Source organism: Miscanthus floridulus, chromosome 11 (genome assembly GCF_019320115.1).
Source record: "Miscanthus floridulus cultivar M001 chromosome 11, ASM1932011v1, whole genome shotgun sequence".
In the NCBI taxonomy this organism is placed as follows: domain Eukaryota; kingdom Viridiplantae; phylum Streptophyta; class Magnoliopsida; order Poales; family Poaceae; genus Miscanthus; species Miscanthus floridulus.
This window is the reverse complement of record NC_089590.1, coordinates 82,333,906-82,403,311: the sequence shown is the minus strand read 5'-3', so window position 1 is coordinate 82,403,311 and position 69,406 is coordinate 82,333,906. Positions and strand designations below refer to the sequence as shown.

The 69,406-nt window shown below is 46.8% G+C and overlaps 6 protein-coding genes and 1 pseudogene across 10 annotated transcripts in view; 2 read left to right on the top strand and 5 right to left on the bottom strand.

Annotated features, from left to right (window-relative positions):
* Positions 1-5,902, top strand: part of LOC136491375 (uncharacterized) — a 6,572-nt gene extending 670 nt beyond the window's left edge. Inside the window, exons 2-8 of the mRNA XM_066487651.1 lie at positions 1,670-2,238; positions 3,074-3,311; positions 3,518-3,766; positions 4,529-4,663; positions 4,869-5,051; positions 5,180-5,341; positions 5,426-5,902. Of these exons, the coding sequence (XP_066343748.1) occupies positions 1,670-2,238; positions 3,074-3,311; positions 3,518-3,766; positions 4,529-4,663; positions 4,869-5,051; positions 5,180-5,341; positions 5,426-5,830 (1,941 nt within the window). The 3' untranslated portion in view covers positions 5,831-5,902. The remainder of the gene's footprint in view (positions 1-1,669; positions 2,239-3,073; positions 3,312-3,517; positions 3,767-4,528; positions 4,664-4,868; positions 5,052-5,179; positions 5,342-5,425) is intronic.
* Positions 5,903-6,233: 331 nt separating this feature from the next.
* On the bottom strand, positions 6,234-8,865 carry LOC136491373 (thylakoid lumenal 29 kDa protein, chloroplastic-like). Its single transcript, XM_066487649.1, has 11 exons — positions 8,660-8,865; positions 8,453-8,569; positions 8,191-8,275; positions 8,060-8,094; positions 7,898-7,963; positions 7,778-7,817; positions 7,483-7,608; positions 7,258-7,364; positions 6,981-7,118; positions 6,722-6,856; positions 6,234-6,646 (listed from the first exon to the last, which is right to left on the bottom strand). Exons 1-11 carry the CDS (start codon positions 8,753-8,755, stop codon positions 6,536-6,538), a joined length of 1,056 nt encoding a protein of 351 aa, XP_066343746.1. The 5' UTR covers positions 8,756-8,865; the 3' UTR covers positions 6,234-6,535.
* Positions 8,866-9,115: 250 nt separating this feature from the next.
* LOC136491374 (multiple organellar RNA editing factor 2, chloroplastic-like) lies at positions 9,116-11,606 on the bottom strand. Its single transcript, XM_066487650.1, has 4 exons — positions 11,166-11,606; positions 10,970-11,067; positions 10,447-10,512; positions 9,116-9,499 (listed from the first exon to the last, which is right to left on the bottom strand). Exons 1-4 carry the CDS (start codon positions 11,495-11,497, stop codon positions 9,348-9,350), a joined length of 648 nt encoding a protein of 215 aa, XP_066343747.1. The 5' UTR covers positions 11,498-11,606; the 3' UTR covers positions 9,116-9,347.
* Positions 11,607-35,339: 23,733 nt separating this feature from the next.
* Positions 35,340-38,750, bottom strand: LOC136493607 (V-type proton ATPase subunit G1-like). 3 transcript variants are annotated; one of them, XM_066489708.1, is made up of 4 exons: positions 38,424-38,750; positions 36,222-36,369; positions 35,666-35,766; positions 35,340-35,590 (listed from the first exon to the last, which is right to left on the bottom strand). In XM_066489708.1, the coding sequence occupies exons 2-4, from the start codon at positions 36,307-36,309 to the stop codon at positions 35,447-35,449; spliced, it is 333 nt and encodes a 110-aa protein (XP_066345805.1). In that variant the 5' UTR covers positions 36,310-36,369; positions 38,424-38,750; the 3' UTR covers positions 35,340-35,446. The 3 variants fall into 3 exon arrangements, with proteins under 3 accessions (XP_066345805.1, XP_066345804.1, XP_066345803.1); XM_066489707.1 differs by having other exon boundaries at positions 36,222-36,316; positions 38,424-38,747; XM_066489706.1 differs by having other exon boundaries at positions 36,222-36,319; positions 38,424-38,746.
* Positions 38,751-39,152: 402 nt separating this feature from the next.
* Positions 39,153-48,113, bottom strand: LOC136491371 (uncharacterized; annotated as a pseudogene).
* LOC136493606 (uncharacterized) lies at positions 43,854-50,629 on the top strand. 2 transcript variants are annotated; one of them, XM_066489705.1, is made up of 4 exons: positions 43,854-44,210; positions 44,370-44,481; positions 44,580-44,652; positions 50,283-50,629. In XM_066489705.1, the coding sequence occupies exons 1-4, from the start codon at positions 44,153-44,155 to the stop codon at positions 50,559-50,561; spliced, it is 522 nt and encodes a 173-aa protein (XP_066345802.1). In that variant the 5' UTR covers positions 43,854-44,152; the 3' UTR covers positions 50,562-50,629. The 2 variants fall into 2 exon arrangements, with proteins under 2 accessions (XP_066345802.1, XP_066345800.1); XM_066489703.1 differs by having other exon boundaries at positions 43,854-44,481.
* Positions 50,630-51,792: 1,163 nt separating this feature from the next.
* Positions 51,793-53,919, bottom strand: LOC136494413 (uncharacterized). Of its 2 annotated transcripts, XM_066490576.1 has the most exons (3): positions 53,134-53,919; positions 52,556-52,642; positions 51,793-52,166 (listed from the first exon to the last, which is right to left on the bottom strand). In XM_066490576.1, the coding sequence occupies exons 1-2, from the start codon at positions 53,816-53,818 to the stop codon at positions 52,587-52,589; spliced, it is 741 nt and encodes a 246-aa protein (XP_066346673.1). In that variant the 5' UTR covers positions 53,819-53,919; the 3' UTR covers positions 51,793-52,166; positions 52,556-52,586. The 2 variants fall into 2 exon arrangements, with proteins under 2 accessions (XP_066346673.1, XP_066346672.1); XM_066490575.1 differs by lacking the exon at positions 51,793-52,166 and having other exon boundaries at positions 52,311-52,642; positions 53,134-53,917.
* Positions 53,920-69,406: the final 15,487 nt, after the last annotated feature.

The window sequence follows — 69,406 nt, the reverse complement described above, 5'->3', positions numbered from 1 at the left end:
CGTAACTCTAGATTGACCGGTCTGTTCTGGACCACCAGGCATCGATGCTCTGCTGTACCGTACTAGTGTTGATGGCAAAATGATATGCATTGCTGGCCTGTGACTTCATCTTTAGGCTTAGCGTCCCCAAATTGCTCCTCTATCTAGATATCTCCATTTTGGGTTGTTAGGAGTATGTCCACAACCCCCATGTTCACATTTGCTGCATTATTTGTGCAACCATTTCCATAAGTAAAGGATATTGAAGAATCTTTGTGTTGAATGAAATGATGTTCAAGGCAATGTTGTTCGCGTATTCCTTCTAATTTGAATGAATGTACAAGCCCCTGCCTTTTGTTACAAAAAGAAGGGATTATTCAATTGTGAAACTCTGCTGCCTTCCGTTGTTGCTGATTAGAAATTGTTCATTTCTTCCAATTCAAGGTTGAGTGTCTTTCCTCTATATGTTCATGATGGCTATAGACAACTGATTTTTCAGACTTTATCCTTGCATTGTACATTTGTGCTACACATGATGGAACGTGATGCTTTCAATTACACATTTTGAAGTAGATGGATACCTAGTAATACTAAGATCTATATATAATATATTTTTTTTATCTTGTACTAATTAATTTACAGCACAGGGGATTTCTAAAACTTTCTTAGTCCAATTGTTGTTTCTGTTTTCAAGTTTTCTTCACAAATATCACATAGATGCAAAGCTTGATTTTGTTACTATATTTTGTATAACTTTCTTAGTCCAATTGTTGTTTCTGTTTTCAAGTTTTCTTCACAAAAATCACATAGAAGGTGTATTCCACTTCGTTTTGTTCTGAAATAAAAACATGGCACAAATGTTTTTAAGAAGCTAGGATAACTAAACAGATATCTAGGACAGTGAATTATTACTAGTAGTGATATAAAGGGAAACCCATATATCATTATCTTTGTTGACTATGAGTCTATGATGCATGAAAAGTCAATGTGGAATCTCAAGGGTATCATCCAGAATTGGTGTCTTAGTTAAAGTTTAAGATTTTCACTTTAGACTTTCTTCACATTTGTTAATTTGTCTGAGAAATTGCACTTGAACTGGCTCAGAATGTGACATTTTAACGATCCAAACAATTAAAGAAAAATTATAGCTGGCAAAAAGGAGGGGTGTTAAAATTATGATACTACCTGTTAGGTGCGTGAGAGCATGAATGCGCTGATTAGGTTTATTGAGAGAGAAATGCGCAAAACCTGTGCATTATTGGTGATGTTCCTGCAGACCACAGTAGTCATGTGTCATTGGTCTTCTGCTGCAATAGTTATAAAAGACTTTGTATTTTGTCTCAACGAGGATGTCAGGTAATAGATAATTATATTTTTTCATCAGGAGGGGATGAAAAATTGGAAGTTCCATGTTAGGTTCAGATTGACTCTGCTGTTGGGTTCGTTGGGCAGTGGGTCCAATTTCAAGCTTTGTATTAGAAGTTTTTCTTTTATGCTTAAGAAAACCCAGTTCCTACTTACAGGGACTGGCTGATTGTTTATTGTTTGTACACATAGTTGGTCCATCTTTGTCTTGTGGTCTGTCCACTTTCTTGTTTGCTTTGTGATTTCAATGATTAGTTAGTACCTTCATTCTTTAGTTTATTATAGGCACGAGCTCATAATTTTATGCATCCTTTCATTTCATCAGGGGAAAGAAACTTCTGATCCAAAAAATGGTAGGCACTGTCCCTTCTTTGAAGAGCTGCATGCCGTCTTCACAGAGCGTGCTAGAAATATGCAGCGGCAACTCCTTGAGTCTGAATCTGGAACTTCTGTCAAAAGAAAACTGAAGCGACCTGGTGGTGACCGGTCATCTGGGGAGTCTGATGACGAGGATGATGGTGGTGAAGAAAGTGATGATGAGAAGCCGATGCACAGCAGAAAGAGGAAAGCTGATGACAAGAAACAGCAATATCAAAGAATGTCTGAGAAGTCAAGAGCAGGAATTTCAAGCATCCATGAACTGCTGCAGGATTTCCTGGTGCAGCAACAGCACATTGATGTCCGGTGGCGGGAGATGATGGAGAGACGCGCCCAGGAGCGGGTTGTTTTCGAACAACAATGGCAGCAGACAATGCAGAAGCTGGAGCAGGAGAGGTTGTTGCTGGAACACTCGTGGATGGAACGGGAGGAGCAAAGAAGGATGAGAGAAGAAGCACGTGCTGAGAAAAGGGATGCGCTCCTGACCACTCTGTTGAACAAACTCCTACAGGAAGATCTATAGCAGGATAAGCTTGCTCTTCATTTCGTCAGGGTATAGCTGCAGTAGTGGACATTGTTTTCTCACCTTGTTTTATCAATTCTTTGTAGCTCCTACATATGTTGACATGTGACTGTTCAAAGAAAAATGTTTCTTGCAGCATTTCTATTAGGTTCCAAGGGCTCCTTTTCCAGTTATTTGGTGGAGTAAAGCTAATTTTATGTTTAATTGTGGTTGTAACTTGTAAGTATCATACTGCCAGGTAGGTCGTCTACAGATCAATGCTAATATGCTTGAGAGATAATTAGGCTCTCTGTCAGCAATGGACAGAAGTTCATATAATCTGCTTGTTCAAAAATAAGTTCTTGTGGCCTCAAAGAAAAAAAAAAGTTCATGTAATATATTTGCTCAAAGATAAATCTGCTTGTTCAAAATAAATCCATGTGGCCTCAAAGAAAAAAGTTCATGTAATATATTCACATGTTTTAGCAAAAATGCTTTCAGCTGACCGGCCTTGTATGAGAACAAGCGAACAACTGGATAAGCCCATCGGCAGCAGAAGGGCACTGCCCGGACGGCGACTCCGAGAGGGAACGTTCCGAGGGAACCGGGCAGCGCCGCAGCGGCAATGGAGGGCCAGCCGCTCCATCTCCTCCTTGCCCAGCCCCACCACCCTCGCCTCTCCGGCCTAATCCCCAACCACCCTACCCACTACCTGCCCACCTCCCGCCTCCGACTCAGCGTACACCGTCGCAAGCCGAAGCAGCTCGCCGCAGTGCCTTCGAGGCGTCCACCGGGCAGCCAGGCCGACGCACCTGGCCGTAGCGGCTGGGAGCGGGTGCCCAACGCGGTGGCGGCGCTGGTGCTCCAGCTGACCGTGTGCTCGCTCCTTTTTCTCTTCCCCAACCGTGCCCGAGTCCTCGCGCTCCCGCCCCCTCCGGGGGCCGCTGCGGTGGTTGAGGCGACGCAGGAGGAGGAGGAGAAGGAGTGGGAGACTGCGCTGCAGAAGTGGAAGACCAAGACCTACGCGCTCTCGGTGCCCCTCCGGGTCGTCGCGCTCCGTGGCTCCTTCCCTCCGTCTTGGATTAAGGTCTGGTCGCCCTCATCCACCAAGACAAAGCATCCCCTTTTGTCAGATTAATAGTTAAACCATAGCATAACATAATTGCATAAATTTGTGTGAGCATGGAAGCATGAATGGTGTATGGCCAGGGCCGCTGACCCTGGAATTCTTTAAAAGAAAAATGAATGGTGGATGGTGTGAAATTTAGTGAGATGTTCTTTTTCTGTTTGTAGGATTTCGTTGAAGTTCAGGGGAAGAGGCTCAAATTCAGTCCCGAGCTCCGTGCTAATCTTGATGGGATCTTCTCTGATATGTCACAATGTATGGACAAGGGTCAAGTTCAGCCAAAGTCCGCAATGGCAGCTGATGTCGTTTCCCTTGGTGACTCCTGGCTTGGCTATGCCATCCGTAAGGGATTGCTAGAGCCTGTCAAGAATGCTGAAGAACAGGATTGGTTTCGTAGCCTGAGTGACAGATGGAAGGTGAGAAGTGAAACCTCTACTTTTCCTTGACAATGTTTATCACTTATGTATACTTTGCCACAAGTTTGTGATCTTGCATTGCCTTGGTAAATAATTTACATGTTGAATTTGATTAGATTATATACGCTTGTAAGAAAATCTATGACCTGTGTAGGTTTCTATTCTCTACTGGATGCTGGCATATTATTAATATTCAATGATCCATCAATTCTGCTTATAAGTTATAAGTCATTTTAGAATTGTTCTCAAGAATTAGAATCCTCGAGCATTGACTGACATTTAGCCTTATGCTCTTCAGCTCTTATGTGCAGTAGGCATGCTAAATGGAGTTAGCTGTCGAGTTTAGTGTACAAACATTTGGAGGTAGCTAGGAGTAGGACCACACAAAGACATAGGCATAGGGAGAGATTGGAAAAGATGGCTCATTTCATGATCTGAATTGGGTTTGTTTTGCTAGGGGAACAACATAAAAGAAACAAAAATACCAAAGTGTCTAGAGGTTGTTGAATTGCTTTTATTTTGAAAGAGAATGCAAAAGGAACTTATAATGGAGATGGGAGGGAGTAATAAAGTAGTCTATCGCTCATTAGTTGCTTCAGTCATGCACATTTTCTTAGTCTTGGGTTTTGTCAGTCACCAGTCACCAGTCACCAGTCACTACACTATCTCTGATCTCGTAAGACTTTTTTGTAGCATAGCTTCTATAAATTGGCTGTGAAAATGTTCCTCTATGTACTTTGCATTTTCATTATAGTCTATCAGGTTCATTTGTGCAGGAACCAGAATGGAGAAGCAGATCCTAATGGTACAATATGGGGAGTTCCATACAGATGGGGCACCATGGTCATTGCTTACAAGAAAAACAAGTTCAAAACACATAATCTGAAGCCAATACAGGTGAACATTTTTTTTGAGAAAAAATATGCAATATTAGCCTAAACTTACAACGGCATGTTTATAGGCTTCCCTTTTCCTAGGCAAAATGAAATGTGAAGCATAGTACTGACTACTGGGACATACTTTTTGCTTGTACTTATTGATGCTGACTATCTTTGCTGTGTTAAACCTGGTTGGTGTTAAGCATATTGATTTTTATTTGTAGGATTGGGAGGATTTGTGGAGGCCCGAGCTTGCCGGGAGGATTTCAATGGTCGATTCTCCTAGAGAGGTGATTGGTGCAGTTCTGAAGCATCTGGGATCGTCATATAACACAGTTGATATGGAAATGGATGTCAATGGTGGTAGAGAAGCAGTCCTAAATAGCTTTACACAATTACAGAAGCAGGTTTGCACCAGATACAGCACATCCTTTTTGTCTCGTTCTTGAGTATATGTATATATGATCTAATATGGGCCATCCAAAATTCTGTTATGATTGATTGTGCTGGATTTGATATTGGTTGTCTTTGGTAGGTCCAACTATTCGACAGCATGAACTATCTGAAATCATTTAGTGTTGGAGATGTATGGGTTGCAGTGGGTTGGAGCAGCGATGTGATCCCTGCTGCAAAGCGAATGTCTAATGTCGCGGTGGTTGTTCCCAAGTCAGGCAGCAGCCTATGGGCTGATCTATGGGTATGTTATGGTTTTCTCATGTACTCCATAATGCATCGTCGTTTCGAACTATCTTATTGATTGTTGTGGTTTTATACATTACAGGCAATACCATGCGCGACAAGATTTCAGACTGACCAAATCGGCAGCCGAACCAGAGGCTCATCTCCACTGATCCACCAGTGGTTCGACTTCTGCCTGCAAAGTGCTAGAAGCCTACCCTTCTGCCAAGACGTCATCCCTGGAGCATCTCCACTGTACCTCGAGAACCCTGTGCCAGAGGTCCCTCAAGATAAGAACAAGAGGAAGCCGAAGCTGGACACGAACCTTGTCCGCGGAGTGCCTCCGCCCGAGATCCTGGAGAGATGCGAGTTTTTGGAACCCCTGTCAGGTAAGGCGCTGGAGGATTACCAGTGGCTGATGTCTAGGGTGCAGAGACCTCGACTTGGTTTGTTTGGGAACGCGTTGCGAAAGATGTCAGCTGTACTAGACTTCAAAAGAAGATTTTAGAGCCATTGTACTGTACTTGACCAAGGGTTTTTGCCTCGTGGTGCAACTAATTGTTCCGTATGTTTTCGATCACGTTGTTCTCATTTGCGGCAGTGGTGCGAGACTGCGAGTGGTGGAGGCAAAAATGGCCGTGACCGTGAGGACCTCAGGGCTTAGGCTGCCCCGCCGCTCGACGGCAACGCTCTGATGACCTCTGAGTCTGAGGCCGGTCAATGCGTTTGTTTGTGATGGGCATATTATGCCAACGACTGATCAGGAGGTCGTGCGGATCATTTTACACGATGTCCAATTGTCCATCATCGTAGGCAGCCGTGCTGACGTGAAAATGCCGAGCCATGAGCGGCAGGCCGCAGGCGGAAGGGCGCCTGATGCCTGCTGTCCTGCTTCTGATCAGAAACATGAGTTCAGTCATATCACTTGCACTTTGTTTCTATTAATTCTTCAATCGTCTCACGTACGTAAAGGGATTTACACAACACCGCACTTCTCACAAGCGTTTGGCTCACGCAAAACAAAATCGGAGAACCAATTTAACCATGTACAGGGACCATCCTAATTGCCGTGGGAAGAATGTCTGACAGCTGATGAGTAGCCAATACATGAGCGTCAGTGCCGAATCAAATCACTCTTTAGCAGCCAGAGCCTACCATATCATGAGCTCCTGAATCCTGGATATGACTGATGCAGGTGCCCGGCAAGCATCTCTTACAGTTTCAATTTGCCCAGGTCAATCTTTTGCTTAGGGTATGTGTAGGCTTCATAGTTTATCTTCTGGCCAAGGGAGCTCAGTTTTGTGAGTGTGGTTATCAGGTCTACCTGCCATACAGAACAAATAGGCAGCACAAGTCAGAATAACTGTGCACTGCCAGCACATTGATCAATTGATCTTACTTCATAGTCAGTCCGGGAGACAGTCTCGCGGCTCCGCTGGTACTTCTCTACCCATGGACGGCAATCTGGATCAGCTATCAGTCGTTCCTCGGTAGCAGCCTGGTCAGGTCCAAGGAACGCTGACATAACAGCAAGCTGCAAAAGGAGCCATCTTCTGTTAAACGTGAGACTGGTTCATGGTTTTTGCTATCTCTCATGGCAATAATGAGATCAGTTAAGACAGTTTATTGCAGCAATCTAATAAAGAGGTGGTAGTGACCTGGCGAGGACCCAACCCAACAGCGACGAACCTATCCTTCATCTCCTGCACAGAAGCTTTGCTCCACTCAGGCACTCTTCCCTCTGGATCTGCTTCTTCTGTGTCTGCTCTCCCGAATGTTTTTTCGAACAGACCCCACTGTGGTGGCAAATAATCAAAACAAACGTAGAGATAAAAATAATTTAACACGTTAAATTAGGAGCAGCTTGTGCAGAGTATATACTGAACACATGCAGCATCATGTGGCATAAGGAGCGATATGGCACACAGTGCATACCTGCCCATTTGAACCATATGCAGAGTATAGGGTTCTTCCCTTCTCTTCATTTCCACCACATTTGGCAATGGCAGCGTCAAGAAACGATCTCTTCAGTGCTGATTGTGCTGTTTCAAGAAAAAAACAAAATTCTTAATTTAAAACTAGCCCATGTACGGAAGAGCTTGCCGGTAAAGATCAACAGGTTTCATAATGGTAGTAAAACTGCACTGGAAATTATCGAACCTGCAAACTGGATCAGATCTGCAAATGAAATGGGACCTCCCTTGGAAAAGGAATCTATCTCTTTTTTGGCTTCAGTCAACAAATCCAATGCAGCAGAGAGCCCACTGTTTTCAGGTCTGCTTGTTTCTGGGCTTTATTTGAAAAATTAAGTATTAAATGGTGGAGCAACGTAACGGATCATCAAGGTCGAGAAACTTGTTACTTGTTAGATTATCTTCAGCTGAGCATTTTCTTCTCTCAAAACAAAAAACAAACTGAAGAACTGAAGAAGAGAAAAGGAAAAAGAAAATGCTACCTAGCCTGATAGACCCATTTGCACCTCCAGTTTTTGTGGCCTGCAGAAGAATCGAACCAACTCTCTAAACCAACAGAGGGACCCAAATGCTAATGATATAAAGCCATTCAGAGACCAGACCTTGTCATATGTGATGGCATCATTCAATGCCAAGGTCAACAAAGATGGAACGAGCTCTGGCTTGGCCTTCAAAAGATTATCAGGTTAACTGTTTCAGCAACAGAAGTGATAGATAGGTGAAAGAAAAACACTGAGTACAATGAACTGAAGTGTGTGTCTCACCTTTATGGCTACGTAGAGGGTGTCTTTGATTTTTGCTGCAAACAAGAGTCAAAAGACTTCAATTTCAATGGTGAGAATGAAACACAGCATTCAAGGGGGGGCAATGGAAGTAACAATGTGAGATGACCTACATTGGAACTCAGACCGTTGTCTACGCTCTATGAGATCAGCTGCAGTAGCCACTCCAGAGAATCTCGTAGAGCCGTCGATCATTTCCTAACCCAAGACATAAATAAACAAAGTTCAGCTTATCACCTCTGAAACAAAAGGCTATTCCTCTGAAAACGGTATAACAACTTGATGCTCTACCATCATGCTACATTTGTTTACTTCTGTGGCACCAATGCACAAGGGCATTGATCTTTTGTAAAAAATGGTAGCATTACCACGTACCAAACCAATGGCGGTCCCGATGCAGGTGCCAATGAAATGTCTCCGACGGAATTGCAGACGCTCTTTATGAGCAGCAGCCTCCGAGCCCTCAGCGTCAGCCCGGCAGCACACTCGAATCTGCGCAGGCAAACCAAAGATCACGCGATTCCGTCGGGGCTGAAATGGAATCTACACAGGCCAAACAGTAAGCTCAGGGGGCGTACGTACGTGCGGGTACCTCCGCGTCGGAGTCCAAATGGAAGAGCTGGCAGCGACGCCGTGGGCGACAAGCGGCGCGGTGGAGAGGAAGTTCGCTCCCGCCATTTCTCTGCTCGCCTCTGACGCTCGCTTGGCTGGTTGAGCGCTTTCAATGGAGGCTCGCAGGCTGGTGCGGCAGTAGCTCGCGAGGATAAGGCGGCGAATCGTGGATCACCTGTCCGCGCCACACGTTGCATATCGCGGGCTGCATTGCCTGCATACCGTTATCTCTACGAGAATGTGATAGTGACGGCATGCATATTATGAGTATATGACTGTCAGTGGCAATGTGGCGTCATGTCACCTGCAACAATAACGGGTTGGAGCACTGAAGCAGTTTGTGAGAGGGGAACGCGAACGGCCCAACGGACGGGCCCCTTCCGAGATGATCATGCAGTATATCATCTGATAATCATCAATAATTGATTAATTTCTGACTAAAAACGACTTTAAATTATCATGCGAAGTTAAAAGGATACATCGTTCATATCAACAAGAGGTACAAGCCCAAATGCATAAGCATGTAAAGCTTAAAAAGCGCAGCAAACACAACGGATGCCATTCTCATGTGTAGTGGGGGGTTGCTGCTACATCTCCAGCATCACATTTAGGCAACTTGTGGAAACCGTGGCATTTTCCATCTCCAGAAACAGCAACATCATCGCTGGTAAGACTGGTTCTCCCTCCGCTTCACATAGCGGGTCCGATCACTGTACCGGGGTCGATCTTGAGCTCTCTGAGGCACTGGCTCCACCCTTCTCTGCCTTTCTGGCGATCGCTGAACGATTTCACCGTTCACAAATAACTCAGCTGCAAAGAAAGATAACTTCATGAAAACCTAAGATATGTTCATATTAAGATGATTACGAATGAAAGAAATTTAATGACAGACTGAACTTGGAAAGGATTGAAATGTAAACGACACCAGTCAGTCAACACACTTGATAAATTGGGAAGAGACAAGGCATTCGACAGAAAAGCAATGAATTGTAGTCCATGAATATAACAAATGAAATGTGAGGCATCCAATAAAAGTGAAATTTCATGCCATACGGCAAGCTAAACAAAAATAATAACAGCAAATGTCAATTTTTTAACTAACCATTTAGCATTGAATGACAAAAAAAACTAATGTTATTAGCAGTTTCACACTGCTTTACATCTCTTTCAAACAATTCTTCACTTATTTCAGAGGAACGTGCAACGCAGCAATAATATGATTGATAGATATAAAACTACTATAGAAGGAATCCAGTAAGTAGAACTATGGCAAACTAAAGACAAAGATTGTTGGGAAACAATACTAGGCAACTGGGAACCATACAGCACAAAGTGAGCGTTTCTTCCAGGGCAGTGACAATTCAAGGATCTATTAATAGGCAGCATGAAATAGTCCTCAAAAAACAAAATGAACCAAACTCAACTTCACACTGCTTTACATCTCTTTCGAACAACATTTCTTCACTTATGAGTTATGTTAGAGGAACGTGCAGTGCAGCAATAATATGATTGCTAGATTAAAAACTACTATAGAAGGAATCCAGGAAGTAGAACTATGACAAACTAGCAAGACAACAGATTACTGGGAAACAATAATAGGCAACTGTGAACCATACAGCTGAAAGTGAGGTTTTCTACCAGGGCAGTGAAAATTCAAGGATCTATTAACAGCAGCACGAAATAGTCCTCAAAAAACGAAATGAACCACACTCAACATAAAGCTACAGGACACTTAGCCACTTAGGTAATAAACTTACCACCATAATCCTTGTTCTCAACATCAACATAAGAGTCAGGAAGCACAAATAGAACCCCTGGAAGGCCTGTTTTATCCAAAACACAAACCGCAGTTAGTGCAACTAGTGATACATGTAGTGTACTGAAAGTTCAGAAGATTTATATCTGTTAATGCTTATAGAAACAAGCACACGCATAGCACGATATCTGCAAACGGTCACTGAAGAAAGAATAAGCATAGCATGTTTCTAGTAGTAGATGTCAACACGTCACTTTTCATGATAAAATTGCTCAATGAACACAATAACATAGTACCTAAGCTCAAACAAGTAATGTGTCACGGACACAATCACAAATAGACCGCAACATTGTAATAGTTGAACATAACTAAGGCTTCAACACAAACATAAATCTTAATTTTCCATGTTATCACACTAGGCGACTATATCAACATTATAGCGCAACGCAAAATACATTAATTGAAACAAAAGATGACATCACATTGCATGTCTTGACTCTTGAACAAGGAACCAAACAAGTCACCTTCGAGTTTGTTTGAGGTCTCTTCATCAATTTCACACCCGAATCCAAAATAGCGCTCGCAGGATACGTTGTATATCTTCTTCTTAGCCTCCTCCTCGCTGCAACAACATACAGCGAATTATCCAAGATTATTTCTCATCCCCGCGATACATCCAAACCTATGGACATACTTGATTGAATGAGGAGTAACAATTACCTCCCTACCACCTGGGCAAGGGTCTGGATGTAGCAATCGATCATTTGCTGCTTGGTGGCGCCCTCGCCGCCGGGCTTGTCCATGACGATGAGCCAGTGCTCGTAGTCGCAGCCAGGGAACAGCGGGGCCATCTCTGTCGGCGCACGGTCACCGCCCTGACCCGACCGCAGCGGGGAATATGAGGAATCCGGCCGCCGCGCCATGCAGCGGACGGACCCAACGCCGCCACGTTGCCGCGGGGGACGGATGGAAGAGGAGGACGGGAGGCGCCGTGACGGGAGGAGCGGCCGCGCCGGGCGTGCGGCGACGAGGGCGCGCGCTGCGGTGGCCATGGGTGGCGAGGTAAGAGGCGGCTGGCTGGCCGCGACGGGAGAGGCGGAAGCGGTGGTGAAATGGCGACAAGAGGGGGTTTGGAATTGGATGGGGTTTTGATGAGGGGACCCGGACGACAAGAGATATTTGCTGCGTTTGAGCGTGTTGACACCCAAATGGGCCGCCCGTTAGCCTGCGCACCCTCAGACTGGAGGCCCAGATAAACAGCCTAATCAAAACGTCCGGCCTGCTCGTTTCTGCTACTGTAAGGAGTAAGGAAGAAGTCCTTCTAAAAAAAGGATGCAGAGATTAAAAAACAAACTACAAACCGGATTCACAAGGTTATTGCATCCGTTGCCAATACAACTAGACACGACCTGAACATGTTTATGCAGCATCTAAAATGCATAATATGATACCATTTTTTTTTCAATTCTGGGACCATGGTTACCATGAGCAACAGACCACGTCGCTGTTTAGGCCTTTAGGGTAGGCAAATGTAATGGTAGCCTGGTAGGAATGACCGAATTTTTTTTGTTTTTTAGCCCTTTTTTTAAAAGATTTTCATAAATGTCTCTGGAGGTATGCTTTCAAAATCTGGACCATTAGCTCGGCGCCGTAGTAATTGACTCCGAGATTACACATCTCGGCGCCGAGCTTCCTCGGCCACGTCGGCGTCGACGCAGACGTGGCGGTCACATGGCAGCCACCTCGGCGCCGAGGTCATTGGCGCCGAGCTTGACGCCAAGATCTATGGCGCCAGGCTTGGCACCAATGACCCCGGCGCCGATGTGGTGTTTTAACCCGCCGCCCAACCTTCCTGGCTGAAGCTTCTTCCTCTTCTTTCTTCTTCCTCTCGGGTTTTTTTCTCTCCCCACTTCGCCCTACCTCACGAATCGGCATATTGAACCTTGAAAACTTTGATTTGATCCGTAGATCTTCGAGAGCAAGGTATCCTCGCTCTCCTCCTAGTTTTTTTTGCATCGATTCGGTATATATTAGTCAAATTTTTCAACCTAAGAATCGTCATTACTTAGGGTTTCATGCAGTTTTTAATATTTGTATTATACAACCGTAAGATCCCAAGGCGTGGAAAAAGTAGCAAACCAAGGTAACCTCAGCGCATGTTGTTATATTATGGGTTCATTATTGTGGATCAAATGAGAAACCCTAGGTTTAGGGTTTAATATTAATTGCTTTCGGTTCTTAGAACGAAATTGGTTAAATTGTAGTTATGGCCGGATGATCGAAAATGCTTTTGACCCATTGCCTCTGCCTAGTAGTGTTTCAGTGCCCATGTGCTTTTGCGGCGATCCTTGTAAGGTAGCCAAGTCCGATAAAGAGGACACGTATAGGCAGAGGTATTGGATGTGTTCTAATTTTGCCTTTGAGCCTACACTTCGCCAGCACCGCATTAACAAGATGGTGAGGAATTGATGTTGTGTAATAATTATTTTGTCATATGAAATCTTACATGATTTTTTTGTTTTATAACAATTGCATTTGTTGCAGACCCCTTCACCACTCTGTGATTTTGAGCAGTGGATCGACACTAAGATCAAGCTTGAAAACAAGGAATGGATGCAGAAACTGTTGCGATGGGAGGCAGAGGACAGGGAGATGATGAAGAAGAGACGCGGAGAGGAGGCTGCAGAAAAGGAGTACAAGGAAAAGGAGGAAATGAGACATGTTGCTGCGTACAGGGAGGAGAGGGAGAAGAAGCTTGAGCGTGCACGCCGAGCGAAAGCAGTGATGGAGGAGAATCCTGATGTCCCGAGGAAGGGAAAGTGGCCTCGTTGCACTCAGTAGTCTCCATGACTTGCTAGTTTTATGGTTTATTCATGAACAATGTTATCTACTATTGAACTTTTCATTATGTTGTTATGTAATGCATTTTAAGTATGAGCATACTTAGGTCATGTACTACGTTATTTAGTTTATCGGCATGTACTTCTAGTATTATTATGTTGTTTAATGTGTTATAGTATTGGACTTTTTGTTATGTTGTTGTTTTTATTATTTGTGGTCATAATATTTAATTTAATATTGCGGATGTAGTGAAATGAGATCACGTACTGCAAATAAAACCTAACGAAGCAGGGCATTATATAATTCAACATGCACAACACATGAAATGGCATGTGAGAACATATACCAAACTAGGGTATAGAGGTTCTGAACTAAATCTAACATGCCTTAGGTAATTGAAGTGAACAACAAGCACACGAAATGGCATGTGAGAACATATACCAAATAAGGGTACATAGTTCCTTCGACTGAACCTAACATGCCTGAGATAATTAAACCAAACAACAAACACATTGATGTGCCATGTGAATAAGATAGGGTCGTCCTAATAGTATGGCCACATAGCAAATTGTGTTGCACCTTCTCCACAGTAGCCTCCCATTGTTATTGGTGGTGGTGGCGGGGGTGACGGCGGAGTCCCCTTGTTCTTATGATTAGGGTAGGTGTAATATGGATCATTGCAGAGTGCCTCCTGTGAACCTGCATTATTGTTGTTGACGTCGTCTTCCTTATAACCACTGCTAACTTCCCTTTCTAGATCGAAGATACGGTCCTATAGGTAGTAGATGTACTGCTGATGTAGATAAATTGGTCAAGGATCGACCCACCTAGCGAACCCATAGTTTTCTTTTCAGACTTGGAAGACTACAATAAGTATGTCCTATGAGTTGTAAGAATATTCGAGAAACATATTTAACAAACGAAATGTAATAGCATTTACCCATGCTCGTGGGCATTTGAAGAAGCGACAACCTCCATCGATCCCCTCAGTGAACATCTGCACTATGCAGTCCTCACCATGCATGTATTTTTGCCAATCTTCCTTCTAGTTATTATATCCTCTAAGAGGGCACTCCTTAGTGAAATCACTCTTGCTCTCGGGGGGGAAACTGATACACTGGTTCCTCAAAGAAATCAGGCCCAAGAGATCCCACCCACACAATGGGAGTTCCCTTTGTTCCCCCTTTCCTCTCCCACTCCCGAAACCCTTTCCTCTAGATGACCCTCCAGACATTTCTACTCTAATGAAACTGAATACTAGTTTGGTTTTGCTTTTGATTAGCAATGCATCCTGGAACGCTTATATATAAGCAGAGGCAGGTTTGCTAGCCGTTGTATTGTGTTCTAAATGTTCTTGAAAAGTCTACTCAGAATCACTGAAAAGCCTACATCAAAGGACACTAGAGAGCCTAGATACAATCTAGTAACTAAATAGGTTAATAACTAAGTATATAGATACAATCTAGTAACTAAATAGGTAAATCCTACCTAAATAACTAAATATACAACTACCTATCTAACTATATCTATGTACCTACGTATCTTTGTATGTATGTATCTACATTCACTAAGGCAATAACTACCAATGTCATCACATTTACTAGTAAGTACCAAATAATCAGACTAAAGCTACAATTCAAGCTAACTAAGTTCCTACATTCACAAATTTTACCTTTCCGACGAATGCAACAAACAGAGTAGGCGACGTTGGAGGCGAAAAGCACTAGCTAAACTTGTCGGCCATGGCGGGTGTTGCGACCTTGCAGCCGGACACCAGCCCCTCCCCTCATCCCTTTCTAAGGGCCACTGCCCTCGGCACTTTGAGGGTCAGCGGCAGCGATGGCCCTCGGCCGGCAACAGGGATAGGGCAGCTGGCGGGGAGGGGCCATCTCATGGACGAAGAGGGGTCGACTGCCGGATGGGGTCACCGGCGACATGAGCAGGCTGTCGGGGTCATCAGAGGACGAGGACGGGTAGGTCGCGGCGGGGTGGTGGGTGTGGTGGGGACGGCCGTGTCACGAGACGTGGTGTACGGCGGGGTGTGCGGCAGGCGTAGCAGGGTGGCCTACAGGCAGTGGGTGTGGCAGAACCGCTCGAAATAACACACTTACGGGGGCGCTCGTTTTCCACCAGACACTAAGCACCCCAAAAGCAAGCTACAGCGAGCGGTGTCCATCGGGCACACCTAAAGGGAGAACCCGAAAGATCCACATTTTCCCCTAAGGATCCAATAATGAGAACGAGTTACAATACTTAATGCATTTCATACATCTAGAGTTTATAGAAATTCATTATTATATTTCCAAATGTCAAAGTGTGGAATATTAAACAGCGGAATTAAAAATAAACATCTAGCAATTAAGAACGAGGATCCGTCTGTGCCCACCTGAAGAATCCTTCACATAATGATACTTCTCAAGTATTACCCGCAACATGATTAAATAAACCCTGAGTACGCAATGCACTCGCAAGACTTATCCGACTAGTGGGAATAATTTCCTGATTCCAAGAAATATGATAAGCTTTATGGTTTGCTGGTTTCCTTTTTGCAGAAAGCAATACTAATAGTGAGTCCTTATTGATGTCATTATTAATAGCCATATTAGTTTATTATCTAGCCATTATATGTAAGCACCTGTTCTACTTTCAAGCAAGAGTTGAGCAATCAGTTCCATTTCATCACCTTCCATCTTTTAGTTCTTACTACGATGCTAGAGTTAAGACAAGCCGTACCGACTCAGCGGCGATTCGCGAATCAATGTCCCTAGCTAGGTACCCCAAAAACACACACCCCGCTTATACCCTAGGCACAAGAAGGACTAACCCGTCACCCTCATGTCCTGGGTGTCCAGGTCCCTATCCAAACTTAGACTCCAAGCCCCCACTCCTGAGTCCCGGACTCAGTGCGGTGCAAGGACCTCCACCATCCCCACCTCAATCAGTTGATCCAAAAAGAGCCGAATCCAAGACAAGAGAGCAATGAGTCTTCCCTATGCCCATACCTAAGTATGTGCTCGGGATAATAGATCTATGACTTGCCTAGCATCCATTGCAATGACCGGTCCTTAACCGACACAAATAGGAAAAAAGTATAACCGAGATATGCCCTGTTGGACGCACGACACAACCCCTTACACCCACCAGTACCCAAACCATATCCTTGCTCGGTCACCATTTTCCTTTCCACCATTTTCTCATGAGTCATCATAATTATCACCTATTGTGAGTAACGGCAGGTTACTCACGCTACCGAAATCCTGAGCATAGCAGCTACTTGACCTATACTAGTAGGACTCATAGGTAGATATAATTATGCATGTGGTTTCCATAAAATACCCATAACATAAATGCACATCATATATATATTTAGTGCTCATTAAAAATAGGGGTTATGCACCGGGGCTTGCCTTGGGCGGGTGGTGGGTCAACAAAGTCAGCACCAAAAGGCTCTGAGGCTCCCTCCTACATAAGGATCTCCTCCTCATACTCCTCAATGACCTCTTTGTACTCCTGTTCGTCCACGGGCACAAACTCTACCAACTCGTGATCTACATGCATGAAATGATGATGCAACACTTGGTAATACAGCAACAATAACTCTTAAAATAGAAATTCATCTATCAAGCTACTAAGCGAGCTCTACCACTAAGGTGCTAGGTTACCTACTATTACCACTAACAAGTATGGAGCATGACATATTTTATCTTAGCAACTAAAGGTATTCTTACTCCTAATACTGATTTACTCTATATATGATAAAAATAAGTGTAATAGCTACTCTATTTATCAACTTACTCTAGGGCTACAAAATTTATAGCAAGTACATAATAATTTAATGAGCCTACTGTAAAAATTTCATAGCTAAAGCTATCACCAATTTGCCACAAGAATTCCTACAAATATTAAGCTAAATAATACTAAGCTTTCCAAATTGAATTTATGAATCTATCATTCTCATAGCTAACTGTAAACTAACTACAACAATAGATAGATAACATTTTTGTGAACCTAACAAATTTTGTTTCACTATTTTTGGACATCTATAAGATTTACTACAATTTATCAAAGTTCAGCTCAAAACTTAATTGAATAAACATTTATAACTTTACTAGAAATTGGAAACCATATTCTACCGCGCGGCCCAAACTCGTGGCGTGGCCCACAACTGTGCGACGCATGCGCACGCCCGTGCACCACCGGTGTGGCCCACGCAGAGCCGTGGCCCACGCAGAGCGATGACGGCCCACGACGGGAAGGCCCGCGTGCGCCAGAACGTTTGCTAAAACGTCCTCCTTCTCCTACCGAATCTAACCAAGGTCCACATTACTATTTCTTTAGTCAGCTATCTTACGAATATGACCCTCCCCTTTTCCTTCTTTACCACGGCCAAGTCCCTCAGGCACCCGTGCGCGCACTAGCATGGCGGCGCTAGCACCGGTGGTTACGGCAAGCACAGCCCTTCCCCGCCCTAACTACAGGGCCGACACTTACCTAGGAGTGAACACGAAGCGCTGGGCGAAGAAAGCGTGAGCTAGGACACTACAGCGAGACCGAACCACGGTGGCGGAGATCCTGCAACCACGGTAGCGGTGTTCCTGTGAGTCACAACAATGTCAGAGAAATAGGGCTAGCCAGTGAGCTCAAGCAACTCACCACAGAACCAATCAAGGTGGTGGTTCGACCGGAGATGGCCCGAGCTGAGCTGGCTACGTGCGCACGGGGCGGTGCGACGGCGCACTACGATGGCAAGGCTGCGTCAGGGGAGGCTAGGCGGTGGTAGTGATTTGTTAAGGGTGCACAGGGTGCTTAGCAGGTGGAGGCGAAGCTAGAGGTGTAAGGAATTAACACGAGCTGCACTGGGTAGGTGGCTTGCCGTCGACGCATGCCAACATGGTCTTATCGACCAAGCGGATGGCAGCTCCAAATTAGAGCATGGTGCGGCGAGACTTGCTGCAAGGTGGGGTCGGGTGGGTGACTGGCCACTCAGTGGAGCTAAGGATGGGGTTAATTGCATTACGGTGCCTCCACTACGGTGAATTGAAGGGAGTGGGTCCGTCGGCTAAGGCGACAACAGAGACGGGGGAGGATAGGTGAGGCTTGGCTTGTTGCTGCCATGGCATGACACGGCTGTCCACACGGTGTTCAATCACGCATGGGCTACAGGGCGGTGGGGAATAGTGAAACATGCTCTAGACGGTTGGCTGCACTACCTAACACGCAAGCCGACGGTGGCTCAGTCCTTTGCGCCGTAGTGGACGGCGCCAGCCAGGGAGAGGCTTTCGTGTAGCATCGCATCAAGATCAGGCATGATGGCAGGGGCAGGAGGTCAAGATCACGCGTGTGCAGCTATGAAGGTCAACCGCAGTAGTAGTCGTGCGATAGCGGTGGCCAGAGTGCAGCACGACCAGGCCACAGCGCGACACGACGGTGGTGGAGTGGTTTGGCCTGCTAGGCATGACGTGCGCGTGCAGCATGAGACGCTTAGCAGAGCATGGGCATAGCGGTGCAGGTGATGGTGGCTAGAGGCAGGCCCAGGCAGTGGTGAGTGCGGTGCGTGCGTGTGTGTGTGGTGTTCCAGGGCACAACAACGATAGAGTGGCCTGCAGCGTGGGGCCAGCGACAAGGCCGGCCAGCATGGTGGCCCGCGTGTGGCGCACACATTGAGCAGCAGGCTTGGCGACGATGAGTGTCGGCGCATTGATCGCGCCTAGTCACTACACTTGGTGGGGAAAAGTGACTTGCATACTTTTTAAAGCTGCCCAAAAACCCAACTCGACAATCCAGTTGCTAAACCAGCTATTTTACGCTCAAGATGGTATATCTAGCGACTAAAACAAACCCTTAAACCATGCCACTACCTAACCCGATCCTCCTATAAAAATTGTCGAATTCAGCTTCGTCGACCCATTTTCAGACTTAAGAAAAGTAACTAAGTTTCGATCGGTTTTGTGTCAACTTTGATTTCCAGGCTACCAATTAAGCTAGCTAGTGACTCCCGTTCTTGACCGTGAGTATTTCACTGTCACCTACAAAGCTTGTACTATGAACTTTATGAAAGTTTTGCATGTGCGTTCTATAGCATTTTTGTTCAATAAAAAATCGTTTAGAACACTAAGTGATACAACATGACATGCAATGTAACATTCGTTTCATGTTTTCTGACGAATGTTTCAAGTTATGTATATTGCTTTACACTCTATAATTCATACATGTACACATAAGTATAATGCTCATGCAGTGTTTTAGCAAAAAGTTGTATAGTGTAACACCGAGGGTGTTACAAATCTACCCCCTAAAACAAAATCTCGATCCAAGATTTCATGTACCTAGTATGGGAAAGGAGATAGAAAGTACATTTCAACATAACAACTACTCATCAGAACCAGAGAGAAGGTGGGGGTAATGCTTCGATATATAGCTCTCTTGTTCCCACGTGGCCTGATCCCCTGAATAGTTTTACCACTGCACCTTGTAGAACTTTACCACATTGTTCCTTGTCACTCTTTCTTTTTCATCCAGGATTTTGATAGGGTGCTCAACATAAGTCAAATCTGGCTAGAGGGGAAGTCCTTCAATTTCTATAGCTTCATCAGAAACCCACAAACATTTCTTCCATTAGGATACATGAAACACATTGTGTACCGCAGATAAAATATTGGGAAGCTGTAGACAGTAAGCAACTGGGCCACACTACTTCAAAACTTTGTAAGGACCCACGTATCGGGGAGCTAGCTTGCCATGGATACCAAACCGATGCACCCCTCTCATAGGAGACACCTTGAGGCACACATAATCCCCAACTTCAAACTCCAAGGGCCTTCTTCACTTATTCGTATAGGCTTTCTGTTGGCTCCGAACTGCCTTAAAATGACTCTGAATAATGATGACTTGCTCTCGAGCCTCCTTGATGAATTTTGGCCCAAAGTATCCATGGTGTCCCACTTCAACCTAGTTAAGTGGTGTCCTACACTTTCTTCCATATAGAGCTTCAAATGGTGCCATGTGGATGCTTTCTTGATAGCTATTATTGTAAAAAAAATTTAGCTAGCTTCAGGCATTCATCCCACTTCTTAGGAAAAGAAATGGCACACGCTCTTAACATATCCTCAAGCACCTAGTTCACCCTTTCGGTTTGGCCATCGGTCTGGGGTGATAGGCTGAACTATGAAGAAGACTAGTTCTAAGACACTCCTGGAGTTGCTCCTAGAAGCGAGAGACAAAAACCGATCCCCTATCAGAGATGATAGTAAGGGGAACTCCGTGTAGGGTCACAATCTAGTCCAAGTACAACTCAGCATACTTTCTAGCAGAATATGTGGAATTCACTGGAAGAAAATGAGTTGACTTGGTAAGACGATCCACAATGACCCAGATAGAGTTATAGCCCTTGGATGTGCGGGGTAAACCCACAATAAAGTCCATGGAAATATTCTCCCATTTCCAAATAGGAATGGGCAAGGGCTACAGATGTCCTAGAGTACGCATATGATCTGCCTTAAGTCTACCACAAATGTCGTACTCCACGACATGCCAGGCGATGTCGTGCTTCATGTTGTACCACCAGTACAAGTGGCGCAGATCATGATACATCTTGTTGCTGCCAGGATGAATAGACAACTTTGAATGGTGGGCTTCATTCAAAATCTTTCTTCTCAGCTCCTCATTGGATGGAACCACCAATCTATCCTTGTACCTCACTACCTCATGCTCATTAATACTGAAGTGAGGGCCACACCCTTCGACAATCAACTTCCTGATGTGGGGAATTTCTTCAGGGTCTTACCTTTGCTCTAGAATAATCTGCTCAAGCAACTCTAAGGTCAAGGCAACGTGAGCCAGCACTTCTGCATGGTTGAGAGACAAAGTTGTTTCCTCAACCTGATATGACTTTTAACTCAAAGCATTAGCCACTACATTAGCCTTTCCTAGGTGGTAATGTACCTTCAAGTTATAATCCTTAATCAATTCCAACCATCTCTTTTGCCTCATATTCAACTTAGAATGGGTGAAAATATACTTGAGGCCCTTGTGATCTGTAAAAATATATACTTTGTTGTCTAAGAGATAGTGCCTCCAAATCTTTAGAGTGTGGACCACAGCAGCTAGCTCTAAGTCATGAGTGGAGTAATTTACTTCGTGCTTTTTTAGTTAGCGCGAAGCATAAGCTATCACATGCCCATCATGTATAAGCACACATCCCAACCCCATCTTCGAGGCATTACAGTATACATTAAAGGGTCTGTCAATATCTGGTTAGGCCAACATAGGAGCAGTGGTCAAAAATGTCTTCAAGGCTTGGAAGGCTTCTTCATAGGCGAGGCTCCAATCAAACTTGACTTCTTTTTGGAGCAACTTAGTCATTGGCTGAGCTATCTTGGAAAAATCCAGAATAAAACATCGATAGTACACAGCTAGACTAAGGAATTGACGAATTTGGTGCACAGACTTGGGAGACTTCTAATTCAGTACATCTTGCACCTTGCCGGGGTCTATAGAAATGCCATCAGGTGTCAACACATGCCCCAAGAACTGCACTCGATCTAACCAGAACTCACACTTGTTGAATTTAGCATACAACTTGTGCTCCCTTAATCGAGCCAGTACTATTCAAAGGTGTTGGACTTGCTCTTCATTGTTTTTAGAATATATCAGGATATCATCAATGAATACCACAACAAACTTGTCTAGCTCCGGTATAAAGACTAAATTCATCAGGTACGTGAAGAATGCAGAAGCGTTGGTGAGACCAAAAGACATCACTAGGTACTCATATGCCAATACCTAGTAGAAAAAATAGTCTTTGGTATATAATGTGGTCTAATCTTGATCTGATGATAGCCTGAACGGAGGTTCATCTTGGAGAACACCTTGGCTCTAGCTAGCTGATCGAATAAAGTATCTATGCGAGGCAAAGGATATTTGTTCTTAATCATTACCGCATTAAGAGGGCGGTAATCCACACACATCCACAGAGTGCCATCCTTCTTCTTCACAAAAATGGCTAGACAACCCCATAGTGAAGAGCTAGGACGGATAAAGCCTTTTTCCATCAACTCTTCCAATTGCTTCTTCATCTCAACCAATTCCTTTAGAGCCATGTGGTATGGGCATCAAGAGATAGGAGCAGTACTAGGCTCTAGCTCAATGGAGAATTCCACCTCTCTGTCCGGTGACAACCTAGGTAGATCTTCAGGAAATACATCTAGGAACTCACATACTATCAGAATAGAGGTAAGATCAGGAGAGGCTTCAGCACGAGCAGCAACAGGTAAGACAGGATCTGAGGGTACAAGAAGAGACATCCTATCATCAGAAGAAGGAAGTCGTAACTCGACAATTCTCTGCTTTAAATCCAAGACTACCCCATACACCTATAACCAATTCATTCCAAGAATTGCATCAATGCCTTGCCTAGGCAGTACTATGAACTATAGGCGGTAAGTGTGGGTGGCTAATACCAAGCTTATTGTGTCCATTGGGGTATTGATGCACATCTATGAACCTGAAGTATGGATTCTATAGGCATATAGTATAGCCATAAGAGATATGTTGTGCCGGTCTACAAATCCCATGCTCATAAATAAATGTGATACACCAGAATCAAACAACACATAAGCTGGATGTGAATCAATGGTAAACATACTTACCATCACCGGCTTCTACTGCAATATCTACTCAGCAACCGTGAAATTCACCTGTCTAGATCGGCTGGCTAGCACTTTCCTCTTGATCATTGTCCGCCTAACTAGCCTGGAGTTTGTTGATGGTTGAGCAGACTAGGCTGGCTAGTTCTAGGGACACTCTCGGGGATAGTGACCATTCTTGCCACATTTAAAACAAACACCAGGCTTGTTCCCCAATCCTTGGCGAGGTGAGACCTATTGTCCCTAAGGCTGTTGGGGCTGCACCTGCTGAGTGGGTGCATGGTACCATATGGAAGAAGTCTGAGAAGTATGCTGGGGCTACCAAAACGAATGCCCGCTTGATGATTGATAGGGCACTCATCGGACAACCTATACCTTCTGAGTATGAGGGTGGCTAGAAGACCCTGTGGCCACCCGCTTTCTCTTCCACCCTGCCTGGGAATCTTGCTGCAAGCCCTCCATGGTGATGCCAACATTCATCATTGCCCCAAAGGTCTAATAGTTCCCAGTGTACAATTTCTTCTAAAGGATGTAAGAGAGGCCATGATAGAAGCGGTCCTTCTTCTTCTCGTTGGTGTCCACATGGATTTCAACATACTAGGACAAGCGATTGAACTTATTGACATAGTCCATCACTATCATACCCCCTTGCCGAAGCTCCATGAACTCAGTCAGCTTCCGGTTGAGGACACTAGGAGGAATATAGAACTCTATGAATGCTACAGTGAACTCCTACCAAGTCACCCAGTGATCTAGCTGCTACATGGCATGGAAGGTATCCCACCATGCACTCGTGGACCTCAACAACTACTGCATTGCGAAGCGCACTTTCTGCTCATCAGCCACGTTGAGCAACAGAAACTTTTGCTTTAGAATGTGAAGCCAGTGCTCTGCATCTAGGGGCTTAACTGTTAGTGTGAAAGTGGGTGGGTGGGTCTTGAAGAAATATCAGTAAGAGGAGGGTCCCTTAGGACGGTGGGCACCTCCCCTGTTCCCACCATTGCCCCCGTGGCCTCCACGGGCGAAGCCAGCAACAACTTGTGCCATTAGCTCCATGGCCTAGGTTGACTCATGGCGAGCAGCCATCAGTTCCGCCATCATCTCAGCATGAGTCATTGGAGGTGGTGGTGGCAGAGGAGGAGCCAGAAGTGGAGCCTCATGGCTCTCCCCGTTGTGCTCATTGGCCCGACCACTTTCCCCTTGGCCTTCGCCAAGACCGTGAGCCGCCCTAGCACTGGTGCTCCCACGTCCTGACCTTAGTTTCATCTATAGGAGATATGAACCATCTATTTAGAACAACCTTCCCGATCAGAAGCAAGGGATTAGAGAAATGGTAGCACATTTATTAAAGCATTCTTTTAGTTAATCCTATCAATTTACTAATCCAATTATACATGTAGGAGGATTTTCGGCACATCGTACATTCACTTTCAGTATACTAAGCGATTTCTTATACAACGTTAGTTAGTGTACCTATAGAAAACTGATTAGATAAAACCAGTGCCGCTATCCTAGATAGACCACATTGCCAGGGCTTATACTTATTTAGATAATTTTATCGCATCCAACTTTTTGCAAAACTTTTGTTGGTCAATTTTTTAAGTTTTAGAAAAGAGTGATGAACTCATAAACTCATTATTGGCTCTGATACCAACTATGGCAGAACCGCCCAAAATAACACACTTACGGGGGTGCTCGTCTTCCACCAGACACTAAGCACCCCGAAAGCAAGCTACAACGAGCGGTACCCGTCGGGCACACTCCAAGGGAGAACCCGAAAGATCCACATTTTCCCCTAAGGATCCAATAATGAGAACGAGTTACAATACTTAATGCATTTCATACATCTAGAGTTTATAGAAATTCATTATTACATTTCCAAATGTCAGAGTGCGGAATATTAAATAGTGGAATTAAAAATAAACATCTAGCGATAAGGAACGAGAATACGTCTATGCCCACCAGAAGAATCCTTCACACAATGATACTTCTCAAGTATTACCTGCAATAGGGTAAATAAACCCTGAGTACGCAATGTACTCACAAGACTTATCCGACTAGTGAGAATAATTTCTCGACTCCAAGAAATATGATGAGTTTTATGGTTTGCTGGTTTCCTTTTTGTAGAAAGCAATACTAATAGTGAGTCCTTATTGATGTCATTATTAATAGTCATATTAGTTTATTATCTAGCCATTCTATGTAAGCACATGTTCTACTTTCAAGCAAAAGTTGAGCAATCAGTTCTATTTCATCACCTTCCATCTTTTAGTTCTTACTACGATGCTAGAGTTAAGACAAGTCGTACCGACTCGGCAGTGATTCGTGAATCAATGTCCCCAACTGGGTACTCCGAGAACACAAGCATCGCTTGTACCCCTGGCACAAGCAGGACTAACCCATCATCCTCCTATCCTGGGTGTCTAGGTCCTCGTCCAAACTTGGACTCCAAGACCCCACTCCTAAGTCTCGAACTCAATGCGGTGCAAGGACCTCCACCATCCCCGCCTTCAATCAGTCGACCCAAAAAGAGCTAGATCCATGACAAGAGAGCAACGAGTCTTCCCTACGCCATACCCAAGTATGTGATCGGGATAATAGATCTATGACTTGCCTAGCATCCATTGAAACGACCGGTCCTTAACCGACACAGACAGGGAAAAGTGTAACCGAGCTATGCCCTGTTGGCCGCAGGAAACAACCCCTTACACCCACTAGTACCCAAACCATATCCCTACCCAGTCACCATTTTCCTTTCCATCATTTTCTCATGAGTGATCATAATTATCACCTATTGTGAGTAACGGTAGGTTACTCACGCTACCAAAATCCTGAGCATAGCAGCTACTCGACCTATAGTAGTAGGACTCATAGGTAGATATAATTATGCATGTGGTTTCCATAAAATACCCGTAATGTAAATGCACATCATATATATAGTGATCATTAAAAATAAGGGTTATACACCGGGGCTTGTCTTGGGCAGGCCGTGGGTCAGCAAAGTCAGCACCAAAAGGCTCCAGGGCTCCCTCCTACACGAGGATCTCCTCCTCGTACTCCTCAATGACCTCTTCATACTCCTATTCATCCACAGGCATGAACTCTACCAACTCATGATCTACATGCATAAAATGATGATGCAACACTTGGTAATACGGCAACAACAACTCTTTAAATAGAAATTCATCTATCAAGCTACTAAGCGAGCTCTACCACTAAGGTGCTAAGTTACCTACTATTACCACTAACAAGTATGAAGCATGACATATTTTATCTTAGCAACTAAAGGTATTCTTACTCCTAATACCGATTTACTCTATATATGATAAAATAAGTGTAATAGCTACTCTATTTATCAACCTACTCTCGAGCTACAAAATTTATAGCAAGTACATAATAATCTAATGAGCCTACTGTAAAAATTTCATAGCTAAAGCTATCACCAATTTGCCACAAGAATTCCTACAAATATTAAGCTAAATAATACTACGCTTTCCAAACTGAATTTATGAATCTATCATTCTCATAGGTAACTGTAAACTAACTACACCAATAGATAGATAATATTTTTGTGAACCTAACGAATTTTGTTTTAGTATTTTAGATATCTATAAGATTTACTACAATTTATCAAAGTTCAACTCAAAACTTAATTGAATAAACATTTATAACTTTACTGGAAATTGGAAACCATATTCTACCGCGCGGCCCAAACTCACGGCGCGGCCCACAACCGCGTGGCGCACGCACGCGCCCGTGCACCACTGGCGCGGCCCACGCAGAGCAATGACGGCCCACGACGGGAAGGCCCGCGCGTGCCAGAACATTTGCTAAAATGTCCTCCTTCTCCTTCCGAATCTAACCAAGGTACACATTACTATTTCTTCAGTCAGCTATCTTACAAATATGATCCTCCCCTTTTCCTTCTTTACCACGACCAAGTCCCCTGGGCACCCATGCGCGCACCGGCACGACGGCGCTGGCACCAGTGGTTACACCGGCAAGCATAGCCCTTCCCCGCCCTAACTATAGGGCCAACACTTACCTAGGAGTGAACACGAAGCGCTAGGCGAAGAAAGCGTGAGCTAGGACACTACAACAAGACCGGACCACGGTGGTGGAGATCCTGCAAAAATGACGGTGGTGTTCCTGTGAGCCACAACAATGCCGGAGGAATAGGGCTAGCTAGTGAGCTCAAGGAACTCACCATGGAACCAATCGAGGCGGTGGTTCGACCGGAGATGGCCCAAGCCGAGCTGGCCGCATGCGCACAGGGCGGTGTGGTGGCGCACTGCGGTGGCAAGGCTACGTCAGGGGAGGCTAGGCGGTGATAGCGATTTGGCAAGGGTGCACAGGGTGCTTAGCAGGTGGAGGCAAATCTAGAGGTGCAAGGAATTGACACAAGCTGCACTGGGTAGGTGGCTTGCCATCGGCGCATGCCAACATGGTCTTATCGACCCCGCGGATGGTAGCTCCAAATTGGAGTATGGTGCGGCAAGACTTGCTGCAAGGTGGGGTTGGGTGGGTGACTGGCCACTCAGTGGAGCCAAAGATGGGGTTAATTGGATTGCGGTGCCTCCACTACAGCGAATTGAAGGGAGTGGGTCCGTCGGCCAAGTCGACAACGGAGATAGGGAAGGATAGGTGAGGCTTGGCTCGTTGCTGCCGTGGCATGACACAGCTGTCCACACGGTGCTCAATCATGCATGGGCTATAGGGCGGTGGGGAACAACGAAACGTGCTCTAGATGGCTAGCCACACTGCCTAACACGCAAGCTAACGGTGGCTTAGTCCTTTGCGCCGCAGTGGACGGCATCGGCCAGGGAGAGGCTTCCGCGTAGCATCGCATCAAGATCAGGCATGATGGCAGGAGCAGGAGGTCAAGCTCACGTGTGTGCAGCTGTGAAGGTCAACTGCAGTAGTAGTCATGCGATAGCGGTGGCCAGAGCGCAGCGCGACCAGGCCGCAGCGTGACACGATGGTGGTGGAGTGGCTAGGCCCGCCAGGCGTGACGTGCGCGTGCAGCGTGAGACGCTTGGCGGAGCACGACCACCGTGGTGAGGGTGACGGTGGCCAGAGGCAGGCCCGAGCAGCCGTGCGTGCGGCGCGTGCGTGTGTGGGCGTGGCATGCTAGGGCGTAGCAACGACGGCGCAGCCTATAGTGTGGGGCCTGCGATGAGGCCAGCCAGCGCGGTGGCCCACGCATGGCGCATGCGTTGAGCAGTAAGCGTGGCGACGACGAGTGCGGGCGCGGTGATCGCGCCCAATCACTGCCCTTGGCTAGGAAAAGTGACGTGCTTGCTTTTTAAAGATGCCCAAAAACCCAACTCAACGATCCAGTTGCTAAACCAACTATTTTACGCTTGAGATGGTATATCTGTAACACCCTGGTGTTACGAGCTCGCTTAGCATCTAGATTAAGGCTTAAAAGAAATTAACACACCAAGTTCTCGAGTTTTAGAATTTTAAATGCACAAGGAATGATAAACGAATCGTATGTGATTTCACCTTATGGCTGAGGAAAATCAAAATAGGTATTGTAAGTTAGTTTACCTAATGTGTAAATGTGCTAATGGAAATTCTAGCAAGGAAAGTAGAATAAATAGTTTTAATCGTTTGGCACAGAAAACAATTTCTATAAGCAAAATAAAATATCACTTATGATTAGAACTTACATAAAAATGGGGAGTTAATCATGTTAAGACTTAAAAATAAAATAAATGGGAATAAGAGTGTTAGGTGAAGAAAATATTTTATACGTACCCTGCGGTGAAACAGTCATTTGATTTATGGCGTCGTGTCGTGTTGCTCTGTGTCTAATGGTCCTCATCGGCCTACGTTGTTTCGTCGTGCTCTTGTCATTGCCATAGCTCCGGGGTCTGCCTTAGTGTTCCTCCTAGCTGAGCCGTCTCATCCTTGTTTCTGTTGTCTCGGTGTGGCTCTGTTTCTCTGCTCTTTTTTTGCAAATCCTTGTCGCGTGCGTCGTCAACGCAGCCGTCGTCTCAACGCCATCGCCTCACGCTGTGCAATCTCGGCAGCCCATGCCCTGCCCTCGTGCGCCTGTCTATCTCGGTCTCAACTTTTCTCTTCTGAGCCGAGCGCCCCAGCCAGGAACTCCAGTCCCGCCGTTCCAATTTTTGGCCGAGCGCTGCTTTTCCCCACCCACTCTCCTCCTTCTCTTCACGGCGAAATCCGGGCGCAGGCCGCGAGCGTTGTCCCTCCGTGCTTCACGCGCCCCTTGGTCCAGCGCCCACCTGCTGCTCCTCCTTTTCCTCCCCACGGCGAGTTCCCGCGCCCTTGTCCTCGCCGAGCCACCGAGCGCAGCCATGTCCGCGCTTCTGCCATCGCAGCCGTAGCCTCGCTGATGCCCACACTGCCCCCACCTCCGTGCGTGAGCTCCACGCTGCGACTAGAGCGCCGTCCGCGCTCGAGCCCATGTTGCTGCACCACCTCCGTGGCATGCGCGTGGTCGCCATGGCTGCGGCCACCGTGCCCTGCCGCGCTGGATCTGTTGCTCTTGGCCGAGCTAGCCGAGCTCTACCCGGTGTCCGCACCACGCTGCCCCCATGACCCGCTCAGCACCCCGGCACCGCACCCGGCTGCGCCTTAGCGCCTCACTGGCTTGTTCGCGCCGTGCTCGACCATCACCACAGCCGCCCTACCAGCACCGCTGCCTTTCCGCACGCCTAGACGCACCGCTCCATCTCCGCACCACCGCAACCCCAAGCCACCTCCACACGCTGCTGCTCCACGGCAACCCACCGCCCGCGCTGGTCCGAGCCGCCTCACCCCGCTGGTGCTGGCCGTTCTCGTGAGCGAGCGCACCCGCGCTCCTTCACCGCGCTGGACCGGAGCCTGGGCGCTGCCCCATTGCACGCCCATGCTCCACTGCTAGTGCTGTGGAGCTGCCGTGGTACCTGCTGCCCCACCGGGACCCACGCCGTCCCGCTACAGCGCCCGTCGCTACCTCTTTCAGTTTCCCGCATGCGCGCATGCCCTCAGTCAGCGCCGCCGGTCACGAGCGCCGACGCACGTGGCCAGAGCTCCATGCTCTGCCTCCGGCCGTGCTGTGCCCGCCTATGGATACGCCTGGCAGCGGTCATGCCGCGATGCCTCCTCCTCATCGCCGTCGACGGTCTCACGGTGGATTTGGTCACCGACCAGATCTCCGACAGTGCTCTGTTCTTGTGAAGGTGAGAAGGTGAGAAGGTGAGGACGTAGGAATGCAAATACGAGATTGTCCAAGGGTCTAGGTGTAAATTATGAGACTCATATAAATAGTGGTTTGGACCTCGGGTTGATTAGCGAATAGAGCAGGGTCGTTTTTGCATAAATCGCCAGGCCGGTCTGTGGGCAGACCGCCTGGGCCGATCGCCCGCCTTGGGCCTGCTCACACTGCTGGGCCGTGCGTGTTGTCCCGCGCCTGGGCCGGCCGGTGGCCGTCGCTGCTGGGCCGCTGGCGCTGCTGGCGTAGGCTTGCTGGGCCGCCTGCGCTGGGCCGGCTTGCTACGGTACGCGCGCTGGGCCGGCCTACCGAGGACTGCAGCGCCTGGGCTGCTCTTGCGCTACTGGGCTAATAGAACATGGCCGACGGCCTTCCAGTTTCTACTGTTTTGATAATATATGTTTCTAGTTAACTTATAAAATCGAGATAAAATTTTGTAAGCGTCCAACAACAGTGAAACCGGTTTTGTTGAGTCCCTAAAATCATAACCTACCTAGTAGTGTAATTCGTTCACATAGTTTGATGATGATTTTAGGATCTATATAATTAAAATGGGACACTTAATGTTGTAAAATATAAACTTGTAGGGATTTTCCGTGGTAAATTGGTAATAGCGTTGGATCTGAAATTTCTACAGTAGATCCCTAGCAATAGTAGTTACTCACCATAAATTTTGTAGCTCCGGAATAACTAGTTGCTAATTAGATAATAATGTCCTACTGCGAGTAAACATTAACGATAGGATAAAATAAAGAAACACCGTTGGTTTATATAACTAAAAGAATTATTGAGAAATAATGCCTTGTTCGACAACGCGGAAATGTAGCCTAAGTACGGTTGTCGTTAGATCTAGCTCGTTAACGTGAGCTGCGTAAAGCATATTTATACGAGTCACGATTGCAGTCAATTAATTATATCTTTGCATGGCATTACATTGTATATCATAATAGAGACGTCGGTGGATCACGGAGTCGTCGAGAGTTGCTGGAGAAATGGTGCTTTTGGAGATCATGTCGCCATGATGGAAAGCTAACTTCTGATTATATTTTTTCCAGACAAGCCCCGGTGCATAACCCCTACTTTCTATAGTTTAAATTATATTTGTGCATTAAGTTTAAGGAGTTGAATGAAATCCACTTGCATATATATCTTTATCCTATGAGTCATACTAGTACGATAGGATCGTGTAGATTGCTATGCTACAGGACTCTGGTAGAAGTCGAGTGATTGCCTGTCACTCGCGAGATATAGGAAATATGTTACTATATGATTATCACCTGGAATATATAAAATGGTGGAAAGGAAAATGGTGACCGGGCAGGGATATAGTTTAGGTAATGGTGGGTGTAAGAAGTTGTGTCACCGCGGAGGCAGGTCATAGCTTGGGTACACCGTTTTTCCCTATCTGGTCGGTTAAGGACCGATCGTTGCATATGACTCTAGGTAGGTCACAGACTTATTATCCTGAGCACATACTTGTGTATGGGCGCTTGGAAGACTTGTTGCTCTCTTGTCGCGGATCCGGCTCTTTCCGGACCAACTGTTAGGGTTTCTTTTTGGTGGAGGAGGTCCTTACACCGCGCTGAGTCTGGGACTCAGGGGCGGGGGCTTGGAGTCCCAGTTTAGACGGGGACCTAGACACCCAGGACAGGAGAGTGATGGGTTGGTCCTGCTTGTGCCCGGGGTACAAGCGGGGCGTGTGTTTTCAGGGTACCCAGCTAGGGGCATTGATTCGTGAATCGACGGGCTATCCGGTACGGCTTGTCTACGGTTTAGCATCGTAGTAAGAACTGAAAGATGAAGAATGGAAGATGGACAAAGGAAATTTGATTGCTTACCACCTGCTTGAAAGTAGCACAGGTGCTTACATAGAATGGTTAGTTAATGAACCAATGCGGCTATTATTAAAAATCAAATATAAGGACGCACGCTTAGTAATGCTTTCTACAAATGCAACCCACAAACCAGATAGCCTTGCATATCCTTAAAGTCTTTTCTTTTCTCCTATCGGGTAAGTCTTGATGAGTATAATTGAGTACTCAGGGTTTTATTTCTCCCTGTTGCAGGTGACAGGTGGATGCTATAGCTGGCCTTTGTGTGTGGATTCCTCCTGGTGGGCTCAACGAGGATTTCCTTTACGCTGCGATCGTAGTTGTTATTTATAACTCTCACCAAATACTTTTATAAATGAAAGTTTCATAATCTGTTATCGTAGTCTATATATCAATACTTCACCCTGTCATTAATAGATATTCATTTCCGCTGTAACTCTATTCACATGTTTCTATTCCGCTGTTCAATTAAAATATTTATAACTCTGATAACATGATTTCATTCCGCTGTTATATTAATAAATATTATACTCTGATGTTGTATTAAAAGTGAGGTAAGAAATGGTTACGAATGATGTAAGCTTTATTCTCTCATTTGTGATTCTGGTGGTAAAAATGTGGATTTTCGGGTTCTCCCCTGGGGTGTGTCCGACAGAACCGAGTAATCTAGTGTTCTCCCCTGAGTGCTTAGTGTCTAATGGAAGACAAGCACTCCTGTGAGGCATTAAATTAGGCGGTTCTGCCACAATATCCAATGACTAAAACAAACCCTTAAACCATGCCACTACCTAACCCGATCCTCCTATAAAAATTGTCGAATTCAGCTTCGTCGACCATTTTCAAACTTAAGAAAAGTGACTAAGTTTCGATCGATTTTGCATCAACTTCGATTTCCAGGCTACCAATTAAGCAAGCTAGTGACTCCCGTTCTGGACCGCGAGTATTTCACCGTCACCTACAAAGCTTGTACTACGAACTTTATTAAAGTTTCACATATGCATTCTATAGCATTTTCGTTCAATAAAAATTTGTTTAGAACACTAGGTGATACAACGCGACATGCAATGTAACATCCGTTTCGTGTTTTTCGATGAACGTTTCAAGATATGTATATTGCTTTACACTCTATAATTCATACATGTACACATAAGTATGATGCTCATGCAATGTTTTAGCAAAAAGTTATACAGTATAACACCAGGGTGTTACACGGGGCGTGCGGTGGGCGCAGCGAGGACGACCAGGGCGTAGTGGTGTGGCGGCAGCGGCGGGCGACTCAGCACTCTGGACGAGCGACAAAAAACGGTAGAGGAAGAGGAAGAGGAAGAAAGAGAAAGGAAAGGGGGCCCACATGTAAGAAAGACATAGCGCCAAAAATCTTGGCGCCGAGCAGGTTGCCATGTCACCAGCCACTAGGCGCCAAATGCTCTGGCGCCGATATGTGTATGCACGACGCCAATTACATCGGCGCCGAGGTGAGGGTCTAGATTTTGAAAGCATACCACCAGGGGCAGATTTGTGAAAAACTTTAAAAAAAGGGCCAAAAAACAAAAAATTTGGTAGGAATGACTCCATCCGTTGAAAGATCAGTGTTCTTCTAAACGGTAACGGTAATGCTCAGGAGCGTGCATGTGTCCGTACGGATGCCGTTTTTAGGTCTGCGCGCTACCGGACCCACAGGCCTACTTCCTCTCTGCGTCTCCCCATCTCTTTCAAAAATATCTCCTAGTCTTGTGCTCGCCATTGGTGTTGCTGCATCGTTCACTCGCTGTTGCCATCTTCCCCATTGTGCACCCTATCCCACGCCGTGTGGCTCCCCCATCCAGCGTCGTGCTCCATCCCGCGTTGCGCCCCCTTCGTCGTTGCGCCACACTCCATCCCTGTCGTGCCCGCTCTAGCTCGCTGTTTGTTGCACTCCATCCCCGTCGTCGTCGTTCCCCACTAGAAGGCCGTGGCCACTGTCGACACCATGGCCACCGCGACGTGCGACCTCGGCAAGGAGATGTTTGCGATGAAAAGCACATGTTGCAAGCGTATATTTTAAGTGTTTCAGATATTTCAGAAGTACGTTGCAATTGTTTCATATGGATGTTGCAAAAGTATATCGATGATGTTGCATATGTTGCAAGTGTTTCAGTGGCATGTTGCAAGTGTTTCAGAGGTTTGTTCAAAATGTTTCATCTGTTCTAGACGTATGTTCTGATCTGGATGTTGTATATGTTTCACATATATTGCAACAATATGTTCTAAATATTTCAACTATTTCAGTCTTATGCTACGGTAAGTGTTTGCATGTTGCAAGTGTTTTATCTGAATATTGCATATGTTTAACACATATGTTGCAAGTGTATGTTCCAGATGTTTCATATGTTTCATACGTATGTTGCATTCAAGTGTTTCATGCCGCATGTGTTTGTTCAGAGAGTTAGGGGTGCGGGGAATGATGGTGGCATGCCATGGGCGTCGAGGAATGAGGCGAGCTGGGGGCCAGTGGACGGAGAGCGCGGCACTCCGGTGTCATGTGGACGCGACGCGCTCGGGGCCATCGAGGTGCGACGGGGGAGGGGTGAATGGCCTCGAATCGAGGTGAACATTACGTGCTACGCATGCGAGGTGAGTCATCCAGACGCGCAGGCGCTGCAACGGGCCAGGGTGTGCGGGCGGGGCGGGAAAAATTAGCGAATGGGCAGGCTGCGCAGACGTCCGGACGCTAGCAGTGTCAAAACGGTAAACGGTAAACGGTCGAACACTCGACGTTTAGCCATTAGTTGGGCTAAACTACTACTTAAACAAGCAAAACAATCGTTTAATAGAATTAACGGTTAAAAGGGCGTACCCAGTGCAGAGAGCTCCCGCTCTGTGCGGGGTCTGGAGAAGGGTGTTAGTGACAAGCCTTATCCTCACCTGTGCAATGCGAGGAGACCGCCAAACGGTTAATTAAACGAAAATGTGCACCACCATGTTGCATTTTTAAACGTATGTAAACAGCTAAACAACCGTTAAACAATGCCGAAAATATATTAATTTATAAATGTTGTCCTAAGTCAATCCTTTTTACGTTTGACTGAAAATATTGAAAAAGGCATCTGTAGCACCAAGTTTGAATTAGATAGACCCAATGTTATAATTACATAGTGTATTCATTTGGTGGTATAAACTAGAGTCTGAGGTCTTCCGAGATTGGAAATAAAAAATCACTCTTTTCAGAAAGACTGACAAAAATAACATTTCATCAAAAAGAAAACAAGAAAAAAAAACATTTACATGTACCAACTGATGAACGAGTATTGATTGTACAGGACAGGTTTGCTGCTCCCATGCCACACCTTATTCTACGATTAAGAACATAAAATTGCAGCTAAAAGTGAAATTTTCATTTATTACCACTTTCTTGTACTAATAAATATATAGATAATACGTACAATATTGCAACTTGCAAGCATATTTTGCGCACAACGTTCAGTTCTTCACAGTGGTGACATGCCTCAGAAGCATCTGAATGACTTCTGGGGATATGCTTGCAGCCTGTTGATTGAGTTGTTCAATTTTTGTTGCTGTCTCTTCCTCAAGACGTTTAACATTTGCACCAGAGTCACCGCTGCTCTGGAAACAACAAATACATAAAACTCAGGCTCTGTGATCTTGTGAACATTCGAGCATGTTGGGCTAGTGACATACCTCTGCAACCTTTCTCTGGAATTCAGCCTCCATCTGGGCACGGTATTCAGCTATTTCCCTCTCAGCCTCCTCCTTGGCTTGCCTAAGCCTTGCTGACTTAGCTGTGGAACACAGAAAATGTTACACTGCAGCCCATCAAAATCAATTATAATCACGGATATTATCTGCAGAAGTTGAACAGACATTTCTAGAGCAAGAGCTTTGCATTGGACCATGGTTATCTAATCAGTGAAGGACAAGTGATATTTTTCTGACTTGGATTATGCAAATTTGTACAGTTAACATGTGACTTTCCAGTGATATGGCATGGCGTAACAAGAGCAAGCCTGTAGACTAAAGCAAAAAAAAAAAAGGCAGTACACCAAAGCCAATTCTATAAACTAGATGCTGATCTCACTATAGCTCAGAATAGAACATGTTTCTACCTAAAATGTGAACATCCACATAAAGATTAATTGGTAGATCAAAATACAGGGATACTCTTATGCACAAGGTACTTGCTCTCGAGCATTATGCTTGATTTGTAATATTTGTGCCGAAAGTAAGATAGTATTACCAGCCCTAGCTGCATTTACAATCTGCTGAGCCTCTTGCTCTGCAGCCAACAACTGCTGAATTCCACTCTGGCGCCTGTTCGCATCCATCTTTCAGCTGCTGCGTCAAGGAATAAATCCAGAATCAACAGAACTTTAGGTGAAACCGACCTGAGATCAGGGTGGAGCCAGCAAAGGACATGGGCGTACACATGTGCACAAAATATTTTTTTAGAAAAAAAAATGATTGAAGTTAGTAGGCACAATACATGTATGTACGTGTAAGTAGATCAGACCCAGATAGCCAGGTTTTTGTTTTTTGAAACGAAACAAGCAGGAGAACTAATATATTAAAAAGGAGGAGAAGCCTAGGCTAGGCAGTACAACATAGCAACTAAACCCCAAAGAGTAAAGCAACAACAGCTACTAGAAAGCAACTAAGCAAAACTAAACAACCATAAGCAACAAAACCAACAACAGCCGGTTAGACCAAGACCTCAACACGTGCCACACAACACTATGGCACCACTGCTCTGTCACTATACCAGGCACTGCAGACTGGACCATGACCACTACAGAAGCTCCACACTACCGCCCCGCCAGTCGCCACAATGCACCACCATCATCATTGAAAGATGAAGCCATCAAATCAACATGCCATCATCATTACTTTCGCCATTGTTACTGACAACGTCCCACATCGAGCCAGCCGCTGTCATGCAGGGCTAGCCATCGCAGACCGCTGCACACTGTGTAATCCCCGTGCCATCGTCACCGCTTGCACCGTCAGTCGAGCTGTCCTACACCAGACTACCCCTTTCAGGCAGAGTTAGCAGCAGCAGTCCGCTGCAAGCCACCAAGGCGATACCCAAGTGCTGCATCTAGCCATTACAAAGCTGACCGCGTCTTTCGAGATCCAACAACTGCAACAACAATGCACACCACCAAGGCACCGTGACATAGATATCAGCTGCGTCCGACTGCCCTCATAGGCCCTCCATGGGCTTGAGTGGTCACCACAATGCGTGACCGCCCACCGCCACACCACACAAGCTGATGTGGCAATGCTCCTGCTGGCCACCCCGTCCCACGCCGGTCTCCCACCACTGGAACCTAGCCTCACCGTGTCATCACCCATCAACTGTCACACAGAGCTTTTGCACCCCGTCCACTACGCCTACGCCCTCCTCATTGCTGCTCTCCGCCAATCTAATGCCCACACCCTTGACATGGCAACCAAGCTACCACACTGTGCAAGGTGCACCCAACAACTCCCTAGTTGCCATCCACACTTCAAAGCTCCTTCCACCACCAGTGCAGCTTCTGCTGCCACATCCCTGATGCTGAAAACACCAAGCATTGCCGCAGCCACCCACCGCAGCCTCTGTGCTGCTGAGCCACCACACGGCCCTCACGCCGCCGTGCATCCACGCGCAAACGCCACCAATGCAACATCAGCGTGCTTAGTAGCACCGCGGACGCGCAACAACAGGCGCCACAACGGCCAACCATGCAGGCCGCCATGCCTCCGTGGCCACCAACTTGCCGCTCTCTTCAGCAGTCTCCTCAAGCAGTCGATGCTGCAGTGCTACGCCAACGCACGCGCCTCCTTCGTAGCTCCTGACACCCCTCACTGCCGCCCTGTCGCCGCCGGCCTCGCCATGCCGCTACCTTCGCAGGGGCCCAACCGGCCGGATCCGAACGCCGGCCCACCAGATTCGCCCTCCCCCGGTGTGGATCTGGGTCGCCGCGAGCCGCTGCCGCCCACACGCAGATCGCCTCCACCGCGCCGGACGAAGCTCCGTCACCACTACACGCCGAACCGAACACCGCGGCACCACCCAAAGCGCGCCCACATGCGGACACGCCGCCCCTCCGAGTCGTGCGTCTGTCTGCCGCGCGCGCAGGCCGCTGCGGGCGGCCGCCGTTGCCGGTTGCCGCCCGCGAAGGCACCCGATCTGACAAAACGAGAGGGAAGGAGAAAGTGGGGATGGGATTTGCCCTGTCGCCGCTGTCATTGCAGCCGCACGGACCTCCTGCGGCGTGCTCGGGTGACCGCAAGACGGGAGAGGGGTGAGGAGCTGGAGGTGGCGTCGCCGGATCGGGAGCCGCCCGTGTCGCCTGAGAGCGTGCGACGCGGCGGCAAGAAGTAACACGAATCGAATAGCCATGGTTTGGGTGCACGGTTTCGCGCAGCGGGAAAAGGAGAGAAGGGGTGGGCATACCTGGTGGGTGCTCGTCGCTGGCGAAGGGCCCGACGAAGACCTGGGCAGGTGATGGCGCAGGGATGCGGCGGCGGTCGTACAGTCGTCGGGTCGTCGCCACTCGTCGGCACTAGAAAGAAAGAGAGGACGCGCGGTCGCGCGCAAGGCGGGGTGAACGGGAGAAGAAAAGCAGTCCAGTCCGGGTTCGTTAAGGTCACGTATAGCTGTAGGAATTTGCCTGCTCTGGTTGATCAGATGATCCAGTCGGACGTTGGAACGGATCATCCGCGACTCTGCCTGAATATCTTCTCGTTTTTGTTTTCTGATTTTTTTCCTTGTCTCTACCAGAGAACTAAAAACACGATTGCCTTTTCGTGCACAAGAAATAGCAGTCGACGCATCAATGTTTTTTTTCTTATATAAGCTTCCATCTACCGGACTTTGTGAAGTTGCCAATTAGACCTATTCAGCACCGGTGGATGTGGATCACAAAAAACTTGCTCCAACCCTATTTCCTCTGCCATTCCCATTGGAAATTGCAATAAAAATAGAAATATAATGAATGCATCAAAAAGCATCCCGTTTTTGGTCTCTCTCCGCAAATGGCAAATATATAGTGAGAACTGAACGGCAAGAGTTCATCAGAAACTGATCATGGTTATGACTTATGAGACGAGCAAATCGTCGTACTCAGAACCAATAGAGACCATCTTATCTAGAAAATCGAACCAAATTACAACGGACCGAAATCAGAACCAATATAAACAGATAGCCAAGAAACGGGTAACCTTTCTCATATCAGAGCTACATATACATAACAGTGAAACACCCACACGCTACTTGTCAACTTTAGGTGTCGGTGTCCTATTAACATGAAGACTGAAACTTTTTGTAAGTTCATGAAACAACCGGAAGTGAATGTGGAGAGGCAATAAGCAAGAAATAAGACCTATAGCCACCCTGCCTTTCCATGTCCTAAACGGCGTCGTGGTCTACTGCCCGCCGTCACCCCTGCCATGCCCCGCTGCCACCAATGCATCTTCTTGCCCCGCGCCCGGATGGCCTTCCTCCTCAGTTTCATACCTGCCGGTGCCCTCCGCTTGCCCTTCAAGTGCCGCTGCACCGCGTCGAATAGCGCATGCATGTTCCCGTCACCGCCGCGCCTCTTCTCCGGCACGCCTACCACCGTCCGGCTCCTAGCGTTCTTATCTTTCCCTTTCGCGCGGTGGAACATGCTCGTAAAAGTACGGCCACGGCGTGTTGAAGTGGCCTGCGCCGCGGACGACGCTCCTGGACGAGGGGCCCGCCTCCTGGCCGCCCCCGAGGTGGTGGTGGTGGTGGTGATGGAACACCGTGGCGATTTTGTGCTTGAGCATCTGCAGCCGCGCCAGCCGCTTCTCCAGGATTTCCTGCTGACGTCGCCGCCTCATTGAGCGCGACACCTTAGGTGCATACACCGGCGGCGCAATGCCCCGTGTCATCACCGGCGGCGAGTAGTAGTAGTAGGGATTAGCAAACGCATGCGGCGCCGGCGACGCCATCGGGCTCGTGGAGGCAGACAGGCTGGCGGCGCCCGATGAGCTTCTGCTGCCGCTGGACATGCTGCTGCTGTACATGTCCGCGCTGGAAACGTCGCTGCCTTGTTGCCTCCGGCGCGAAGTCCTCCTTTCTTCTGCTGCAGATAGGTGTAGGGAGCCCTCCTTGAGAAGATTGTTGCTTGGTCTGATGCGGCTCTGTATGGTTGCCATCGTGTTGCTCGAGGAAGAGCGTTCCGGCGTAGCCACGCCGCGTTCGGCGTGCTCGACACCATGACGCGACGTCATGCTCAGGGACAACCCAGAGTCCATCCTCTCGAAGAGATGCACCGAGGACGAGGAGGAGCTCTCGGCTTCGACGTACCGCGGCGTGGCGCGGCCATGCAGCCTTGACGACGGGCCCCAGAGACAGCTCCCGTAACACGGAACGCCGGCTGCTGCTCCTACTGCTGCTGCGTTCTGGCGACCATTGGTCCCCACGGCCGGAGCTGCGACGGATGCTGTCCCGGCGATCGGCAAGCCGAGTACCTCCAGTCACCGTGCCATGTCTCGACGTTCCAGCTGCGGGGAAACGGTGGAGGCTGAGGCTGGAGTGCCGCTGCTCTTGGCTTGGACGGTGCCGTGCCGGCAATGCGGTTCTCGACGAGTGCTTGGAGGCGAGGCGAGCAAGGGGATGCTCTTCCGTTGCATGGCGATGGCCGTCGACGTGGAGGCCAGATCGGCTTTGACACTGTAGAATGTTGCAGGTTTAGCCGGCGCGGTCGCTCACTGTCCAGGAGGCTGGGTCTGGGTGATGCCACCGGCCTCAGGCGCGGATCGGCATGCCGTGTCCGCGGTCTGATCGCGTGGAGAGCTCTCTCTAGCACAGGGGACACTAGAGAACCTGATAGCATCCGCAGAAAGGCACATTTTAAATTTGATTAGCATTGGCATTTGACCAAAAGGGCGGACTGGTGCAAGTGGTAGAGTCTTACCGCTCGTGACCAGAAGGTCCTGGATTTAAGTCGTGGTCTCCTCACATTGCACAGGTGATGGTAAAACTTGCCACTGACATCCTTTCTCAAACTCTGCATAGAGTAAGAGCTCTCTGACTAGGTACGTCCTTTATTGGCATTTGACCAGAAAATAGAGCTGTAGGTGTGGCCGTCTGTAATTAATGGCACAAAAAGCAAACAGGTTACCCTTGCCTGCCTCCGGACAGCCTCCTGGGTAGCTATCTTCTAGTATCTTCATCAGAAGAGCCCCGGATGCCTCATCTAACTGCACAAAGGCTCCGGTTCGCTTCGCTTCGCTACAAGCCAAAACATTGTTCCGGCTGATTTGGTGTAAGAGAAAAATATTGTTCCGACTAAAAAAAAAATAAGCTGAAAAATACGGATTATAAGAGAAACGAACATGACCAAAAATAAGAACAAATTAAACTTGCGATTGTTTACATTAATATCACAGAAAAACCTCGCAGAATAAACACCGAAAGGGCTTGGTTCGCTTTCTGCTTCAATGTTGTCTCATCCTTGCAGTTATTAGATATTGAAAGTAGAAGTGTAGAGCTATTGCTTCGGTTTACCATGCCTAAACTTATACCCTGCTCGGTTTGCTGAAAAGCCATTGTTGAAAGTATCGTTTGCTGATTTGTTGTGAGAGAAAAACATTGTTTGTTCGCTGAAATAGTACGGCTCGTAAGACAAGCGAACAGGACCTTAGTTCTTTCATTCTTCAGATAGAACACAGTTTGTACTTAAAAAAAAGAAATCTATTCCGGATTTTTCTCACTTCTCCACAAGACATAGCAGCGAAGCCTTAAATAAATTTCTTACATTTTCATCTGCCGGACCCTTGTGAAGCAGGCTGTATAGCTTCGTGAGCGCCTCCAGATCAGACAAAATTTGCTCCATCTCTGTTCCTTCTGGCAATTCCATTTCAAAATCAGAATAAGAAATGAATAACTAAACTCATTGTCACATAGACATGTATCTTTCTCCCCCTTTTTCCCCAAAAGGCAATTTCATTTCAAAATCAGAATAAGAAATGAATAACTAAACTCATTGTCACACAGACATGTATCTTTCTCCCCTTGTTTCCCCCAAAAGACAGCAAAAGGCAAAGATTGGTTTAGCAACTAACTGTTGTTAAGATCCATTTTCCTTGGAGACGTCAAACCAAGAGAAAACCGAATCACCGAATCAGAAGCAGTAGTAAGAGCCTGCAAAATGTTGTACGATAGGTAAGGTACTCCTTAAAAAATTGCTGAGAAGATGACGCAGTTTACAAGTAATGGCACGGTAACAAATTACATTTGCCTGCTTCAGGAGAGCCTGGCATGTAGCATCATCAAGCAACTTCTTCAGAAGGGCCCTGGACGTCTCATCTAACTGCACAAATGTAAGACCAAATTAAACTTGCCATCATATGCTTCAGAATTGCAAACATATTTCTCTACCACCACACACCCAAAAAAATGGAACTAAGACATCAAAATCACAGCGCTTCCTTTTGAGTCATTTTTTTAACTGGGTCAATTTTGCCTCATCCTTGCAGTTAGATCTTTCGTCTCCTGATATATGTGGACAGAGTTTTCTAATAAAAGAACGAGATTTGTTTTTGACTTGTTCTCACCCTTTGAAGCATGCAGATCAGACAACGCTTTCTCCATCCCTGTTGCTTCCGGCACTCCATCTGAAAATTACAGTAAGAAATTGTAGATTAAGCCCATCGTCTCCCATTCCCCAAAAGGAAAAAAAAAAGTAGAGACAGCAAAGACAGTAAATAACACGACTCGAGCGGAAACTTACCGTCGTTGTTGCAAGACGAGGATACCGACTTCGGTGTTTTATCCATCTTCCTTCTTGTGGAAAAAACGAAACCAAGAGAAATGGAAATAGAAATCAGATTCCGTGCGGTAAGGAACTTTGAAAAGGTTGCTGCGGTAAGAATGCAGAACAATGGCGTGCGGTTCCTCCTCCACTTTGTAAGTTTGCTCCTGTGTATTTCTGTAACTCTTGTGCTACCTTTTTAATTCATTTTATTCCAAAACCCCTCCTGGGCCTCGTTTAGTTCCGCCGAATTGGCGCCGGCAGGAACACGGTAGCGGCACTGTAGGTACACTGCCGTTTTGTTTTTATTTGGTAATAATTGTCCAATTGTTGACTAATTAGGTTTAAAACGTTCGTCTCGTAAAGTACAACCAAACTGTGCAATTAGTTTTTAATTTCGTCAATATTTAGTACTCCATGCATGTACTGCAAGTTTGATGTGACGGGAAATCTTCTTTTTGCATAGTATCGAATTCTGGAAATTGGGGAACTAAACAACCCCCTGTTTCTAAAAAAAAAAGTATGTACGACCAAGTGACGAAGGGGCAGGGACTTCTGCTGGCGACCGTATACCCCGACCCCGGGCCTTGCTTACATACACCAAGAAGCCCAATTAGTCAAGTTGGAAATATGTATGGGCGGCCCAAACCCACTACGATTGTTTCGTGTATCAATGTAGCCTTTCAGTGCCACCGGCCTTGCCGGTTCTTCCTGTAAGATAAACTCGTTCATTCTTAATATCAATGATACGTAGCTCTCATGTGTATTTGAGAAAAAAAGAGAGAGAGAGAGAGAGAAAAGCTGTTTTTTATATATTAAAAAAAAAGATTGAAGAAAGCTGTTGAGGCTTGCTTGATGCTATCCCTTCCAGCCGTGAGGACTACTCCCTCCGTCCTGTCGCTTTCGTTTTCCGACAAATAACTTTGACTAAACATATATTAAAAAATATTAATATTTATGATACATAATTAAGATCATTGGATAGATATTTGAATCTAGTTTTTTAATAAATTTATTTAGAGATAGAAATGTTGCACGTATTTTCTATAAATCGAGTCAAAGTTATCGGCAGAAGCAGGTGTTTGTCAGACAAAAGGTAAGGAAGGAATCCAGTATTTATTTAGGGGTTGAACTGATGGAGGAGCAAGGAAAGTAGTAGCGCTAGCGCCGGCAGGAAGGGAGATAAACACAGGCTGCATGCGCAGGACAGAGACGCCACAGCAACAGCCTTCTGATTCTGCCCTTCCCTGCAAGCGAAGCGACTTCTTCGTCAGACATCAGAAAAGCTATTCCGCCACATCGATATTGCTACCACCGTAGGCGCTCCCTGTCTTCTCCCACTCGTCGTGTGGTTGCCCCCGATCCTCCCGGCCGCCATCGATCCAGATCGAGAGAGCTAACGATGTCGTCGTCCTCGTCCAAGTCTAACTTATTCGGTCGCGCGTGGGACAGAGCACGCGGTAACCACGTTTCCCTGCCCTGCACGCGCATCTCTCGCCATCGCCATTTCTGCAACCTCGTGTTACATTCTTCGTCTCTCTGCTCCGCTCTGCTCATGAGAAATGTGATGGTTACCGTCGCATCGAGTTCATCCATCCTGACGCTGCGTTCGCTTGCAGGCAAGACTGATGTCGAAAGAATTTGCAAGAAAGTCTTCGAGGACCTGGCGGACAAGAACACGGGGCTCCTGGACATCAACTCCCTCCACGTCGCCACCCTCATGGTTTACAAGTGAGAATGCCGTTGCTTAATAATCGCTTCAGTGTTAGATCGCTAATCTGTCTATGTGCTGACTGCGCTTCCCCATTTTCGATTACGGCTTTTGCCAGTTCAATCAACAAGCAGTTAGTCGGCCCTCACAAGGATCCTCCCTGCCTGAACACCATCGCCGAGAAAATGAAGGTATGGTTCCAAGTTTCGCTATGCGACGTACCTTTCGCTGGCCGGAAAGCCTCTCCCCGGCGGGCGGCGAGGTAGCAGGGGGGACCGAGATTGCGAGGGAAAGAACGGTTTTTTTTCTAGGAAAAGGAAGAACCGGCAGTTGTCTGCGCCGTCGGTGTGGGCGTCGGTGAGGGAGCGGCGCACACGGTACTCGAGAGCGGGCAGCGCAGGGGAGGCGCGCGGCCTGGCGGAGGAGCGAGAGTGCGGCGGGTCGAGAGCGGGCAGCGCAGGGGAGGCGTGCGGCCTGGCGGAGGAGCGAGAGGGCGGCGGCTCGAGAGCCGGCGGCGCAGGGGAGGCGTGCGGCCTGGCGGAGGAGCGAGAGGGCGGCGGCTTGAGAGCGGGCGGCGCAGGAAGGCGCGCGGCCTGGCGGAGGAGCGAAAGGAAGGCGGCTCGCAGTGGCGTGCCCAGTATTTGGAACTTGGCATTGATAGCGTGCCCATGCGTTGTACGACTAAATTTTTATACTAAAAATACATACATCGTACTAAGATAATAATATTATAAAATTAAATATCGATATTAAAATAACATTTAATCTAAAAAGCAAATTTCATGAAATTAACATAACACTTTTGTACTAAAAAGTAAAAACACATGGATCATACGATAAGATAACAGAACTGTGAAATTAAATACCGACGTTAAAATAATATTTAATCTAAAAAGCAAAGTTCGTGAAATTATCACTCTCATAGAGAAGATGGCGTCGCAGGCTCATCAACTCTATTGTATAGACCTTTTCGTACGTTACAACAGGATAAATAATATCCTAATAATTTAAGCATGAACGTGTTGTATTGTTAAAAAAACGATAATGCGAGTATGATGTTCAGTATTACAAATTGAATCTTGTACATGGCTAAAACTCTCATCGATGGTTTGCAATCACCAAAGTATGCATTTATAGTATTGTATATTTGTGCATACACACATAAAAGTTCATATCACTATAACAAAATTAATTGATTCCTCAATGTTTTAAAACTAACCATCTCCATGAATTATCAGTTTGCTTCATACAATACTGGTATACCAAGGTCATCCTTCTTCATATTTTAGATAATAACATAACATGCCTTCAACCATATGCCCCTAGTATTGAATTATGATCCAATTTAGTATGCATTTGCCGCTTTGAAACATTGTTTCATTAGTAACTCAATGAGATGTAGGCAATTATTTAATTCAATATAAAAGATTTGTAACGAACAGACTATAATTCTAACATACTATAATGGGATTATCATACTGAAGAAGTCACATATCATGAAATTGCAACAAAGCTACTCACCCTTTCTAGAACACAAGTAGTTATAGGAGGCAAGCAAAATTTCAATGCAATTCAGATTTCATAACTCGATGTTGTATATAGAAGAAGAGATATGCAGTGTAGTCAAACAAGAAGCATCTCTTTCTATTTTTTTTTAACTTGAATATTTTTCAGTCACTCTAGAATAGGAGATGATCCCTGCAGACGGCTTCCTAAGCTGCCATGGTCCCTGTTCATAGTCAAGTTTTATATGGTATTATGCAAAAGAAAAACTTAAAATATGGAGGTATTCATTTGTCCTTTGTTATTTCCCCACTACCTAAGTAGATTAAAATATATCTGGCAAGAAGGTATTAACTACTCAAAATCACCATTTGCTATGAAGCTGATCAAAGTACAACTCATTCTGCATGGATAGCCTTGATCGAACATCAACGAGGCGCGGAGGCCTCCACTCTCCTCTAGGCTCCAGATTTGGCATTCCACGGCAGCAAGAACTCTAGCCTAGCGACCCACTTTTGGCCCCACAACATTAAGTCACTAACCGGCCGAGAAACCGCCCCCAGAGAAGAGATCACAAGCAACCCATGACCACACAAATCACAAATCAGAGCAAAGGTGATGCCTTTGGGGACCAATGACGCGAGGGGAGCCGAATCCGGTGTTAAGATCGCACCTTTGCGTGTCCCAGCGGTTGCGGCGGTGGAGGGGGGGAGACGATGCCGAAGAAGAGGATGCGCGAGTGCTGCGTTACCAGGCGGACGCGAGTGCCACGAAGTTTGCGCCCGCCAGCCTAGCGCGGCCATTTGGGGCGGGATCGCCACTGCTGGATCTGAATACCAAAATAATGCATATATTTCCCCAAAAGAAAACAAAATGATGATATACCCTCTCTTAAGCATGTTCATTAATTTATTAGTAGGAAATCGACATAAACTAAATATATACCACTAATAACACTAAAACAGTTACACACCGTAGGAACCGCCACAACAATACTAGCTATTGTGGCATTCTTGCTCCCAGTAGTACACCCTCTGCAACACGAAAATTATATGTGATCCGAACAAAAATTCTAGGAAGCTCCAAAAACATAGAATTTGAATCATAAATAAATTGCACTGTGTTTCTATTCGCAAGATGACTCAACTACTGAACTAAAATAGAACTGCTATGCTCTCCTTTTATGCCTTCTGATTAAGCAAATAATGTTGCAAAGCATAATTAAATAGAGCATATTAATTCCTATAGCTACTGTCGTGCCATCTGCTGGCCAAAGCTCCAGCATGCACAGGGTCGGCATAAGCATGATGCATGAACAATTAAAATGTAATTTAAAAGATGTTCAGAACGTTTGTTTTTTTTTAAACATGTCTTTATGATGCATGAACAATTAAAATATAATTTAAGTTTTAGCATAAAATCGAAACAATCTTATTTTTTGAAGAAATCAAAACAATCTTAATATGTTACCTGCAGTTGTCCTGTTTATGAAAGTATGGCCCTACGTATAAACAATTATTGTTTAAAGCTAAAGTAACATTAATTATCATAAACAAAAATATAGATTTGTATTGCGGTACTCGCTCCTAACCGGCTTGTTTAGTTGGATGACATAGAACCTAAATGGATGCCTAAAAAAATGAAAGCGGGAGAAGCAACCTGAATACTATAGGGAACGTCCAAACAGGAACTGCACTTGAAAGCTGGAGAAGCAACCTGAATACTAACCAAGTAATGATTGGCCACGAAAGTTTTGGAGACATGTATACCTGGGTGATGATGTGGTAGGCGGGGTTATGCGTGGTTACGCCTAGTACTGCCGAGATCGATGGGTGTGGTGGCCAAACTGTCAAACTGACGAGGACAATGGACTTTGCCCTACCAAGAGGGCAACAGCGGTGGAAGACGCTGGCGGAGATGTACTGATCCTTTGACGACGGCAAGCCGGTGGGGAGGGCCTGGCGGAGACGCACGCTAGTTGTCCGGTTGGTTGCTGGACATTGTTCCTTTCCTTTCTTCCACGGGTAGGACGAGCTGAACGGCGGCTTGCGCGATGATCGATCCACTACGATGATCGATGATGACCAGAACGACGATGGTTCGTGGTGGGGTGGGGAAGCAGGATATGGCATCTGATCTCGTCTGCCTCTCTTTTGTGCGGTTGTCGCTACAAGGAAAGAGAGGAGGAGAGAATATGAAAATCCGGGCTTGCATGTAATGTGATTTTAGGAAAGAGAAGTGACGTATTTTTTGCAAGTATTAATTACGCCAGATGGACGTCTGTTTCTTCCCTTCCTATTTGGCCGGCCGGAGATGTGAGATTTTTTTTCACGAGCGTTAATTACGCCCAGATGGACGTATGTTTCCCCTCCTTCCTATTCGGCCAGGCAATTTGAGATTTTTTTCACAAGCGCTTACGACTGGTGGACGCCGTTTGGCCATAGGTTTTCGTCTATTAGTGGCATAAGATGAGATGTGATCACATGATTCTCGCGTGGAGTGGCATTTTTAGGGAAGAAGCGCCGTGTGGGCCATTGTGGGGGGCAACGACGTCGGGTGGGATAACGAGCATGGGATCGCACACAGGCAGACCGACGACCCGACATTGGGTTGTCACACCAAAACAGTGTTCACTTTAGTCTTTTTGGACGTGATTAGGGAAGAGATTGATGAGCCATGCTAACGTGTCGCTTGTGGTTGGTGTAGTCTTTGATGATGGCAGTTTCCTTCTTGATTGGTTGCATGGCTTCCTTCTTGATTGCACATGCACGATTCCTGTTTGCATGCGCCATTGTGGCGCCGTGCATGAAAGATGGTCTGGTTGCTCGGTTTCACGTAATCCTTGATATTTTTTCTTCCTTAAAAAAAGAATGGAGATTGGTCTATAATCAATCATTCGTATATATAGTCTTGATTTAGCAATTTGTATTGCTATAATTGTGCATGACTAATTTGGAAGGAAGAATTTTGTTGCAAGGGATGTGTGTAGGAGCGAGGGCTACGGGAACACAACAGACAGGACTATGGGCCCACGTTGGAATGTCGCACCAAAAAATGTCCACGCTGTGTTCTTTTTAATTGTAGGAGAATAGGAACAAAAAATAAAATTTGGCAACCTATAACTAGTACTACCTCTGTCTAAAAAGAATGGGTTACATGCCAGATAAAAGCGGTTTATGTTTGATTAAGTTTCTAGGAAATGATATTCACATTTATGACTCTAAATTATTATGAAAATATATTTTGTAATTAATCTAATAGTATTTATTGACATCATAAATATTAATATTTTTTATCTATAAATGGTTAAACTTAAGGTACCAAAACATGACACTGTGCTTTATTTGTTTTTTTTTTGGACGGAGGGAGTATTTTACATGTATAATAGTATAATATCACATAGACGTAACTGGTTAATATTTAAGAAATATATAACACATAATTGACCATGATTTATATATTCATAGAAAACCCTCAAATCTGTAGCACCGCCCTTTTTCTCTTCATGTTTGAGGGAATTACAGAGGCACTGACTTAGACAGTCAGACTCCCCTGTTCCTAGTTTACAAGTGATTAATAAATTGCGATCCACAATGTACCGAATGAGATTATGGGAAGCCAGTAGACCAAATTTTAACTTACAATTTGACTTCAGAAGCCTCAATCGATGCGCACACCGGGTCACAGCCTCACCGGCCTTCCGTCCACAAGGGCGCGAGGCCGCGAGCGCCACGCCGACGCACCCTTGCCGGCCGCTGGGGAGCAGGGCGCTAGAGTCACGAGTTTGCCGCTCGCCGCGTCAGGGTTTGGAGTTTGGGAAAATGAGAGACGGGAAGAGACGGGGGGGTCTTTGCTAGGATGGTTCAGCTTCAGCTGTGTTGGGTCGATTTTTTTTTTTTTTTTGCGCTCGATAGAAGCGCGTTGTATAATTTTTTTTAATTTTTTTTAATTTTTTTTTAATATAATAATACGTAATTTTTTTTTGCCTATTCGAGAAGAAAAGAGAGAGACGGGAAGAGAAAAGAAACGGCGCTTGAGCGCGATTGCGCGAGTGGCTGCCTGGCTGATGCCGATGTGCCTGTTCGCTACTGGTGGGGCGGAAATTGGGCCATCAACCGCTGGGCCTTACTAGGCCGTCGGGTTGGGAGAGAGAGAGAGACAGGAGAGAATGCATGTTTCATCCTTGAGTTCTTTTTTGGGCCTTACTCGGCCGTCCGGGTAGTGAAAGAGATCAGCCCATCAAAAACTAACTAATCCATCGCTTGCTCTCCGAAAAAAAAAACTAATCATCGCTTGTTCCCTCTGACCGCAACTTCAGGAATGCCAGTACCGCGACAAGAAAGCGATACTGTTCACGGAGTTCCAGGAGCTGATCCTCGAGTGGGTGCACAAGGACCTGCGGCTGGTGCTCGCCAACAAGGCCGCCGTCGCCATCCTGGGCGCGCCGCTGCTCGCCGTGACGGCCAAGAACGCCGCCAGGCAGGTGCCGAGGATAAGCGACGCCGTGGAGCAGGTGCCCACGCCGCTGCTCGCCACCGTCTTCTCCATTGGGCTCATGCTCCTGCAGGACGTCCGGCTGGGCAAGCAGAGGGAGTGAACCGATCACCGGAATCGACTGAAGAGTCAAGGCGTTGGAGGTTTCGCTTTCACTGACTCTCACGCATATCAGGATATGGTACCATTATATTGCTTTTGCTGCTGTGTGCTGATAGGATCAAAGTCTGACAGAGAACGATGTACTATTGATTAAGTTACTACAAGCGATTGGCATCTGAAGTGCACGTATTCAAAAATGGTTGCGATGGCGTTCGTTCCAATGCAAAGTGTTATCGGGAAGTATATGGTTTGAAGCGCGGGTGCCCACTGCATAGCGTGAAGCATTGGAGCTATGAGCTATCGTAGTGGCATTTTAAGCAATGCCGTCCTGCACAGAGGATAGTAGGCTATGAGCTTCTCTTTTTTCCTGTGAAAAAGTAGCGCTAGCTACAGTTCTGTCCGACCAATTAAGAACAGGAAACGTACCGCAAAATCCACCAAAACCCCGCCTGGTACTCTCGCGGGCAGGGTTCGAGCCTCCACGGGTGCGCTCGTTCGCCTGCCCGGAGTTAAAAAAATCCTCTCACCTGTCTCGAGTTTCCCAAAGCACAGGCAACGGACCGGCCCACTCACAGGGTAACGGGCCCCTGTGTAAGGGCGGGACACGGTGTTCGGGGGTTTTCTCGGCCTGCGTGAGAAGGTCTTCTTCCTTAAACACAAAGTTGCGGGGGCTGTCTGCCCACCGTAGGCCGAGTTTTTTTTTTATATGACACCCGGGCTTTGCCGCTTTGGCTTCTGGTGAGATCGGCTCAACTAGCTGTACCTCCTCAGTCCTCATCATACTCTGTAACTAATACTGCCCAGCACTCCAGCAGCAGATAGAATAGCTCGTTCAGTATTCGACAAAGTTTACAGTCTTTGAATGTTTTTCTTCTTGTTTTTGATCTACCCAAAAACTGTTGATGGCATCCGCAACACCATAACATGACACGTACGGTTATTAGTCCGATCGAGTTCCACTCAAGGAAGCTACAGAATTCACCTACGAGGCACAGTGTTCACTGTCTTACCTTGCCAATATAATTAGTAATAACAAATATAATGCTGCTGATGCCTCTTGGTCCAAGGTAGCAGTTGAACCGTTGAAGTTACAGGCCGCACAGAAACTGGATTGAAGATTTTCACTTCTTCAGGATCTCTTCAATTTATTTATTTTACCCCAGATGCTATAGTTTACTGAAAAAGAGGCCTTTTCCACGATGGAAATACTGGCAAGTTCAGTTCAGTTCAGCATCACATCACACACTTCATCATTCCCAAAATGACAAGGGGTGGGGTGGCTATCAAGCAACACAGAACAATAAGAGATTTGGTTCAGCATGCAGAAGACTCGACAATGCTCATGCTTCGTGAACGGCATTCGACGAGCAACACAAACCATGATTCACCGTCAGCACCTGCTGCACTCATGTACTGTTACTCTTTGATCATGTTACCTTTTTTTCTCCTTGTGTTCACCTGCACACAAACTAAATTGTGCCACATGGTCTTGTAGCCACTGCATTGTGGTTTTATGATTCACACATGAATAAGCTGTCTCAGTCTTTTGATTTCTACCAGGTTGGCCACACAAGCAAAAGTATGCCAGCAATAAAGTATCAAGTTCCTGGTTATCCAATCATTTAGAAGCAATAAGATGTTGAAGCACAATAATAAATAAATAAGCAAATAAATTTATATAGGAAGGACATGGAACATATGAAGTTGCAATGATCTGATTTCATAATGCTAATTTTCTTGAGACTAGATCTTTTAACAAGGAAAGGAATGTGCATGTCAGGATTTCATCACAAGCAGGAATTCTGGAGCCCATAGTCACAGATCAAGTCAGACAATGTAGAGATTAACAGCTTACATACAAGCCCGACAGAACCAACGATAAAGCTAAAAGGTTCAAGACAAACTGCTACTTGGAAAATCACAAAAGCCCAAGTCCAGCACCAATCTCACTGATGCAAAAAAGTGTTGTCCCACCATAGACCTTGTGCTACTTACTTGAGAACCTCACATGAGCACCTTAAGCTTTTCATGCACTTGAGCCACCAGCACTTGGTCCGTCACCAGTACCGTCTGCTTCCAATGCTACAAAAATTTACAAATTTTGAGAACAACATCAGCTGATTGAGGACTCAAATTTGCCCTGGATGAACCCTTATTGCTTGACAACAAAATAACACTACTTCATTATTCACAGCAACAACAGTTAGCATCACACTTGAACAAACTCAATAAGATAACTGCCTCCCTAAGTTTAGCACTGACGTCACCATCCATTGACGGATGAGGGCTACGTATGAACATGATTAGAGATAGGCACAAGGCATCTGAAGTGTAGAAGCTCACCCAAGTAATTACTTTTAAATTTTCACTCCAGCTACATATTTACATTCTTGGCTCAACATAGATCAATAAATTCATAGTCATATCTGATTAGTTTCAAAGATTGCCCATAATAAAAACATTGAAGTATGATCAATCCCAGTTAGATATAAGAATGCACCTTCATAAATACAATATTGTTGAGCCTATTGCACCTTGAACATTGTAAAATAAAAAACTAAGTAAAGCTGTACCTGGAGTGTAGAAGCTCATGTACGGAACAATGGTGTTGATTTCGCCCTGGCATACCTTCTTCCCCTTATAGGTCTTCAGATCAATTGCATAGATCGCATTGCCCGCTCTCATGAAAATGATACCAAGATCATCCGTGGAGCCAACCAGTGAGGTGAAGTCAGCATCAACAGGGAGCAGCATCTTAAGCTCCTCAATGACTCTGCTTTGTTCCCATCTAGCATCTACTTCATCAGCATCCTTCCTCCACAGACATAGAGTTTCGGACTCGTGTTCAGTGGCGAGCCCCAGCCCACCATTCTCCGTTGTTGTGAGCAGAAGCCGACGAAGGGGCACTGAAGGTGGCAGTTGAATCCACGACATTTGGTGCAATTGCATGTTGTACGTGAGAGCTGTCCTTTCCTCCATGAAGCCAAAGTAGAGCGCATTCCCCACAAGCGCACTCCTCATGTGAGGATCGACTAATCCTCGGATGTAACCAGCAGGTAGCTGATCGCAGATTGGCTCACTCCAGGCAGCGACATCAGATGAGTAGGTGAAGATTAAGGTCTCCACTACACCAGCGGTCCCAAAAGCAGAGCGCACAACAACCACGATGAAAGGTCCGTAGTGGCAATCAAGGTGGTCGCAACCGCCGGCGCCGGCGGATGAACAGAGAACCGCTGCAGTCAAGGTCAACGGCCCCATGTAGCGCGGCCATGGGCTAGGGTTCGGACGCTTCCGGTGGGCTTGAATTTGGGCGACGGCGCATGGAACGGAATGGATTCTTCGGGAGCGGGAGGACGAGGAGACGAGGGACGGGTGGGGGTGGGAATGGGACCGTGGCAGCCGCGGCGCATAAAGGGGAGCGGAGCAGCACGAAGCGTTGCCGTGGACCGCGCGCACGGACGGACACGGACTGGCTGGTTGCCTGGAGCCCGCGGTGCTGGTGGACCTGGTGCAGGGGAGCGGAGAATGTGTTGTGGAGGACAGTCAGGGCGTGGAGCCAGACGTGGTTGGACACGTAAGGTGAGGTGCCACGTGCCAGTGGGAGCTCGTCTCGTAACCACTTCACGGGTACGACAATAGCCTTCCATTAATTCAAGGGACAATTATCTCTTGGACATCTAAAGTGATGGTTTTTTGTTGATGGATATTTACTTTGTAGTATTTTGTCAGAAGATATTTTACTTCGGTGAAATTAGGTCACAGGACACCGTGGACCAGTTGCGGCTACTTGAGGAGAAAGATCAGCGGTGAAATGACATTCTTGCCCCTGCTGCTTTGTTTTTTCCCTCTCGCTTTTCTCTAGGCCCACAAGATGGAAGGAGACCCCACAAGGCAGCAATGATATGATATCCCCCATCGCCTCCACTTTCCGCTCTCCTCTCTCTCTGACTTGCCCGCTCCTCTTCGCCGCTCCGCCGTCGCCGCCGCCGACTCCACTCCAGCAACCCCACCGACGCTGGCCCCATACCCCATTCCTCCGATCGCCGCCTCACGCCTTGTGCTCCCCCTACGATGGTCCGTGCTCCTTCCCAGATCCGCCCCGCCTGCTCGTGCCCTTGTCCGCGCGCGTCGATCGGCAGGCGATGTAGGTGCCACCGCTGCTGCGCGAGCGAGCGGCAGATCCATCGATCCGTGCGCCCGCCCGCGCCCACCATGGACGACTTCTAGGGCTTGCTGGCCCGCGACTTCGGCCTCCACCCGCACGGGAAGGACACGCCCATGTCGGTCGTGCGCTCCTCGGGGCCCTCCCGGATCTACCTGGACCAGTACCAGATCCGTCGCGGGGTTCACCTTTGCGGTCGCCGCCCCGTCTACGCCCTCCTACGATGAGCTCTTCGGGTCCGCCCCGCTGTAGCCACCTAAGGCCACGCCGTCGCCGTCGCTCGACAACATCTTCGACTCATTCAGGGACCTCGCCGCCACCGCCAAAGCCGAAGCACTCGTCCATGCTGGTGTTTGACAAGCCGGTCTACGATGACGACATCCTCAGCCTGGACCGCGACAACACACGCGTGGGGCTCGTGGCGAACGGCGCCGTGGACGCGCTCTCCGCCGCGGTGTCCCAGTGTTGATGGGGCTCCTTCGCCGTGGCGTCGCCGGACTTGGCCAACCTCAACAGCGGTGGCCTCGCGGCCACCCGGCGCTGACGGGGCTCCTCCGTCGTGACGACCCGCGGCAGCGCCCGCGCTCATGGACTTCGTCGCTGACGGCTCCACACGTGACGTCTTGCAGGAGGCGGAGAGGGTGGCAGGGACAGGAAACAAAAAAAGAGAAAGGGAGAGAGGAAGAAGAAAGCGGCAGTGGCAAGAATATCATTTCACCGTTGTTCTCTCTCCTCAACCGGCTACAACCGGTCCACGGTGACCTGTGTCCTAATTTCACTGAACTAGAGTGTCTTCTGGCAAAATGCTCCAAAGTGGGTGTCCACCAGCAAAGGACCATCATTTTGGATGTCCAATAGACAATTGTCCCTTAATTCAGTTGCCATTTTTCAATTTTTTTAAAAACAGGGATTGGTATTGTTTTAGTTATGGAGAGATCTTGGTTGGATCGAGGATTTTCTGTCTGCATTGGTTTTTTACTACTTTATTTAAGAACTAGCAAAGATGCACGTGCATTACGATGAGAGAAAGAAAACAATCTAACATTCGATCAGTTCGTTTCAGTTTGCTACATAGATGCAATGGCCGCGATACCTATTAGTTTTACAACGAGTGGTTAATGTAGCAATCACAAACGAACGGGCTCATTAATGGAAATAAGGATGGCAAATGTTAGATATTTATTTATTTTTAGTAGAGTTAGATACGAAGTTCTGTAGCTTCTTTTGGGGATCTTTAAAGATACATAATTTTAGTATCTTATTGAAATCATCAAGGAGTTAGTTGTCATCGTGTCTCGATTTCCACTTGTCAACTTTATCGAGAGTTTCACTTTTATGTGCGAACATCTTACCATGTGTTTGGTCTCCACAAGGGTAAATTTATAGTCTCTCTTCTCCATTCCATTTGTTTGATCTAGTTGTCTCCGAACCCAATTCTGGAGTAACTAGGAAAGTTTGGATCTTTGATCAGGAGCAGCAAAAATCGTATTGTTTCTATTTCTGATGGATCTCATGGCAGTTTCGATCAGAGAGGTCATATTAGCTATGTCGCTATCTCTGCATCCTCCTTTACGTCTTGTTCGTTTGGCTTATAAGTCATATTTTTTCAGCCAACGAACAGTATTTTTCTCTCACAATAAATTAGCCAACAGTACTTTCTGACATGGCTTATCAGCCAAACGAACAGGGCATTAGCTTATAGTGTATATGCCTACTCTTGTTTTTGTGTGAATTCCATTAAATTGTAGTTAGGGGGGAAATAGTAATTGGAGTTGTATATGATGTGACAGTCTAGGGACTCTTTTTTGCTCAACTGATAGCAAAAGATGATGAGAAAATTGCTTGGTTGCCACTGAAAATTATAACCATCCCTTCGTTGCTGTGGGGGGTACGACCCTAGGATACCCACTGGCAGATCACATGGGCTACTGCCCCTAGGGGTGGCCCAGCCCACAAGATGAAGCCTTAGCGGGGCACTGACTCTACTCAGCGTCTCCCGCAAGACACCGGTAAGATATCCTGAAGATACTACGAGATCTGTTAGGATACGTATGATCCCATGATTCCTGTAATCTGTTATTACTTTCTGATTATCTCTCAGATCTAACCGACTTGTAACCATGCCCCCCGGACTATATATTGTAGGGCAGGGGGCCCCCTCTAAACTCACGCAATATCATACGATAGCCAATATAATCCAACAGACCATAGAAGTAGGGTATTACGTCATACTGACGGCCTTGAAACCTGTCTAACTCGTGTGTCTCTGTTGCCTTCTTGTTCTTGATTACATGCCTCTCTATCGATTAATCTACCTTCCTGGGATACCCCTTGAAGGACTGCCGATGATATTATGTCGACAGTTGGCGTGCTAGGTAGGGGAGTGCGTATTATTTCTATATCAAACAAGATGGTATGTTCTGTAGGCTCTTTGTCCCTCCCACAGCTTGGCTAAATCTTCACGGTCGGATCAATCTCGTGGATCATCAACGCTGACGGAGTCAGAGAGCTCATCGAGCCGGTGCAGATCATTTCTACACCGATCACCCTAGCACCTATGACTATAGATCCGATCTTAGAACTACCTCCAAGGTCACCTTCATCGACAACTCGCCGCCCGCTTCCTCGCTACCAGAGGAGGCACATCAACAACGATGATCTGATTGTATCTATCGATCAGGTTGGTCAGAAGCTCATCGATTGCCTCTCCATCGCCGAATCAGCTCTAGAGACTCTGGTCCAGCGCTGACCACCCTCCGATCTAGATCTATCGAAGGCTGCTCGTGAAACTCTAGGTGTTATGTCCCTACCCTTTGGGTTCACCAATGTCACCACTACTTACCAAGATGCCCTAAGGGGTAGATTCGCCGACCAGGTTAGAGTTGTCCATCCTCTTGTCGACCAGCCTTCGCTGGCCATCAACATGCTGCACATCGACCGACGCCCTAGAGCATCCCTCTAAACCATCCTGGAGGAGAATCCGGACTTTGAGTCCTAGGGCTCTATGGAGACCGTCGCTGAAACCACCACCGAACTACTTCCTCTCCCTCCTTTCCGTGGTGGCACAATCTTCAACATCAACGTCGATAGCCCCCCCTCAGAACGGCGAAACCAAGGAGGAACGTGCCGCTAGCGAGAATCGGAACATCAACCGTGCGTAGCGCCGAGCAAACGAGGTTGCCCTTGTGATGGCCGAGGCTCAGCTTGACTTGCAAGGAAGGCCACTTCAACGTAATCTCGACGACGAGTTTGTCTGTGTTGACGGCCACGACGTCTATAAGACCCCAAGTACGATCTTGGTTGGATCGAGGAGATTCCATTTGCATTGGTTTTTTACTACTTTATTTAAGAACTAGCAAAGATGCACGTGCGTTATGACGAGAGAAAGAAAACTATCTAACATTCGATTTGTTTGTTTCAGTTTGCTACACAGATGCAATGGTCGTGATACCTATTAGTTTTACAACGAGTGGTTACTGTAGCAATCACAAACGAATGGGCTCATTAATGGAAATAAGGATGGCAAATGTTAGATATTTATTTATTTTTAGTAGAGTTAGATACGAAGTTCTGTAGCTTCTTTTGGGGATCTATAAAGATATATAATTTTAGTATCTTATTGAAATCATCAAGGAGGTAGTTGTCATCGTGTCTCCATTTCCACTTGTCAACTTTATCAAGAGTTTCACTTTTATGTGCGGACAACTTACCATGTGTGTGGTCTCCACAAGGGTAAATTTATAGTCTCTCTTCTCCATTCCATTTGTTTGATCTAGTTGTCTTCGAACCCAATTCTAGAGTAAATAGGAAAGTTTGGATCTTTGATCAGGAGCAGCAAAAATCATATTGTTTCTATTTCTGATGGATCTCATGGCAGTTTCGGTCAGAGAGGGCATATTAGCTCTGTTGCTATCACTACATCCTCATTTACGTCTTGTTCGTTTGGCTTATAAGTTGTATTTTTTAGCCAATTAACAGTATTTTTCTCTCACAATAAATTAGCTAATAGTACTTTCAGCCATGGTTTATCAGCCAAACGAACAGGGCATTAGCTTATAGTGTATAAGCCTAGTCTTGTTTTTGTGTGAATTTTGTTAAATTGTAGTTAGGGGGGAAATAGTAATTGGAGTTGTATATGATGTGACATCTAGGACTCTTTTTTGCTCAACGATAGCAAAAGATGATGAGAAAATTCCTTGGTTGCCACTAAAAATTATAACCATTCCTTCGTTGTTGTGGAGGGTACGACCCCAGATACCCATGGCAGATCACATGGGCTGCGCCCCCAGGCTTGGCGCAGCCCATAAGATGATGCCTTGCGGGGCATGATTCTACTCGGTGTCTCCCACAAGACACCAGCAAGATATCCTGAAGATACTACGAGATCTTTTAGGATACATATGATCCCATGATTCCTGTAATCTGTTATTACTTTTTGGTTATCTCTTAGATCTAACCGACATATAACCCTGCCCCTCGGACTATATAAGGCGGGCAGGCCCCCCTCCTCCAAACTCACATAATATCATATGATAGCCAATACAATCCAATAGACCATAGGAGTAGGGTATTACGTCATATAGATGGCATGAACCTGTCTAACTCGTGTGTCTCTATTGCCTTCTTGTTCTTGATTACACGCCTCTCTACCGATCAATCTACCTTCCTGGGATACCCCTCGAAGGACTATCGATAATATTCTGTTGATAGTTGGCGCACTAGGTAGGGGAGTGCATGTTGTTTCTATATCAAACAAGATGGTATGTTCTATAGGCTCTTTGTCTCTCCCATAGCCCGGCTAGATCTTTATGGTCGAATCGATCTCATGGATCATCAACGTTGATGGAATCAGAGAGCTCATCGAGCCAGTGCAGATCGTTTATACGCCGATCACCAAAGCACCTGCGACTATAGATCCGATCTCTGAACCACCTCCAAGGTCGCCTTCATCGACAACTCGCCACCCGCTTCCTCGCTACTAGAGGAGGGACATCAACAACGACAATCTGATCATATCTATCAATCAGGTTGGTCAGAAGCTCACCGATTGCCTCTCCATCGCCAAATTGGCTCTAGAGACTCTGGTTCAGCGCTGACCACACACCGATCCAAATCTATCGAAGGCTGCTCGTGAAACTCCAGGGGTTACGGCCCTACCTTTTGGGTTCACCAACATCACCGCTACTTACCAAGATGCCCTAAGGAGTAGATTCACTGACCAGGTTAGAGTTGTCCATCCTCTTGCTGACCAGCCTTCGCCGGCCATCAACATGCTGCACATTGGCCGACGCCCTGGAGCATCCCTCTAAACCATCCTGGAGGAGAATCCAGACTTTGAGTCCTAGGGCTCTACGGAGACCGTCGCCGAAACCACCACCAAACTACTTCCTCTCTCTCCTTTCTATGGTGGTGCAATCTTCAACGTCAGCATCGATAACCCGCCTCAGAACGGCGAAACCGAGGAGGAATGCGCCGCTCATGAGAACCGGAACATCAACCGTGTGTAGCGCCGAGCAAATGTGGTTGCCCTTGTGATAGTCAAGGCTCATCTTGACTCGCAAGGAAGGCCACTTCAATGCAATCTCGATGACAAGTTTGTCTGTGTTGATGGACACGACGTCTACAAGACCCCAAGCGCCAACCTAGTCATGGCCGCCAATGAGCTTGCCCAGCTCCCACAGACACCGGTGGTTGCCAAGGTCACCGCCATGCTTAAAGCGGTGCACTGTTAGGTCAATGAGATCTACCAGGATCAGAGACCTTCATACTTCACAACCTTGATTCACCGATCAGCCGTTCCAAGATCCAATCGCTGCCCAAGTCGCTCCACCGACCAACACCGCGACGATAGGCAACCCCTCTAGGGCGGAGCTAGGGGCAACCGCATTGAACATCATCGCCAACATAACCAGGAGGTCTACCTGGATGTCCGAGTGCACCTCAACAACCTCTAAGATGTGTGACGACATATCGACGAACACCGCTTCAGTCGCCATGAAGAAAAAGTACACCACCGCTAGGAGTACGAGCAAGAGTATGGTAACCTAGACTCAGCTCTCAAGCCACTCAATGCTGGCAATGCTGCTGACGATAGCATCGACAACCCTGAAGGGCCCCCAGCATTCACGAGGGTGCTCCAAACACTTCAGTGGCCTCGTGGTCTTAAAATCATAGGGGTGAAACCCTACGAGGGAATGATGAATCCAACACAGTGCTACAAGCTTACGCCACTGCTGTCCACGCCACTGGAGGAGACACCAGTGTCATGGTGAACTGTCTTCCCATCATACTCACGCTAACCGCCCTGAACTGGTTCACAAGCCTTGCCTCAGACTCCATTGAATCCTAGGAAGAGCTAAAGAAGGTCTTCACCAACAACTACATGGCTACGTGCACTTGGTCAGGCAGAAAGCATGATCTGAACCGCATCTACCAAAAGCCATCCAAGCTCCTCTATAGCTACATCAGTCGCTTTTCCAAGATGAGGAATTCAATTCCCAACATCACGGAAGCTGAGGGCATCATCGCCTTCATCTAAGGACTCAACCACCACGAGCTTCGCTCCTTGTTCAACTGCAAGCTACCCATAGGGATTGGCGAGATGATCACAACCACCAACCAGTATGCCAACGACAAGGAAGTCGAGGTGCGCTTCAACGAGGATACGGGCACTCATCGCCCAACTCACCGCAGCAACAACCGTCCCGATGACCAACGCCACAATGACCGCTGCTACGACGACCGTAGTTACCATTGGGACAACGGTCATGATCAGCCAGAAGGATCCAAGTATGGTCAAAATTGCCACCACTAGCCAGATCACATCATCGTCGCTATTAATGAACCTCACGCCAAGCACAACTACGACGAGCAGTACAAGAAGATCCTCGATGGCCCATGCCCTCTCCACAAGAACACCATGCATAAGATGAAGGACTGCCTCGGCTTGGCTAAGGAGTTCAAGGACAAAAAAGCTAAACAACGACACCAACAACAGAGCCAAAGGCCGCCGACCACCTAGGGGAAATAACAATGCCTTCTAGGATCATGACAAGGTGGTCGCCACCATCTTCGAGGGCCTCGCCTCCACCAAGAGTAGAAGAGAATGGAAACTCACCATCACTATGGAAGATGTCGCTGCCAACCCCAGCTATCGCCCTTGGTCTGAGGTCCCCATCACCTTCAGTAGGGCCAACTAGTGGGCGGACATCCTCTACATAGTACGTTTTGCCCTTGTCCTCGATGGTGGGAGCGCTCTAAATCTTCTCTTCGCTGGAGCCCTAAAGGAGTTGGGCCTCGGGATAACAGATCTCACACCCTCAGACTCCTTCTTCGATGTGGTACCTGGTAGGGCATCCAAACCGCTTGGAGAGATCACCCTACTAGTACAGTTTAGCACGGCAAGCAACTACCGTGTCGAGCACATGAACTTCTACGTCGCTGATTTCAACACCACCTATCATGCCATACTTGGTCAGCCAGCTGTGGCCAAGTTCATGGCTATACCACACTATGCTTATTTGGTGTTGAAGATGCCTTTGCCTATAGGAGTCCTGGCCCTACGGGCCAACCTCTCCATCGCCTACGCCTATGAGACAGAGAGACTCACCCTCGCCGAAGCCACCGACCTCTCCATCTCGATGGCTATTGTGGTCACCAATGCCAAGATGGTGCCCGCCGATGACTTGGAGATCCCATCGCTGGAGCCTCCTCATGCCTCCACCAAGTCCAAGGAAACCAAGGAAGTCAGCCTTGGCCTCGATGACCCCTCCAAGACCATGAAGATTGGGGCTCACCTCGACCCCAAATAGGAAAGCACTATCGTCTCCTTCCTATGTGCCAATGCTGACGTGTTTGCTTGGAAACCTATAGAAATATTGGGGGTACCATGAGAGAAGATTGAGTACTCCTTGAATGTCTCGCCGATCGCCAAACCGATCAAGCAAAAACTCTACCGATTTGAGCCAAACAAGAAGGAGGCCATTAGGGTAGAAATAAAATGGCTCCTAGCTACCGGATTCATAAAAGAAGTGTATCATCCTGAGTGGTTAGCAAACCCTATTCTCGTTCAAAAAAAAGAATAACAAATAGAGAATGTGTGTTGATTACACTCATCTTAACAAACACTGCCCTAAAGACCCCTTTGGTCTGCCTCGGATAGATGAGGTTGTAGACTCCACCGCTGGCCATGAACTACTTTCCTTCCTCAACTGTTACTCCGGCTATCACCAGATCTCCCTCAAGGAAGAAGACCAGATCAAGACATCATTCATCACATCCTTCGGTACATACAGCTACACCACCATGACTTTTGGGCTCAAGAATGCCGGAGTAACTTATCAAAAGGCCATCTAGATGTGCCTCGATCAACAGATCGGCCACAACATCAAAGCTTACATTGATGATGTGGTCATCAAGTCCAAGACCACTGATAATCTTATTGACGACCTCGAGGAAACGTTCGTCAACCTAAAAAGGTACCGATGGAAGCTGAACCCTTCAAAGTACATCTTTGGAGTTCCATCTGGTATAATCCTAGGCTACATCATCAGCACACATGTCATCGAACCCAACCCCAACAAGGTCTCTGCCATCACCAATATGAAACGGCCTACATGCATCAAGGATATACAGAAGCTTACAGGCTGCATGGCTGCTCTCAGCTGCTTTTTATCGTGCCTCGGCAAAAAGGAACTACCGTTCTTCAAACTTCTCAAGGCCTCCGAGCGCTTTTCCTAGTCAGAGGAGGCAGACACATCTTTTGAGTAGCTCAAGTTGTTCCTAACAAGGCCTCTAATCATGACGGCACCACGGCCAGACGAAACTCTCATGATCTACATCACCGCCACTTCTCACATCGTTAGCACAGATATCATCGTCGAATGTGAGGAGGCTAGGCACACCTATAAGGTGCAACATCCGATCTACTTCATCAGCGAGTTCCATAATGAGCCCAAAACTCATTATCCTCAGGTCCAAAAGCTACTATACATCATTCTGATTATGTCGCGCAAGCTTCGCCACTACTTCGAGTATTACAAGATCGCCGTGGTCATCGAGTTCCCTCTAGGGGACATTCTCCGCAACAAAGAGGCTAATGGCCACATCATCAAGTGGGTTATTGAGCTCGACACTTACTCCATCGAATTCAGAAGCATGCCTACCATCAAGTCTCAGACGCTCGCTAATTTCATCGCTAAGTGGATCGAGATTCAAGAGCCCATCGCCGCTACTTGCCCTGAGCGCTAGTTGGTGTACTTCGATGATGCTCTCAACATCAATGATGCTGGTGCGGGCATTCTGTTCATCATGCCGACTAAGGATAAACTTCGATATGTGCTCCAAATACATTTTCCGGCCTCCAACAACGCCGCCGAATACAAAGCGTGTCTCCACAGACTTCGTATAGCCATCGAGCTCGGCATCAAACACCTAATGGTATACAAGGACTCTACGCTAGTCATCAACCAGCTCAACAAAGACTGGTCCTGCTCTAGTGACAAGATGGATGCATATTGCGCCGAAATCAGGAAGCTTGAAGGGAAATTCTATGGTATCGAGTACCACCATGTGGTATGAGATCAAAATCAGCTCGTCGACCACCTATCCAAGTTAGGCTCCTCTCACACCACAATTCTGCCAAGGGTCTTCATTCAAGATCTTTTGGTGCCATCCATTAAGGAAGAGAAGGAAGTTCAATAAATTCTCCCTGCCGAGCAACTGGTACTTACGGTACCTTCGTCGGCCACCGATTGGAGGGAATAGTTCATCAAGTACCTCACCAGCGCCAAAGTACTTGCCAACAAGACTAAAACCGAATGCCTAATCCATCAAAGTAAGCATTACGTGCTGGTGGATGGCAACTTGATGAGGAAAAGTGCCAAGGAAGGGATACTGCAGAAATACATCACCCAAGAAGGAGTGAAGCTACTTCTTAAAATTCACTCTAGTTCCTATGACAATCATGCGGCCTCGAGAAACCTAGTCGGCAAAGCTTTCCAAGCTAGTTTTTACTAGCCCATGGCCATCTCTAATGCAGAAGACCTCGTCCGATGTTGTAAAGGATGCCAATTTTTCGCCAAGCAAATACACGTGCCGACACAAGAACTACAGACCATCCTAGCTTCCTGGCCCTTCGCATGCTAGGGACTGGATATGATCGGGCCTTTCAAGCCAGCGCCAGGTGGTTTCCGATATGTATACATCGCCATCGATAAGTTCTCCAAGTGGATCGAGTATAAACCACTTGTCTCGGCTACTACAAAGAAAGCAGTTGAGCTCTTCGAGGATATCATCCATAGATTCAGTCGCCCGAACAGCATTATCATCGACCTCGGAACCACATTCATTGGTCATCATTTTTGGGACTTCTACGAAGACCGATGCATCTCCGTCAAATACGTCTCTGTTGCACATCCTAGAGCCAACGGCCATGTCGAATGGGCGAATGGCATGATCCTTGATGCCCTCAAAAAGAGGCTATATTAGAAAGAAGAAAAGCATTCGGGCAGATGGCTCAAAGAGCTACCAGCTGTGGTCTAGGGACTACATACTCAAGCTAGTCGCAGCACTGGTGTGTCTCCGTATTTCTTGGTCTATGGCTTAGAAGCCATACTACTAGTGGATGTTGTCTTCCGAGCACCTAGGGTGGAAAATTATGATGAAGAGCAAGCCACAGCTATTCAGACAGAGGACGTCGATAGGGCCGAGGAGGAACACCTAATCACCTACATTCACACAGCCAAATATCTAGAAGGCTTATGGAGGTACTACAACCACAACATCAAAGGTCATTCATTTGCTGTCGGCGACCTCATTCTCCATAGAAAACAAAAAACTGAAGGGATGCACAAGCTCTCCTCCCCCTGGGAAGGGCCTTACGTTGTCAAAGAGGTTACCCGACCAGGGTCTTATCACCTACGTGACTTAGACGGAATCGATGTCCTCAACTCATGGCACATCGAGCACCTTATATGTTTCTATCCTTTAAACGCTCCATATATGAATTCTCCACTTCATGATGAATAAAGTTTTGATCGCCATAATTTGTCTCCATTTTTTCTCCATTATGATTTAATCTCCACTTATGGTCACCGAGCTCTAAGCTACTCCTTAACGAACTCTAGTACGAGATCACCATAACTGCTCTATCATGCTTCTCCGAATCTCCAACGTATTTTGCCAAACAAGTTTCTCCAAATCGCCGACCACGTTTCTCCAAATCTCTAACGTATTTTGCCGAACAAGTTTATCAACCACTTTCCTCCAAACCTTCAAGATATTTCATCGATAGCCGAGCAGCACACGTCTTGTTCTGCGCTCTATGGAGAAGACCTAGTCTCCAATCTTTCTCTACACATGCTATGGGCTCCGTGCTCTGCGTTATGGGTGGTCGACTGTGGTTCCTTGGTCACGCCTGTTCCTCCTACATGTGCACGGGCTCTGCGCTTGACGTTATGGACTATGGGCTAGCCAAGGTGAAAGGTCCTTGTTTGGTTTTGGTAATTGAGTGACAACTTAGGTGGACTAATTGTGTTTATGTGAGATACATAGGTGATTAGTCCACAAGTACATGTGTGTGAGCAACATATGCCATGAAGGTGAAAATGGCTTGGAGATGTTGCAAAGCTCACACATATGATGATGAAGGAGCTTAAATGCACATGAGACATGACATTGAGTCATGTGATCAAGGTGGAGAAGATCAAGACAAGACTTGGCTTGATGGACCGGTTGCAAGCGTGAAGGGCAAGTCGAAGGCTTTGGAGTGATGGACCGCATGGCGGTGAAGCTTGAGCAAGACTTGGCACCAATGGACGATGGCAACGGTGAAGAGCAAGTGAAGTCAAGATCGATGAACTAATATGATCATGTGATGATATGAAGTGGATCATATCATTGTTGATCGTGTTGGTGCATGTGTTGCATCGACATTGAAGGAGATAGAATGGAATGCGCAAGGCAAAGGTATAACCTAGGGCATTTCATTTCACCGGTCATAGGTGTGTAGAGAAGTTTATGACCGGATTTAGGATAGATGGCCATACTATCAAGAGGGGCAAACTTGTTTGCATATCGGTCATCTAGTGCCACTCGAGTGATCTAACTTTGCATTGTCGCTAGGATCGAGTGGCGTGGCAAGTTGAGTGGCTAACATCCTTTGGGAAATGATTGTGAAAATGCTAACACACATACACATGGTAGTGTACACTTGGTTGTGTTGGCACATTTACAAAGGAGGTGGTGCTCGGCGAGATTCGGCGCTTTTGAGAAAATGGAATGTCTATTTTCTATTGTGCTGGATGCAAATTCTTGGTGGTTAGCACATTGGTGCAAGGGTGAAGAAGTTAGAAGTGAAAACGAGTTGGTCGTGAAGATGCCGGCGTCGGTCAACTGACCGGACGCTGGATCTGAATGCACCGGACGCTGGCAGGCCGCGTCCGGTCGCACTAACATGGAGTGTAGCAGTAGCTAGAGAGTGACCGGACGCTGGCTGCGTCCGATCGCATTCAACCGGACACGTCCGGTCATGCTCGGGAGCTTACTGGAAATGACCGGACGCTGGGGGTTTAGCGTCCGGTCAGTTGAAGCTGCTGCGTCCGGTCAAGTCAGTAACCGTTGGAACCGGGACACGTGGCCATCTGTGGGTGACCGGACGCTGAGGTCCAGCGTCCGGTCAACACGACCGGAGCGTCCGATCGGCCCGACCGTTGCCCAGTGAAGGGGTAACGGCTAGTTTAGCCCTTGGGGCTATAAATAGAAGTGGCCTTCGGCCATGGCTGGTGTGGAGCACCTTGGGGGACTTTGTGTCCATGCTTGAGAGTGCTTGGGAGCCCTCCATCACACATATACTTGATAGTGATCATTCGATTGTGTGAGTGAGCGATTCTAGTGCGATTGCATCGTGAGGTTGCATCGAGTGGCACTAGGTGATCGAGTTGCAAGCCGGTGGTGCTTGTTACTCTTGGAGGTTGCCACCTCCTAGACGGCTTGGTGGTGGTCTCTGTCGAAGCGCGCAAGAAGCTTATGCGGCGCTCCGGAGAAGTGCTTGTGAGGGGCATTGTGCTCGCCCCGCGGGAGCCACGAAGAGCAACTCTAGTAAAGCGTGTCATTGAGCTACCCTCACTCAAAAGGTAGGTTCTTGCGGCGCCCGACGTGCGGGCTTAGCGGGTGATGCTAATTAGCCGCCGAACCACCAAGTGAGCGGTCGACACAACAGGGACTAGCGTGTTGGCAAACACGTGAACCTCGGGAGAAAAATCATCGTGTCAACCTTATTCTTCCCATTGGTTTGCATCCCCGTTATACAAGCTTGCAATTACTTTTATACATATTAAGCTTGTGTAGTTGCTCTTGTAATTAGATAGCTTGTGTAGCTTGCTAATTACCTTCTTGCTTGTGAAGCATAGAAGTAGCTCCCTTGCATGGCTAATTTGGTTTTAGTAACCTTGTTAGTCACATTGCTTAGTTTGTGTAGCTAAGTATTTGCGCTCTCTAATTAGGCATTGGTTGCCTTGTTATTGAGCATTGCTAGTGAGCATCGTTAGCTTTGTGCTTTTGCTTACTAACATGTGTAGGAGCTCCCTTGTCGCTTAAAGTACTAGTGGCCTAGGTTTGTGTAACCTTGCTCCTAGAATTGTTTAGGAGAGCTCTAGCTAGCCCAGCACCTTTGTTGCATAATTGTTATCTTTGCAAGGTGCTAGTGAACATATATAGTGGGGTATAGTCTTGGCTAGACCGATAATTTTAATTCCGCATTTGTATCGGTTAGCCGACGCAATTAAGTTTTAGAAAAGACTATTCACCCCCCCTCTAGTCGCCATCTCGACCCTTCACAAGGCCAAGAGCACAATGAACTAACTGCTTGGATGCCACTAATACCACATAAATCTCTAAGTTATTTCGCCAACCGCCGAGCAGCACACGTTCTGCTCCTTTCTCTATGGAGAAGACCCAGTCTCCGATCTCTCCCTACATGTGCTCTAGGCTCCGCGCTCTGCATTATGGGTGGTCAGCTGTAGTTTCTTGGTCACGCCTATTCCTCCTAAATGTGCACAGGCTCCACGCTCGATGTTATGGACTATAGGCTAGCTAAGGCCAAAGAGTTCAGTAATGAACTAATCGCTCGGACACTATTTATACTATGTATAATTGCGTTAGGGTTAATACTACAATGATTTTTTCACCGCAATACCAGCAAACTACATAAACATGCACATGTCAACATTTATACATATACATAAATGTTTATCTACGCCCCTACGTGTTCTAACTACTCTCTCCAGTTAATACATCATAATTCTCTGAGCAAATCACTAAGCTTCGCCATCGCCATCCATGTCGCCGAACAGGTCGATGTCACTGGCCATCTTCTTCTCCGCATCCTCCACCTCATCCAACAGCTATTGGTGCTCCACCTCGCCCATCCTTTCGGCAAATCCGGCCCCTATCGCCTGAAGGTCAACGGCTAGATAGTGGGACCGGACCACCGCAAGGCATGAGTAACGACGATAATAATGGCATCATGGTTGAAGCTCTTGAAGTTCTCCCACACCACCTTGCACCTTTTGATGATGGTGTCCAGATGCGGTGGCCTACCGTCGAGCTGAGGAGCCACCTCCAGTTGACGTAGTCGAGCATCGGTTTGAACTTGTCCCTTTGGGTCTGAGCATCCTGCTCTAGCA

Excerpts from the sequence above, each read along its gene's own strand:
- LOC136491373 (XM_066487649.1), bottom strand. The coding sequence starts at position 8,755 with ATGGCGGGAGCGAACTTCCTCTCCACCGCGCCGCTTGTCGCCCACGGC. Across the intron at positions 8,095-8,190 it reads ACAACGGTCTGAGTTCCAAT|CAAAAATCAAAGACACCCTC; the intron begins GTAGGTCATCTC and ends TCTTGTTTGCAG. Across the intron at positions 7,818-7,897 it reads ATGCCATCACATATGACAAG|GCCACAAAAACTGGAGGTGC; the intron begins GTCTGGTCTCTG and ends ATTCTTCTGCAG.
- LOC136491374 (XM_066487650.1), bottom strand. The coding sequence starts at position 11,497 with ATGGCCACCGCAGCGCGCGCCCTCGTCGCCGCACGCCCGGCGCGGCCG. Across the intron at positions 11,068-11,165 it reads CTTGCCCAGGTGGTAGGGAG|CGAGGAGGAGGCTAAGAAGA; the intron begins GTAATTGTTACT and ends ATGTTGTTGCAG. Across the intron at positions 10,513-10,969 it reads GACCTCAAACAAACTCGAAG|GCCTTCCAGGGGTTCTATTT; the intron begins GTGACTTGTTTG and ends TGGATAAAACAG.
- LOC136493607 (XM_066489708.1), bottom strand. The coding sequence starts at position 36,309 with ATGGATGCGAACAGGCGCCAGAGTGGAATTCAGCAGTTGTTGGCTGCA. Across the intron at positions 35,767-36,221 it reads TGTAAATGCAGCTAGGGCTG|CTAAGTCAGCAAGGCTTAGG; the intron begins GTAATACTATCT and ends TGTGTTCCACAG. Across the intron at positions 35,591-35,665 it reads TCCAGAGAAAGGTTGCAGAG|AGCAGCGGTGACTCTGGTGC; the intron begins GTATGTCACTAG and ends TGTTGTTTCCAG.
- LOC136493606 (XM_066489703.1), top strand. The coding sequence starts at position 44,153 with ATGTCGTCGTCCTCGTCCAAGTCTAACTTATTCGGTCGCGCGTGGGAC. Across the intron at positions 44,482-44,579 it reads GCCACCCTCATGGTTTACAA|TTCAATCAACAAGCAGTTAG; the intron begins GTGAGAATGCCG and ends GGCTTTTGCCAG. Across the intron at positions 44,653-50,282 it reads CCATCGCCGAGAAAATGAAG|GAATGCCAGTACCGCGACAA; the intron begins GTATGGTTCCAA and ends CCGCAACTTCAG.
- LOC136494413 (XM_066490576.1), bottom strand. The coding sequence starts at position 53,818 with ATGGGGCCGTTGACCTTGACTGCAGCGGTTCTCTGTTCATCCGCCGGC. Across the intron at positions 52,643-53,133 it reads CATGAGCTTCTACACTCCAG|CATTGGAAGCAGACGGTACT; the intron begins GTACAGCTTTAC and ends AAATTTTTGTAG.